Source organism: Papaver somniferum, unplaced genomic scaffold, assembly GCF_003573695.1.
Source record: "Papaver somniferum cultivar HN1 unplaced genomic scaffold, ASM357369v1 unplaced-scaffold_116, whole genome shotgun sequence".
Classification (NCBI taxonomy): Eukaryota; Viridiplantae; Streptophyta; class Magnoliopsida; order Ranunculales; family Papaveraceae; genus Papaver; species Papaver somniferum.
This window is the reverse complement of record NW_020620603.1, coordinates 75,640-147,728: the sequence shown is the minus strand read 5'-3', so window position 1 is coordinate 147,728 and position 72,089 is coordinate 75,640. Positions and strand designations below refer to the sequence as shown.

The following is a 72,089-nucleotide window of genomic DNA, read 5'->3' as shown; positions in this document are numbered from 1 at the left end:
CAGCACACAACCTATGCGCCGAACCAGGTCTTGAAATTTTCATTAGCATACACAGAGAATGGTTCGGCTCATATTACAAAATAATTATAAGCTGATCCTCAATATTCGGCACACAACCTATGCTTTCTAATAAGCCGAACCTATGATTATGAACTCAAACACATATTCTGCGCAACATGATATCAGAGAAATAAGCCGACCTATACACTTGTAAAATTTATGGAATTTTAACAATGATATTCGGCGCAAACCTAATACTATCGAATAAGACGAATCTATACTTATGAATTGAATGATAGGTTCGGCGCAAAATGGTGTCATACAAATAAGCCGAACCTACACATGCAGAATTCAAACATGAAAATCAAACAACACTTATTCGGCGCAAAACTAACACAACCATACAAGCCGAACCTAAGCACATGCAAAATTTCTGAAATTCAAACAACAGTTATTCGGCGCAAAACTAGTACAACCATACAAGCCGAACCTATCATGAAGCAAAATTTCTGAAATTCACAAAACATATTCGGCACAAAACTAACACCCTCGAATAAGCTGATCCTAAAAATATGGCACCGTGTTATTAGGTTCGGCTCACAACTGATTTCAGATTTAAGCCGAACCGTTCATATGCACTTTCAGGGTTCAGTTTCAGGAACAGTTCGGCTTACATCTAATTGTTTTTGTAATCCGAACCACACCCTGTAACCTCCACACACACATGTTTTTGACCTAAAAATTCTATCATTCCAATCAAAAAACCATCAAAAACATCAAATACGAGATGGGTTTGTAGAACTAACCTTCTTATTCTCATTAAAGGAGTTGGTTCTTCTTCAATCTCTTCTCCCGGTTGATTTTGTGGTTGATTTTGAGTTTGTTCTTCCGGTTGATTTTGAGTTTGTTCGTCAATAGGTTGTTCAATTGATCGGTTAGAACGAGATACTTGCTACAACGAGCCATTATATAAATTAGTTTAATCGTCGATTAAATTTTCACGAATCGACGATCAAATTTCGGCGATGATACGATGAAAAAAATAGGAAAAGAGGGGTGCGGCTGTGGAGGAGGAATGTATAGAAGGGGTGTTATGAAACTGATTTTAGGTTTATTGATTATAGGTTTTTGTATTAGGGTTAGGGATAGATTAGTAATTTAAAGGATTTAAGGGCATCTAGGTAATTTAACACCCATATAGGGTACCCCTTATCAGGTCACCCTAGTTAGGACTAGTGTTTGGTATGCCCTGAAATTATTTGGTATGCCCTAAAACAGCCTTCTTGCTGAAACTGCTGGAGTTGCTGAACTGCCAAGGAGAGCAGCTGTTGCTGCTGTTGTCCTGCCAAGGCCCAGCTGGGCTGCATAAGCTGGAAGAGAGAGCCGAAGTTACAACTGGGCTATGTTGTTAACCCACTGATCAGTAAGCCTAAACCCATTAGTAAACCCAGTTTGTGGGCTTGTGTTTTAAACTATTTTGGGCTTGTAGCTTGTAGTGTAACTAAACTGTGGACTTGCTTTAAAACTGAATTCTGGGCTTGTAACTTTAACTGAATAGTGAGCCTATAATTTTGAACACCCACTTGGTCTTTATTATAAATTATACTCAGAGAGTCAGAGGACAATTCGTCAGCTGGGCTCAAGCCCACTGAACAGTAGGTTTTAGGCCTGTTCACCTTGCTTTCAAATTTCAAACACCCTTCAAAACTGAATTTTGGCCCTCATCCCTGTTGAACCAAATTGTGGGTTTCGTTTAAAATCTTCGTTGGGCTTCGTTGAACCAAATAGTGAGCCGTGCATCCCCCACCATTGTGGGCTTTGTTCCCAATTAAAACCAAAAACTTTCCTCCCAATTAAAACCAAAATTGTGCTCCCATTTTGAAACCCATTTAAAACCAAAATATCCCAATTTTAAAAACCAAAAACCCAAATGTGCTTTGTCTTCAAGGTCTAAAACCAAATTAATCTTTTCACCATTTGACCCATTTAAACCAAATTTTTGAAAAGTGTGGGCCTTGTTTCTCCTTGTGAATTGTTTGGTTGTCTGATAAACATAACATGTCTGGATTGTGGTCTGCAACTGGGAATGAAAATAAATCAATTAGAGAACTTTCTTACGAGCAAGATTCACATTGTGAGCCTCCCACATTCCATAATGTCAATAGTTATAGGGATTATTATGGACATTTTCATAGTCCTGAGCCTCAATACATGAACCCTAATAACTATGCACACATGTATCATCCTCCACAGAGAGAAAATGAACATTTTACTAGTGCCTCACTCACACAATCATCACTTTTGGATCAGTTAGAGGCTCGAATCACTGCTTTAGAAATGCAAATGCAGGAGAAATCTATCACATCCAATTCACCTAGGCAATATGAAATCTATGCATGTACCTTATGTGGTGGTTTAGACCACCCTGATGAATACTGCTATATTTGGCATGATTTTAGACAATTTAGAGACTCCCATGAAAATCCAAATTATGAAATGCCCACAAATTGTGAGGCTGGTAGTCATTGGGACCATAATCAATCCTTTAAGGGTTGCAATAAATCTTTTATAAACCCTAATGACCATGCACACATGTATCAATCACCACAATTCGAACATGAAGAATTCTGTACTCCCATGAGCCCTCGTATACAATCTATTCAAGAAAATCTCAGACTCATTGAGCAAAATAATGCTAGACATGAATTACGAATTCATGCATATTTAGGTCAGATTTTGCTTCATTTACAGAAGGAGAAAATTCATGATGAGATGTTTGTTGTCCCAAATGAAGTGTCTAATCCCATTCATGTAAATGATGTTGAATATGAACCTAACCTAGAGGAACATGAGTTGACTAAGGACACTGCAACTGTTAATAGGGACCAATATGCATGTTACCATGATGATGATTACGATGATTATGATGATGATGTTATGTTAGAAGAACATGTTTATTCTGAAAAATATTGTGGAACCTTTTGGTTCAGTGACATATGGCTTCTCAGCCTCGACCTTCATGAATGTTGTTTCTTCTAATTCTAATACTCATTGCAATTCATATGGTTTTGATACTGATATGGGGCTTGTACAATTATTCTGTGAAAATGAGCATGACATAGGAAAAGTTGAATCTTCTGTAGACACTAATGTTCTTATGCATGAAAATGAATTTGAGGTGTCTGATTCCCTGCCTAAGTCACAATATGTTGTTTCTTCTGATGTTGATTTGAGTACTTCGGACAATCATGATACCGATTTAGGTCTTGATGTTTTGTTCGATGAATGTGAGCATGATTCACTTATTTCTGATTTAGGGAAAGTATGTGCTGGTACTATTGGTCCTATACATGAAAATAACTTAGAAGTGCCTACTTTCTTGCCTAAGTCACAGATTGAGGTTATTCCACCTAACCTAGATTTGGTTTATAAAAAAAATTTTAAACCAACTATTCTGAGAATTCCTAATCTAGGATTGGAACTGTGTGCTTCTCAAGTCCTCTTGGACTATTTTGCATCTAAATATAATGTCTTTAATGAGCCACGGTTGGAATGCATTTCTATGCCCATCCCGAAAAAAGTCCATTTTGAATTAGACCTTGTGAATCTTGAACCCCTAAAATTGCTAAATTTTGTGCTCAAGCGTCTGTTGAAAAATACAGGTTTGGGGGTGATTTATTTGGTTTTTCACTCTCACTCTCATTTCAGTCCAACTATAGTTGTTTGAAACTGTCTATGTTTCAGCACTTCGTATTTTGGGTTGATCCTCAACTCTTTAGGCTGTATGTATATAGTAAATTTTTCTTGTATATAATCCGGTAGGTAATGTTTAGTGGAATCTTTTATGTTTTCTTTTGTATATATTGTGTTAATCCAATGTGTTTTCATTTAAGTTACTGTTGTATCCTAGCCATTGAATAATGGAGTTCAAAACTTGCTTTCGCCAATATCCGGTAATCTCTTTCATTTTCTCAACTGAGCATCGTTCTCATGGTATGTTGTTATAATTATGTTTATCTTTTGACACATTGAGGACAATGTTTAGTTTAGGTTTGGGGGTGAAAAGTAGATACCTTGATAACATGCTATAATCGAAAATAGAACTCTTCCTTTTTGAAAAATCAAAATCAAAATAAAAAAAATATAAAATGAAAAAAACATAAAAATGGAGCTCATTTACCTTGAAATTGTTGACTCATGTGCATGTATGAAAACTTAGGGTTCTTAGTCTAGATGATAAGGCACCCCTGATTCTAGCACAATTCACACGTGATAAGAAACTTGCACATGCATGATCTACCAATACATGTATGGCCTCATACTTGAGGTGTTTTATCAGAAGTTAGGATTGCCAATCACTTTAGAATACTGAATGAGACTTGACTAGCTTGTTCTTTGGTTGGTTGGGATAGAATGTGGAGGTTACATTAAGAAAGACAACCATTGAATTTGACCGGGTACATCGAAAAGGGCTACCTCTTGCTAAGAGTCATGTAATTTTTGTTTCTTTTTTGTTTATGTATCAAAGTGTTACTATGTTGTAAAGATCAAAATGTTCTTACTTCATCAAATTCAAAAAAAAAAAAAAATCAAAAAAAAAAAAATTCAAAAAAATTCAGAAAAATACAAAAATATCAAGTATTTAATCAATATTTTGTCATGTTAAAGACAATAGTTCTCTCTTGCCTAAAAATAAAAGAGAGTAGTCAATGTAAATAAGAGTCATGTAAAGAGTCATCTTTTGTTATTTATTGTAATAAGCAAGGTAGGGTGTATGCCATCGAAGTACAACGCGGGTAAACTGAAATATCACCAACTCTTAGGTGAACATTCAAAATTTTCGAAAAGCCGGACAGCTAGCTTGGCTTTGAATTCGGTTCTTAGCCTAAAAACTATCTCTTGGTGATTAGTAGCCATAACTTCCATTCATTCTTGACACATGTGTAGATACACTTTACACTCTTATCACATGTCTTTAGTCGTTCTCAGTGCTAGGATTGTGCCTTAATAGCTAGACTGACATATCCATTTTGATGTGAGCGTAAACTGTCATGCACATGTCACATTTCATGGAATCTGAGCTTATATTTTGGCCTAGAAATTTGTGGGTATGTTCTAAGAAAACCCTCACGAGACTTCAACTCGTCCACTAGGGACACTTAGTGGTTTAAAAGGCTTATTGCATTCGTTAAATGCAATCGAGAGACCATCGACAGTGGTATAGGTAGGATTTCCTTAGTTTTGTTTTACTTGAGGACAAGTAAAATTCAGGTTTGGGGGTATTTGATGAGTGCCAAATATTGTATATATTTGTACCTTTTTATTGGCATTTAACTCATCTTTTGTGCACTAACGCTCCATTTTATCCCATATTATGTTTTTTCGTTGTTTTCAAGAATAAATAATTTTCTTAATTAATTTTGCATTTTTAGGTACCAAATAAAGCCTGAAAGAATTGTTGAGAGAAAAGAGCAAAGGAACGACAAAGACTCCTGCAGAAAGGCAACGAAGAATGATGTTTGCAAGAGCCGGATCAACTAGAAGTGGGCTTGAAGAGGAAGAATTGTCCTTAAAGAAGATATGGGCTTGACATACTCAAGGCCCAAAACCCTTACCCAAATCCATTTCCAATATCCATACCCATTTCCATGAGAGCCGTCAGATTGGATCCATCACATCATCCAATGGTCGCCTCATCACCGTGCATCAAACTCTGAAGCTCCTGTCAAACATCATAGTACCTAACTCCAATCTAAGCTGTCAGTTTTGTTATATCACACATCCAACGGTCGCTCCAAGCCTCCTTCCATCGTGCCGTTCAATTCAATTCAGATGTGATGATCCGACGTCTTCCAATCGCTATGCATCAACCTCAGCTGCACCCGCATAACACTACAACACCAAACACCTTCTTCACCATCTCGATCATCTCCAACCAAACAGCCCCTACCTAAAAACCAAAATCCATCTCGACTTGCAGAGAGCTTTGCAGATTCACGAAATCGAGCTCTGCAATTGTCTCGAGTTTTTCCAACCACTATACCCTTTCCCCCATCACTCTAGACTCTATCTCTCTCACCTCTATCTCATTCATCACCTATGATATACATCTAAGAGAACTAGGGTTTGAGTACGAGAAGCAGATGGATTTCAGACACGATGGAGACGAGTAGCAGAGCAATTGGGAGCATGGGTTGTAGACAAAAGGCAGAGGAGACAACGTTCAGAGCCATGGTGAGTCACAATTCGACAAAAATCATCCTTGTATTTTTGTAACCCTAATTTCCATTGTTCCTGTTTTGAATATTGAAATTTGTAAACCCTAAATTCTTGTATAAATAGATGGAGTGGGTGTGTTGTAGAAGGTATGCCTGGGTTAGCCAGAGCTCAACCCTAGAGGCCTGGATTAGCCAGTGCCCTCCACTGATAACTCCTGTTCAATTTTAAGTTCAGTGCATTCCCATTCAACTGTTAACAATCTTTAGCATGTTCTAACTTTCTTTGCTAAGGTCTCAATGAAGCCCTAGTCTGCTACTGTGTGTGCATTATGATAATGTTATTCTTGAGTGTTAACAATGCTTATGAAAGAATCAATCTCAGTCCCACATCATCTTACTCTCACAATATATATCATGTATACATTCTAGTTAGGCTTATACTATGATGATGGAACTACAACTCATGTTAAACCATATTATCATTGATCCTTAGACTAGTTGTGCTTTAGCTAGACAGTTAGCACTTTGGAGAATATTCTTTAATTGTGATTGATCTTTCTAGTGGGTAAACACCTTAGATATAGGGCATACTAGAATCTTAACCCTTATCTGTTATAAGGACAAGAAGAGCATAAGCAGTTGAGTGCATAGTGAAGATTACAGGTGGATTTGATAACCCTAGTTCCACACTCTCACTGTTTACACCCCTAGCTTAGTCTTGCACTATTTTACTGTTTTTAATTTTTGAGTATTCTTCACTGCCATCATCTCAGCAATCATCTTTGCTGTTGAGTCTTAAGTTCTCAGTCACTGCCTAAGCTATATGTCACCTAGAAAACAGTTTAGTGAAATCTTAAACTTCAACTACACACACCAAGTCCCTGTGGACGACCTGCACTTGCACACACACTACAAACAACACTGTGCTTGCAGTATCATGTAGGCTCACTTATTTTCTTACCATTTCACAGCCTACCAGAAGAGAAGCTGCAAAGTTTATTTATTTTGTATTCCATATATATTGATAGTTTGTCACTAAAATTGAAAAATGGGGAGATTGTTAGAGCACTGCTCGGTGGAACTCGCAAGCGTTGCTATCTCAAGCTTATTTCTCAAGTTTAGTTGCCAAAACTATAAGTCTTGATTTCTAGTCTACTAATAGCTAAGTCTCGGACTAGGATAGAAAGTGTAATTGAGCTCTAGACTCCACGACGTTCATCATGCAAATAAGAAGAACTACTCAAGGAAAGAGTGGAACTTCATCAACAAAAAGGTATGTGGAGACTTGAACTTATCTATCACTCAAAAGTCTACTTTATCTTCAATCTTGAGACAAAGTCGTATTGCTATATAGATTATGATTATACACATGTACGACTTCGAACTGAGTTTATCTCGCTTATCTATTTCTCGAAATATGTGTTATTAAGCTTTCTCTTTGGAAAAGTTTATCTTTACTAGGGACGAAAGTCATATTTGCTTCAATTACTTGAAAATCACTTTGACGAAAAATAGTTTGTGAACAATAACTATATAACATCCTATAAGAATGTTTCAATGATTGAAATGTGAGTTTAGAATATATATATATAACCATGATTGGATATAAGCATTGTGTGATAACTCATACTTGTATAAAACCAAATTCCTTGAACCGAAGTATGCGTACTTTGCTGCTCAGAATAACCGGAACTAAAGTCCGTGTACCAGTACGCGCACTATCGAACGTTCACATCCCTTAAATTTCTGTTGGAGTTTGTGAACTGAAAACAAACTTAATCCGGGTACTTAAGTATGCGTACCAGGTATGCGTAATTAAGAAGGTTATTTTCTAAAGATAGTTTAATTCGTGAACTAAGACATTTATCTATTAAGGAATGCAATCTTTGCAAACCGTGGCTATAATGTTCATGAATCGATTCGAGTGAATCAATACTGTTTTTGTTTCGATTGTGTCTTGTGTACTTCTATGAGATATAAGAAATTGAACAACTCTCTAACTAGTTCACTTGAGTCATTTGAACTAGTTGTGGTAAAGAAGAATAAGGTTGATATGAAAGTGCTCATACGGCTAACCTATGGTTAACTACTGTTGAACCAACGATTTGGACACGTTTAGGTACGGTTACTCAAACCTAAATGAAGTTACATTTCATGTGTGTATAACAAGATAAGTTCGATCTAACGATTGAAATATATTAGCTTGCATCTAATCAGGTTTTCATCTAACGGTGAATATTGAATGCTTTGTTACCAAGGTAACTTAGATTGCAAACCCTGATTTGAAGACTATATAAAGGAGAAATCTAAAAACTGGAAAACCTAATCCCCGCACCTCCTGTGTGATACTAGTTGTATGCTAGAGTAGATTCTTCTTTAACCTTAGGTTTCTATCCAGACCCTGTAGATTAACGACTTGAAGAATTCATTGGGATTATGAAGCCAGACCCGACTATCTTCTATATATTTGTGTGATATGCCCTTGCCGTTTCTATCGTATTTGAATACAATCGTAAGGATTGGCTTGAGATTAATTTCTTCGATAGGCAAGATTATAAAAGTAGTCACAAACATCTTCGTCTCATCGTTTGTGATTCCACAATATCTTGTTTCACTAGTCGATTAAGATTATTCTGAGGTGATAGATATTTCTAGGCAGTTCTTCGGGAATATAAGTCCGGTATATCAATTGGTTCTTGTTCACCTTGATTTATCGAAAGATGGAACAAAACCCGTAGGTATTTCTGTGGGAGACAGATTTATCTATTCCTGTAGAATTTTCTGTGTGATATAGATTTGTGTGTTAAAGTCTTCGACTTTGGGTCGTATCAACTCTTAGTTGTGGGTGAGATCAAATAAGGGAATCAAGTGCTTAGTATCCTGCTGGGATCAGAGATGTAGGGAGCACAATTGTACCTTGGATCAGTGTGAGATTGATTGGGGTTCAACTACAGTTCAGAACGAAGTTAGTTTGTAGTAGGCTAGTGTCCGTAGCGGCTTAATATAGTGTGTGTTCAATCTGGACTAGGTCCCGGGGTTTTTATGCATTTGCGGTTTCCTCGTCAACAAAACTTCTGGTGTCTGTGTTATTTCTTTTCCGCATTATATTTTGTTATATAATTGAAATGTCACGGGTTGTGCGTTTGAATCGGTTAATTGGAAAATCCAACATTTGGTTGTTGATTGAAATTGATTGATCCTTGAACATTGGTCTTTGGTACCGTTTAAGTGATTTCTCTTGTATTCAATTAGACTCGCAGACTTCTATTTGCTTGAGTAAGTATTGAATCTAGAAATTGAGATCTAACTCTTCGATTTACTTTTTATTAAGATTGAGTCTGACTATCTATCTGATTCTCTTAAAAGTATATTGGATTTAGTCCATACATATTACTAAGCGAAATGTTGGGTGTGGTTGTTAGACCTCCGCTTTTTCACATGCTTATAAACCGATTAAAGACACGTAAAAAAAATTGAATTTTCACAGACACAAATCGGTTTATAGATATGCATATGTGATCCTATTATAGCTTGAAAAACATCCAGGAAAATAACATTTCTAAGACATGAAGAATGAGATTATACTTACCCCATACATAAACCGATTCCTTTACAGAACCTAGACAATCGTTTTATGTTGACATATCGAGTAGCCTGATTGTTGGCATGTCAGGCTAAAATTATTGAGCAACAACACATAATTATGATTAAAACTTTAAGTGGATTAGGTTCAACACAAAAGATCATACAAAATACAAACCTTAACCATCCTAAAAGAGTGTTAAGTCTTATAAACTTAAACTTTTACTATCTAAAACTTAAAGAGCAGGAGCACTGATAGACACATTTTTATGTCTAAATTTTTTTCAATGTCTGTATTGTTGAAACTCGATTTTTGTACTAATATTGTGTTTTTATGTATTTTTAGGTATTTTCGGAAATAAACACTTGTGTGGAAAATTTAGCTCGAAAAACTACTAAAGGCACCCAGAGGACATTTGCTATACGGACCCCAAATTTGGCTAAGGGGCACCCTTATTCTCAGCACCCACGGCTATTATATCCCAAATTCATCTTTAGCACCCATCTTCCTCGTTTGAATTTTGGTTTTGGCGGGAACAGGGAGCAGTCAACTGGCAGATTTTAGATCGAAATTTGGAGGGGTTAGAGGTAGACTAAACCTCTGATTCTTGTTGGGTAGACTGATATGGATATGGGAAGCTATTTTGGTGGTTGGGATCGATCCAGTTGGGCTTGATTCTCGGTTTAAATAAATCAGGGAGTACGTGGTTGAGACAAGATACTCGGGATTGTGTCGATGTTGTATGGAACGATGGCATGCGTTTTCAACGTTTTCACCCATTCCTTGATGATCTTGGAGCATGTTTGGAGCGTGTAAACACTGGTTGACAGCATGAGTAAACAAGAAAGGAAAGAAAACAATCCGAGAATATTTTCTCTTTACTTCCGAGTCATGGGAAATATTTAGAAGTTATGACGAGATTCAATGCGTGAAATGGATATAAATAGGATGCTTAGACCATAGAGAAGGGTTATCGAGAGTTTGGGGAGCGAACAGAGGGTTAAAGATGGAGAAAAATCGAGTTGCAGAGATGAACCGGTTCTGCTGGTGAAGAAGAACACGAAGAAAAACGACCCGTCCCAGAAAGTCGTTGGAAACTATCGCATATAAGCGACAGCTTGCAAAACCTTTCTGAAGACTGCGGAATAGTGCCAACAACACCTATATTTTATCGTTCATTCTTTGACGCCTTTTGTCGGTCGCAAAATCCTGTTTTACACTATTTTCTCTTTTTCTCTCCATTGTAAACACCATTTGAGCAATAAATAAATCTTTTGAGCGTGTTTTTATCATGATGAGCTAAACCTAACACTGGGACGACATAGGAGGGTGAATTTCATACACGGGTAAATTTATTTTATTCTTTTTTATGACTTTTGCATTAATTTAAAATTGAAATATGATTAGAATTAAGGGAAAAATATCATTTGGTCCTTTTTAAACCTGGGCCCACATCAGTTTAGTCATGTTAGAAAAAAATTAACATTTGGTCCACAATTAAAAAAAACAGACATAAATACCCCTTACACACGTCCGTCATAATCACACGTGGTGTCGGGTCCCACTGTTACCGCCCACCCATAAACACGATCTCCTAAAAACGCGTTAGCCTTCTTCTCTCTTTCCTGTTTTCATTTTCATTTCAGAAAAGAACTGAATCGTCCGCCATTTTCAGAGAAGAAACAACTTCCTCTTTTTTCTTCAAGATCCAGAAAAACAACTGAAGAAAGTACAAAAAAACAGTAAATCATTTCAATCTTCACAACGAAATCAAATCAGCAGAACAAAAACCCCAAATCTGAAACCCTAGAAAAATTAGAGAAATCAAAACCCTAAAATGAGGAGATCGAAGGGCAAAGAAGTAGTAGAATCATATTCTTACGATGAAGTTGAAGAAATAAACAGCCAATTAGTTGAGTTTGTAGGAGTAAATGAAGTTGAAGAAGAACCTTCAAAGAAATCCAAAGGAAAGAAACCGGCGAAAGGTACCAAAAAACCCTAATTCGAAGTACTAGAAGTTGATTTTCGATGTTTATTGTTCTTCTGAAGTTTATTCTTCCTTTCTTTAAATGAATATTCGTCGTGTTACATGTTGATTTAGTTAGCAAGAATGTTCTTGTCGGAGTTCATTTTGTTGAATGAAGTTCTAAATCGCATGTTTGAATGTTCCTTCGATGTTTTAGAACGGACCTCATTCCTGGAATGAAGTCTAGAAAAATTTCCCCAGTTCATGTTATAGAATGGACTTCATTCCAGGAATGAAGTCTAGAAAAATTTCCCCAGTTCATGTTATAGAAATGGACTTCATTCCTGGAATGAAGTCTAGAAAAATTTCCCCAGTTCATGTTTTAGAATGAAGTTCTAAATCGCATGTTTGAATGTTCCTTCGATGTTTTAGAATGGACTTCATTCCAGGAATGAAGTCTAGAAAAATTTCCCCAGTTCATGTTATAGAAATGGACTTCATTCCTGGAATGAAGTCTAGAAAATTTTACCCAGTTCATGTTATAGAATGGACTTCATTCCAGGACTGAACCGTCTGCTTTAAATTCCTAGTAAAGGGCAAGGCCTGACCAATACAAGATAAGGGATCGGATTTCATCACCGTTCCCTTCTTGCCTGCCTTAGGAAAACGAAACCTAACGCGAACCCAAGCTTAAAATTTGACTAGAACGAGACCGATAGGGTAACGAGCTTGGTAGGAAAATATTTCGAAAGATATTGGTTACTCTTTTAAGCATAGTTTAAATTTCATGATGGTTGATGTAAGTTGAAACGTGCCGCCTTGTAATGCCGGTGAGACCTTGGGTATCAAAGCTCCATTGAGCTTCCCTCGTCTCTGTTTCACTTACATTAGCTCGGATTGATTCCAGAGGGGTATGCTCAAATTGTAACGAATTACCTTTCGAAGGAATAGAAGCTGGTCTAGAAAACAATCTAAGTGGAGCCATCATGCTTTTTGTTTGCTAGATTCTATAGGTTTGATTTAGTCGAGTCAGCCTTGTTTGTGATTGTGTAGAATTCCCTTGCAATTAAGAATGTCGAACTGGTATGATAAAAGCCAATACAATGAGTATCAACCTGAATTTGAATATGGACATCATCATTTTTATGACCATGGTGGGAATAGTAGTTGGGAACGCCAACCTTTTCAAGGTTATGGTTCATATCATAGTGAGCCCAATTACTATCCACACACGAATTTGTCTTACAAGCAGAACTCTTATAATTCCCCTCCTCTAGATGAGGCACGTAGGATAATTGAGTCATCACGTCGTAGGTTACTTGAGTCGACATATGAGTCAAATGAGATAAATGACTTAGTTATGGACGAAAGAATCGCAACCAATAGTGAACCTTCTATACATGATACCATCAGGAAGTCTTGTGAGTGGATTGAGAAGCGTTTGTTAGAGGTGCAGAATGCTCGATATAATGTTTCCAATAGTACCCTTGAAAATGAGGATAGTTATTCACATAATCAAGATAACGAGGTTAGAATTGGTAACACTACTTGTTTAGATGAGGTTCGGTCATTTTCATGTTATTATAAAGATGATTGTGATGAGTTTAGTATTGATGAAGAATCTGAAATATATAGGCATAGTGATGAGGAATATGTTACTCCCAATGAGCTTTATAACGATAATGTTAATTCTAGTACTAATCCAAATAATTTTAATAATTATTCACCTATTAAAAAGGACGAGGATTTGACTAGAAATATCCCTGTTTTAGACGATGTAGTATTTCCTTTTCACAAAGCCAGCGAAGTTTTAGAGGAACGGTTTATTCCGAAAATGCTGTTTTAGAGTCTAGCGACTTAGAAACAATAGTCTTAGACGAAGAAGATAGACCCGTAGAGATGAGTAAAGATGCACTACCTGATAATAACTTAGAAGAATCAATTGACCATTTTCAAGGATCTAATGATCCAGAAATTAGGGAGATTGTGACTAGTCTAGCTAGAGACACTGAAAACTCTAAGTTTGGGGGTGATTATCACCTCCCTAGTGCCTTACCATTAACTCTCAGAAAATCCCCTCACTTGGGCCTTGATATATGTGCCTCCACCATTGTGCCAGATTACCGTCATACTAGCTCTCCCGAACCAAATAATGTCCAAGAAGAATTTCAGTCGTTAGAAACCCATCCTCTAGTTGATGTGGTTAGCCCAGGCAATAACACCCAGATTGACTTTGTTTTCCCACCAAATAGTTTTCTTCCAAATATGGGAACGTTTATATTTAAAATGAGTCGAATATTAAGTTCTGAGACTAAGCCTAAGTACTTTAGGTTAATACAATCGACACATTTTCCTAAGAATTACCACTACTCTCATTGTGGTCAATTATGTAAGTCAAATCTGATTGACTTAGAGGATCCTCAGTTATTTAGGTTATTTTTTTGTGATTCTAAGTTCTTATTTGAGTTTTTCCAGACTCTAGGACCTAATAATTTGGATTCAACCTATGAGGAAATGCATCCGATGAAAATATTTTATTTAGACCCTTTCATATAACCTGAACCTGAGCCACAGTTAGCGATAGTTATCAGGAAACTAGGTAAGGGGCACGCTAGTCTTGTTCATTTTCTTGGTTTACTGCAATTTCCTTTTTTCAGCTCTATTTGGTTTTGAAAACCCACAGTTATTCCGGCTACTGTTATACGGTTCGAGTTGACTAATCCTTTCCTAAGTCTGGCTGAAGACTTTAAACTTAGCAATTATTGGGAGGTAACCCATTCTCATGCAACATGGTAATATCTTTCCTTAACTCTTTTGCTTCAAATGGTAACAGTTTCTCCTTGTTCATGCTTTTAGTTTCATCTTTAGAACATTGAGGACAATGTTAGATTTAAGTTTGGGGGTATGGGAGAAACTTTTTAGTTGCAATTATTAAACTCCAGAGCCTAAAAATTTATGCCTATTAAGGTTTGAACTAACCAATCTAAGTGGATGGGAACATCTTGGTTATAGGAGTTGAGGAACCAATCTGATTAGATGGAAACATCTAAAGAGTCTATTCATAAAAGCACATAGCTCAGGTGTTAGAATTAGAAAAAAAAACATGGTAGTTTCGTCATATCTCGTTGAATCCTAATCCTTATGTTTTTTTTTAAATGATTTGGTGGGGCACACGATTCAAGTTGTTACCATTGCTAGGGTGAAATAGAGTGTTTGATATACAAAAAAAAATAGTAATAAAAAAAAATTGAGACCAGACCATCAGACCAACCGGAATAAATTCAATATAGTCGACCACTGGTGCCCTTGTATATGCCAGTTGTGTTGACCTAGAGTTAGTTTTATCGACCACCGGTCCCCTTGTATATGCCAGTGTGTTAATATTAGTCAGACCGGTATCTCAGTCCATTAGGATAGGTTCACCTTGGCAGAGGCCTTCAAACAGATATGGGAAACACCGCTCATTTTAAACCATCTATTTTTCTCTTTATCCATCTTCTTAATTTTTCCATGTGATTGGTTGACTCCGGTTATGATGTCCATAAACTATCTGATTAGAGCTCCGTCACTTATATTAGTATGCTTGAGTGCAAACTCGTGTACAACAATTGGAATTTCGCATCAGGGTACTTCCTCCTGTAGTCAATGAGAGTATGCCAACCAAAGAGATTCTTTAGTGCCTTCCAAGGTTCTGCGTAGATAGCTAGGGTCTGGAGTATTGGTTTTGTGGGCACACCTCTGGTAAACCCTCCCGAGATTAACTCGGTCACTAGGGCACCTAGTGAGTTAGGTTTTATTTTCAAGATTAGTTTTGCTCGAGGACTAGCAAATAATAAGTTTGGGGGTATTTGATAGAAACATTTTTGTGTCTAAATTGTCCTCAATGTCTGTATTGTTGGAACTCGAATTTTGTACTAATATTGTGTTTTTATGTATTTTTAGGTATTTTTTGGAAATAAACACTTGTGTGGAAAATTCGGCTCGAAAACTACTAAAGGCACCCGGGGGAATTTATTATACGGATCCCAGATTTGGCTAAGGGGCACCCGTATTCTCAGCACCCATGGCTATGTGTAACCCAAATTCATCTTTAGCACCCATCTTCCTCGTTTGAATTTTGGTTTTGGCGGGAACAGGGAGCAGTCAACTGGAAGATTTTAGATCGAATTTTGGAGGGGTTAGAGGTAGACTAAACCTCTGATTCTTGTTGGGTAGACGTGATATGGATATGGGAAGCTATTTTGGTGGTTGGGATCGATCCAGTTGGGCTTGATTCACGGTTTAAATAAATCAGGGACTACGTGGTTGAGAAAAGATACTCGGGATTGTGTCGATGCCGTATGGAAAGATGGCATGCGTTTTCAACGTCTTGACCCATTCCTTGATGATCTGGGAGCATGTTTGGAGCGTGTAAACAAGAAAGGAAAGAAAACAATCCGAGAATATTTTCTCTTTACTACCGAGTCATGGGAAATATTTTGAAGTTATGACGAGATTCGATGCGTGAAACGGATATAAATAGGATGCTCGGACCATAGAGAAGGGTTGTCGAGAGTTTGGGGAGCGAACAGAGGGTTAAAAGATGGAGAAAAATCGAGTTGCGGAGATGAACCAGTTCTGGTGAAGAAGAACACGAAGAAAAACGACCCGTCCCAGAAAGTCGTTGGAAACTATCGCATATAAGCGACAGTTTGCAAAACCTTTCTGACGACTGCGGAATAGTGCCAACAACACCTATATTTTATCGTTCATTCTTTGACGCCTTTTGTGGGCCGCAAAATCCTATTTTACACCATTTTCTCTTTTTCTCTCCATTGTAAACACCATTTGAGCAATAGATAAATCTTTTGAGCGTGTTTTTATCATGATGAGCTAAACCTAACACTGGGACGACGGAGGAGGGTGAATTTCATACACGGGTAAATTTATTTTATTATGTTTATGACTTTTGCATTAATTTAAAATTGAAATATGATTTGAATTAATTGGTTGTTATTTAATTTGATGATGTATGCTTAGCTTAGGTGTTTTGATACATCATGATTAGGACTTACAGTCAATGTTTTGAGAATCTATCTTGGCAAAATCAGAGTCCATGTTAATTTTATTGAGTTTTAAATTGTCAAAGAATATATGAATGAACCTTGTGTAGTGAGTTCGGCCAAATCCTTAGTCTCAGTACCTCTCGCCCACTGTAATATTTTTATGTATACAAATTTATTAAATCTAAAAATTTCATTTCCTTCACAAGTCTGAAACGAATCCCTTACCACTATCACTACAACCATACAAAAAACACATCAAGCACCAGCAGCAGCAGCACCACCGGGAGCATTTGCAACACCAGCATCAACATGACCACCAGCTTCAGCATCACCAGCATCATCAGTAGCACCACCATCAGGAGCAGCAGCTTCTGCTTCAGCCATGGCTTGATATTGAGTCATTTCTTCCCACATACCTTCCATTTCTCCATGGTGATCCCTTTCAGGTGAAATCATGCTTCTCCTCATCCTAGTGAACCTCATGACCTCATGAAACTCCTCCAGTGCAAGCTTGTCAATCAATGCGAGGGCTTGTTCAAGATGGATCTCACGCCCATAAGAAAACTTACAGAGGCTTATTCTGGCACTGGTTGTGGTTTCCTAAGAATATCCTCCAAGATGAGCTCTCGAGAGTAAATGCTAGGTGTTCGAAGTCCATATCTATATATATATATATAAACTAGTTAATAATCGGCACATAATTAAACATATGTAATCTGATTCTTACTACAAAAACATACAGGAGTGATGGTGGTGCTACTTAGAATCGGTTTACAAAAACATACAGGAGTGAAAAATTCTAAAGCACTTATAAACCGATTCTAGTGATGTATTCTCATTTTTCATTTCTAAACCTAGAATCGGTTGATGTTAATCATCATATAAACCGATTACTGTGCATGCTCTTCATGGCCGAGGAACAAAACCCAGAATTGCTTTGTTCGATATGTCAACATAAACCGATTCTGGGTGTAATCAGAGATTTTGATTTTCGAAAATCGAAGATTTAAACATGTAAAACATTGAAGAAATGCAAATCATAGAATGGGTTGATGGAGATTTACCTTTTTCTTGGTTGGATCGAAGATCGTCGGAGAAGAGGATGAAGATTCTTTTTTTAGGGTTTTGAGAATTTGGAAAAATTAGGATGAAAATAGAAAGTTTTTTTAGATTTAGGTTTTTATGTTTTTGGCTTTACTGAAAATGGAAAGATTAGTATTTATATGAAATTGTTTTAGGAATTCATGTGGGGATAAATTAGTATTTTTGAGAAGTTTGTAGCCCATAACAATTTGAGGGAGTGGAAAAGGAAATTTGATAAGCCCAATTAAGTGGCATTGGTCCCAACCAAGGATTTTTTGGGTAGGATATTAATTTAAAAGAGAAAAAATCAAAATGAAAAAAATATTGATAAATAAAATAATTTACTCCAAAATCGTATGTATACCCAAAATGAGGGAGGGGATTTATTCTCTTGTGAAAACCGTAGGTCCCACCCAATAGTTGTAGGAGCCCACCTGAAAACTCTGTGCGGTTTTGAGCCGTTGTGTTGATTCTTTTGATTTATCATTTGTTTGCAGAATAGGGATGGTTTTTAATTAAAAAAAAAAAGGAATCGGGATGGTTTTAGTTTGGAACTTTGGCCTACTTATCGGCATTAACAAGAATGCTATACTACTAATGCCCACAAATCAGAAGTAGGTTTGGATAATACTAATGAAGTGAGTATGCTCAATTTGGGCACTTGGATTGCTAATTTGGAACCACATCCTTAGTGTTGATTTTGCCATTTTTGTTATCTTCATCAGTAATATATACCCATCGTTTTCTTGTATTTTTCTGAAAGTACTAGAAAGGTGTGGCGTTATTTCTTGGGTTTTTGCAGAAAACATTGAAGGCTAATTATTAACCATTGGAAATGGTCTCAAAATAAAAAGAGGAGTATTAGGATAAATAAGATTCCGGAGACACTGATTGGTCGAATATCTAGAATGAGGACAACAGCAGACTGTATAGACATTACTTGCGCAACAATGAGGCAGAGATGCTAAAAATTTCGCAAAAAAAACCTAGCAACTGGTCACCAACTTCCTTAGCGCTCATCTTTCTGGAACATAGTTAGATACAGACTATGGCAAGGATCGGCAGCACACCTTATGTTCTTTGCATCACACATTTGTTGAGTAAGTTCAGGTACTGCTAGTATTCTGTACTGCTGCGACCCCAGAGGTAAGTGGTGCAAAAACAACCACAAAGAAATAGAGATTAAGGAAGAGAATCAGGCTGACAGCTAGCTTGCGAAGATCAGAGTTAAGTTGACCAGCATGTTACCCCACTCATGGTAGTAGAAATGAGATGGTTCAAATCTCCAACTGATCATATCCAAACCAACCTAAAAAACAAATAGCTCATGCATCAGTTCCCAGAAAGCAAAATGTTTATGAAAGTTGTTGCAAAAATCAGGTGGGTAAGCAGCACATTTCTCCCCAGATGAACTTCAAGTCGTAATCATAGAGTTGAGTACATTTGAATTTACAATTACGATGCTAAAAGTGTTTCTACAGATACAAGCTGGCCTAGGTCTCAAATGAACACAACTAAAACCATTATACAACAACGAAATAGTGTTCAGAGGTTGAGAAGTTCATGTGTCATAGTCTGCAGACTCTGCACGGAAATAAACTGAACAATGCTGAGTACACTATAATCGCAATTATAGGGTTTAAAAGGTTTGTGTAAATACAAAGTGGTTCAAGTTTTCAAAAGAAGACCAAAACAGAGACCATTATATTATTACAACACTGATTTGTACAAAAAAATGGTCAAGAGCAGTTACAAGGAGGTTATTATTGTTCAGGAACCCTAATAGAACATGGGTATTGCCAACTTCGATTCTGATAGAACTTAGTTCATTTCAAGTGCAAAATTGGTACCAGAGTACTCCAAGTTATGTGGTATTATACCCCACAACTAGGAGAGCCCCAATGGTAATCGCCAACTTAAAAGTTACAACACCAAACTTAGTACAAATTCAGAGTGAAAACAAAATTGGGTAGAACCAAATGATGCATGTGAGGTATAAGCCATCCAAAATGATGCAGCAATTCTAGTTATCTCAAACAATGACTATAAACTGTTGGTTAAGATGATCATTGATGAACTACCATATATGGATCAAAAAACAGGTTGAGATGTCTATTCAAGAATATACAGGTCCAGTTAAAGCTAAAACTAGTTGTAGTGAAAACATACTGGGGGAAACTGGTGGATCAATAATTTCACACTGATTATGTGTCTAAAATTTAAATTCAGGTAGTTGTTTAGTTCTTTATATAGTAAATTCAGTTGTAGATCACATTTGGCTCTCAGGTTTGCATACTATGTCTATCACCAGAATGTGGATTCCAATTTGAACATCTTAAATATCCGTTGAAGATGGCTTCTAATATCATAACAGTATACAAAAATCCTAATTAGGTTGGACTCTAGGAGGGCACATTTATCAATAGACAAAATTGCAATGGGCAATTGCGGGTAAAAGATTATTCAATTTGAAGATGAATGTAGTTGAGGCAAAAAGTATGGTAGAATTAGGTGAGATCATAAGAGAGAAAATAAAGAGAATTCTCAATGAGCAAAACATTATGTTTCACTATCTTTTAGGAAGATATCCTTATCCAGTAGATGAATACATGGGGACACGGAGAGTGTCAGAATTCGGTATAGACTAGATGACTTTAATATTTTGAGTTAAGGTGATAGACAGATGCTCTTCCCAAATCAGTGACCACAAGGACATTGCTCAAGGACAGCTAGACACCACCTGACCGCCAAAGTGGACCAGGTTCATACATATACAACTCACAGAAAGGCATTGAACTAGTTATTAGCAATTTGGCAAGCATAAAACAAAAGTATTCCACAGCACCCTTGATATCACTCAGGTTCCTACATATATACTATTCAATCATGATAAAAGTCCAATCTAGAAAAGAAAAAAAAGGTAACATCTTTAGATTATTAGCTACTGAACTTCTGTCTTTTGCTTAATTATAATTTAGTAGATTAAACAAATGTTTGTTCCTAAACAAGGCAATCATTTCAGACAAATTTTCACAAACAAACAATCCCTTGCTAAAACATTAAAAGTATATTTACATTAATTAACTATCTTCAGGAAATCCCCTCGAAAACAATACCACTTAATCCTACAGATTCACAAGCAACTAAAGACTAAAGATCACATATAAGCACCAAATAGTGATACCAACTGATGAAACTAAAGGGCATGCACTAATATCATTTTCCTAATCTCGTTCACAAAGTGAAAGTAATAATGGAAAATGGCTTTGGCTTAAAAAGCAATTTTAAACCGCCATTAGAGAGATGATACTTACAGTTTGACTTCCCTGCATTCTCTACAAGTTGATGAACAGAAAGAGTAGCATTACATGGTTCCACAACAGTATCTGAAACCTTGAGTGACGGAAACACCGAGAATCATTCTGTCTGGATATTCTTCTCTAATCTTTGATATAAGTAAAGTTCCCATTCCTGATCATGTACCTCCTTCAATAAATGTCAAACTTGAAACCCTAAAAAAAACAAAAATAAAAAACAAGAAATCATGAATCAAGCTCAATTTTGAGTGTTTCTAGTCGATATAAGATGAAAATCAGAAAATGAAATTAACCTTGTAAGAAATCACAATTCTGAGCTTCTTGACAACCAACATCAAGAACAGAATCAATAAACTCAGCACCTTTCAGTATAATGACCTTCAGCCGGCCCAGTTATTCCCAGATCTAAAGATTTTACAACAATGACCAGATCTAAGTGAGTCCATATACAATACCAGGTTCAAGATCTATTAATACAGCTCTTGGTACATATCTACCACAACTAGCGTCATCATTATAATAAACATCAAGTCTTTCTACTTGAAGATCTAATCTCCATGATACCATCTTCCTGTTTCATCATCTATACCATGTTCTGCACATATTATGTCACAGAATTTCCAATAAATGTAGATGGTATCTACATTCCTTGTGAATTGCTCATTAACTTTATGATACATCTCTTGGATAGGTGTGTAATTTCCAAATAAATGTAGATGCCATTTTTAACCCTTTTGGTGGAATATCACAGACAGTAGACTTCACATTGTTGGGAATCCATTCAACAAAGTGCAGCGAATTTTTGTTCTGAACATTGTTAATCTGCTCACAAACTTCCTTAGTGCTCGTATCTTTCCGCGGAACATAGCTGAAGCAGTTAGACACCGATCATGGCGAGGATCAGCAGCACACCTTATGTTCTTGGCATCACACATTTGTTGAGTAAGTTCAGGTACTGTTGGGGTTCTGCACTGCTGCTACCACAGAGAGGCAAGGGGTGCAAAAGCAACCATAAAGTAGTAGAGACGAGGGAAGGGAATCAGGTCGACTGATAGCTTGTGAAAATCAGAGTTAAGTTAACCAGGGTATCGAAGATAGCATGCTACTCCACTCATGGTAGCAGATATGAGATGATTCAAGTCTCCAACTGATCATATCCAAACCAACCAACAAAAAAAAAGCTCATGCATCAGTTCACAGAAAGTAAAATATTTATAAGTCGTTGCAAAAAGAAGGTGGTCGAGCAGTTCATTTCTGGCCAGATAAAATTCAAGTCATAATCATAGACTAGAGTACATTCGATTTACAGTTACAATGTTAAATGTGTTTTTACTTATATAAGGTGGCTTAAGTCTCAAATGGACATTCCAATCAAAAAGAAAATGTCTCAAATGCACATAACTAAAACCATGGCAGCAATGAAATGTATAAAAGGAAGTGTTCAGAGGTTGAGAAGTTCATGTCTCATTGTCTCCACAGAAATAATCAAACGTAATGCCGAGTACACTACAATTCGCAATTATAGGGTTTAAACGGTTTGTGCAAATACAAGGTGGTTCAAGTTTCAAAAGATCAAAACAGAGACCACTAGGAAATTACAACAGTGCTTTGTATAAATAACATGGTAAAGAGCAGTTACAAGGAGGTTAAAATTGTTCATTGGAATCCTAATAATGGAGCGCAGGTATTAATATTGCCAACTTTGATTCTGATAGAAGTTAAAAGCTAAAACTAGTTTTAGTGACAACTGTTGAGAACATAGTGGGATGAAATAGGTGGGTGAAATCAAAGTTTTCATTTAGTTTCAGAATGAATTAGTGGATTGAACAAATGTTTATCCCTAACCAAGTCAATCATTTCAGACAGATTTTCACAAACAATCAATTCCTTGCTAAAACACTAAAAGTACATTCACAATAATTATCTTTCGGAAATCCCCTGGAAAACAATACCACTTAATCCTACAGATTCACAATAACTAAAGACTAAAGAATCACATACAAGCACCAAATAGTGATACCAACTGATGAAACTAAAGGGCATGCATTAATGTCATTTTCCTAATCTCCATCAAGCAATTTGAAACCGCCATTAGAGAAATGATACTTACAGCTTGTGGTAGTAAGTTTGAGTGAGTGTTCTGAGGCAAATATCATAGAAAGTTTCAGTATCTCAAACCATAGACGCATTCTCAACAAGTTGATGAACAGAAAGAGTAGCGTTATATGGTTCCAAAACAGTATCTGAAACCTTGGGTGGCGTAAACACCGAGAATGTAAGCGTCATCTATCTGGATATTCTTCACTAATCTTTGATATAAGTAAAGTTCTCATTCCTGATCCTGTACCTCCTCCCAAAGAATGACATTTGAGGCCCTACAAAAGTCCAAAAAAAAAAATCATGACTCAAGCTCAGTTTTGAGTATTTCCAATCGATATAAGATGAAAATCAGAAAATGAATTATACCTTGTAAGGAATTGCAATTTTGAGCTTCATGACAAACAACATCAAGAACAGAATTAATCAACTCAGCACCTTCTGTATAACGACCTTCAGCCGGCCCAGTTATTCCCAGATCTAAAGATTTTACGATAAGGAGCAGATCTAAGTGAATCCATATAATACCAGGTTCAACATCCATTAATATAGTTCTTGGTACATATCTACCACAACTAGCTTCATCATTATGATAAATATTAAGTCTTTCTAATTGAAGATCTGAATCTCCATGATACCATCTTCCTGTTTAATCATCTATACCATGTTCTGCACATATTACTTCCCAGAATTTCCAATAAATGTAGATGCCAATTTAACTCTGTTGGTGGAATTTTTGTTTTGAACAATGACCATCTGCTCGTCAACCTCCTTAGTGCTCATCTTTCTACAAACAGTTAGATACCAACCATGGCGAGGATCAGCAGCACACATTATATTCTTGGCATCCCACATTCCGTGAGTAAGTTCAGGTACTGTTAGGGTCTGTACTGCTGCGACCCCAGAGAGGTAAGAAGTGCAAAACCTAGAGACGAGGGAACGGAATCGGGTTGACAGCTAACTTGCGAAGATCATATTAAGTTGACCAGGGAACCGAAGACAGCATGTTACCCACTCATGGCAGCCGAAATGCAACTGATCACAACCAACCCAACCAAAAAAATAGCTTATGAATCATTTTCCAGAAAGTAAAATGTTTATGAAAATCATTGCAAAAATCAGGTGGATTTGAATTTACAACTAGGACGTTAAAGGTGTTTTTACAGAAACAAACTGGCTTAGGTCTCAAATGAACATTCCAATCAAAAAGAAAAAGTCTCATATGAACATGACTGAAACCATTACAGCAATGAAATGTACAAAATAAGTGTTCAGAGGTTGAGAAGTCCACGTATCATTGTGACATTGTCTCCACAGAAATAAATCAAACATGCCAAGTACCCTACAACCACAGTTATAGGGTTCAAAAGGTTTGTGCAAATACAAGGTGGTTCAAGTTTGAAGTTTCAAAAGATCAAGACAGAGATCATTATATAATTACAACAGTGTTTTACGCAAGAAAAATTGTCAACTACAGTTACAAGGAGGTTAAATTGTTCAGGGAATCCTAATAATGGAGCACGGGTATTGCTACATAGAACTAGTTCATTTCATGTGAAAAATTGGTCCCAAAATACTCCAAGTCATGTGGTATTGTGCCCCACAACTAGGAGAGGCCCAATGGTAATCGCCATTAAAAGTTACAACTAAAAATCGAGCAAAATAAAACCAAACTCGGCAAAATTTCAGTGTGAAACAAATTGATTAGAACTAAATGATGTAAGTGGGGTATAAGCCAGCTACAATGACACAGCAAATTCTGGTGATCTCAGACAAAGACTACAAAATTCAAGTCATAATCATAGAGTTGAGTACATTTGAATTTATAATTAGGATGCTAAAAGTGTTATTACAGATATAAGGTGGCTTAAGTCTCAAATGAACATAACTATAACCATTACAGCAATGGAATGTACAAAAAAAAGTGTTCAGAGGTTGAGAAGTTAATGTCTCATTTGTCTCTGCAGAAATAAATCGAACATAATCCCGGGGACACTACAATTCACAGTTCCAGGGTTTAAAAAGTTTGTGCAAATACAAGGTGGTTCGAATTTCAAAAGGCCAAAACAGAGACCATTATATAATTATAACAGTGGTCAAGAGCAGTTACAAGGAGGTTAACATTATTGTTCAGGGACTCCTAATAATGGAGCATGTGTATTGCCAATTTTGATTCTGATAGAACTTAGTTCATTTCAAGTGCAAGATTGGTACCAGATGACTCCAATTCATGTGGTATCATACCTCACAACTAGGAGAGGCCCAATAGTAATCACCAACTAAAAAGTTACAACTTAAAATCGATCAACCAAATTTATTACAATTTCAGTGTGAAAAAAAAAATGATTAGAACCAAATGATGTAAGTGGGGTATAAGCCAGTTAAAATGAGGCAGCAAATTCTGGTTGTCACAAACAAAGACTACAAATTGTAGGTTAGGATGATCATTGATGAACTGCCATCTACAATCAAAAAACAGGTTGACATGTCTACTCAAGAATATGTAGGTCCAATTAAAAGCTAAAACTAGTTGTAGTGTCAACTGTTAAGAACATATTGGATGCAATAGGTGGGTCAATAAATAATACTTGCACTTGCATGTGCTCCCCATTAACATATTGGTTAAAGACAAGAAGCAATTGACACCATCTAATGAACGAAAAGGGCAACCAATAGAGAAAAGATTTGTTTCAATCACGTGATGAGATCAGAGAATAAAAGGAAAGCATAAAGATACCCACACCACAAAAACAAAAGTATTCCAGGTTACCCCTGATACTTCAACATATACTACTCACACATGATCAAGGTCAAATCTAGAAAAAAAAAGGGTAATATATAATAGACTAATAGCTAGTGAGCTTCTCTGTCTTTTGCTTAACGTTTATATATTCAGACAGAATTTCACAAACAAACAACCCCTTGCTAAAACACTAAAGTATGTTCATAATAATCACCTTCCAAAAAATACCTTCAAAATCAAAACCACTTACCTATACACAAGTTCCTAATCTCCTTCACAAAGTGACAGTAATAATGGAAAACAGCATTGGACTAAAAGGCAATTTGACACCGGCATTAGAGAGATGATACTTACAGATTGTGGTAGTAAGTCTGGTGAACAGAAAGAGTAGCAGTATATGGTTCCACAACGGTTGGGTGACGGAAACACCGAGAATCATTCTATCTGATATTCTTCTCTAAACTTATATACAAGTAACGTTTCCATTCCTGATCATATACCTCCTCCCAACAAATGACACTAACAACCCTAAAAAAATCCAAAAAAATAAATAAATATTTAAAAAAAAAAAATCATGAATCAAGCTCAATTTTGAGTGTCTCCAATGGGTACAAGATTAAAATAAATTATACCTTCACCATAAGGACCAGATCTAAGATAGTAGCAGGTTCAAGATCCATTATTAAGTCTTTCTGATTGAAGACCTGAATCTCCATGATATCTTCCTGTTTCACCATCTATACACCAAAACACTGTTACTTCCCAGATATTTGCACCACATTGACCTCCTTGGATGTGCAAGATTTCTCTCATTTCTGATTAATTTCTAGGGGTTTTATTTTGGAAATGGAGAAGAGGAAAAGGGGGGAGAGCTCTTTTCTCTGGGGAGAGGGAGACGAGGAAGTGAAAATGAAATGAGATTAGATACGGAGATTTTGTATGAAGTTGCCGCGTGTTGAGATTTTGTATGAAGTTGCCACGTGCTAAAACCTGTACTCGAAAAGTCAAAAGAATTCGGTTTGGCTGTTAAATTTCAAAACAACTTTTAAAAGTCTGATTTCTGGAAAAACAGAAGCAAATTTGTATCTAAATTAGGGATGACCGTTTGCCCCACCCAAACACATTCATGTGGATAACCGTCCCGTTTGGATAGGGTTTACCAGCACAAATGGGTATGGGGTCGGGTATGGGTAGTACTTGAAATCTAAGTTACGGGGATGGGGTGGGGATGGGATTCAAGGTCCCCGCCCCATACCCACCCCGTTGCTTTCATATTATAAGGGTTTAGACTTTTATGCATGAACTTGTATCGAATTTTATATTTCTACCACCTAATCAAGCTTTCTTTCATTTATTATATTCTTGATCGTTCTTGTATATTCATCACTGTTGCTTTTTTGTTGTGATCAGACACATTCTCTAGAAATTAAAATAGTGAAAATGATACAGATAATGAAATGGTTAACATGCACGAAGATAGAATGAGAAAGGAAAAAGTGGAAAAACTAATAAGTCATTTAAAGATTCTTTTATTCACTTTAAGATGAATTTCTGAATTTAAAATTTTGGAATGCACTATTTATTATGTTATTATTTTTGTTTGACTCATATTTATGTTTCGATTATAAATAAATCTATGTATTAATACCGTATTACGGTAACCTATAGGAAACCCGCCCCATACGGATATTTCCCATACCCGCCCTGCCCCAATTCATGTGGATAACGGGACGGGTATGGGTATTTTTTTATGAACGGGGCAGTGACTGAAATTGACATACCGCCCCAAATCCGCCCCATGACCATCCTTAATCTAAACGCGCTACTAGCCTTCTTTGGGCAGAGACTAGAGAGTACGCTATATTATTACCAAGGTTGTGTGCACACTTGAAAACACAAGAAGATACTTCTTTTAAGTTTTAACAGGGGTTATTTGTGGGAAATTTTTTTGGTTGGGGGTTAAGCTATTTAAATCCTTGGGGAGTTGAAGGGAGCTAGAAAGAGTATAGGAAGTTTAAAGAGGGTTTTGAGGTTTTGAGTTGGGGAGTTTATGGGAGAGAGTGTGACAAACTCTACGGAGTTTTAAGAGTTCAAATAATACAGACTTCACTTTAATGACGTTTTCCTCACAATTCCAAATCCCTCTGTTCACTTTAATAGTATAAGATAGATATATTCTACATAAATGGATTCATTATGTTTACAACTAATCAATGAATCAAATAATCATTTGTTGAGAATCCGAAATTCTAAAGAAATCCATCATAAACTGTGGTGAAAATATGAGAGATCTAAAATGGTGAGCGGTCTGTACTTATTATTTATATGATATCGATGATGACCGATAAACAAAGAAACTATGTGTTAGAGTGTAGCTCGGTTCAACCCACCAAACGTTGATATGTCAAGTTGGTTGTCATATTTTAGTGAATCAAAACTCATCTAAAGAGTTGCTTTATTATGTACTAGAGACAACTTCGTACAGGTTATACTATAAAGTCTAGGATTATGAGACATACAAGTATTACTTGAAGAATGTGAAAAAGTAACAGGCTACAACGACATCATCCTTCCTCTTGAGGTTAATAATATTTTTGAACTGTTTCATTCTTAACATATATTTCAAGTCGTGTTATATTGAAAACATAATTGTGAAGCTGTGAATTATTATACTTCAATAGTGAGACATGACCACATGATCATAGTGTCAAGGAATTAGGATACGAAGTATAACTTTTATCTTTTGAATTTCGTATATAATACATCGACATAATCATATGAATGCTATTGTGATTATTTGTATGGGTAAAGGTAAAGATTTCGTCATAGGAAACAATGTTTACATTTGTTTAAAGGAAGTACATTTATGAACTTGCTTTATGAATCAAAAGGGAAATCGTTAGGCTTGTTGGTATTGTTATTCATTGTATATCTTTGGATTACCAATATGTGTGAGTTAGTAGAACCGATCGTAACTTGTTAAGTATCTTAGTATAACTAATCACAGTGCCTAACTTATAATTTGGTATGACTTTTATTAGTGTAAACGATCCTGAGTAACCACCTGAGATGGTATAATCGATATTTGTAATTTGTGTGACCGATCCTAGTAATTGGTGTAACCGATCACAAAAGAGTTGTGTAATCGATCCTTACTTGGTGTAACCATTCCTAGTAATTGGTGTAATCGATCCTAGTAGTTGGTTTAACCGGTTATGGTAATTGGTGTAACCGATCCTAGTGACTTATGTAACCAATCGTACAAGTAATACATGAGTATATGGTTACCGGTCTCGGTAATTGACGTAACCGATCTTGGTAACTGATGTAACCGGTCCCAGTAACCATATTAAGGTAAAAATGATCATTGTGTTTGGTAGAACCGTGGTGATTTGATATTTTATCAATCACATAGTTGTCTTGGAATACAGATGAACTAATTCTAAACTTGTTTGTAAGTGTGGTTTAATTGATTCCAAGATTGCAAATATGAAAGATACTTTGAACATGATCAGTAATTTTTATCTTTTATTGTTCAAAGATATTCCTAAATAACTCAAGGAGATCCCGAGATGAAATAAATTAGGAATATTTTAATTAAGGTGGTCAGTTTTATATGTTTTAATTACCAGTAATTAAATGCATATCTCTAGAGAATAAAATTTGGTAATGTGCATTTACTAATTGGAAATTTTCTAGTAAGATTTCAGAAATATTGGATAAAGCATTTCCAGGAATTATGAAAACCGATTTGGGCATTAATTGCATATCTTGAGAATATTCGGTTCTGGAGATTCCTTGGTGTTAAAACATCCATCGTCTATAAATACCCAAGTTTGCATTTTGAGCAAACGATCCTAAGAGCCATGCAAACTTTATCTTCTTGTTGTTTATGGTGGATCCGTCTATCCTGAGAGGAAAGTACCCTAATTAGGAAAAATCTCATACGACCGCTCGTTTAAAGACTTTTGTGGGATCAAGAAGCTCTACGAGTACCGTTGGTGGGAAACTAGATAATTGCAGTTTATCTTAGTTTTCGATTGATTTGATTGACTAACGGTTGTTGAACTTTGGTTGCACCTAGTTTGTTTATTCTTAAGAATCTTCTCTTCTGATATAAGATTCACTCAAACTAGATCGAAGTGTCGATAGGATCTTTATAACTGTTTGTAGATCTAAATGTTAGAGCACTGCTCGGTCGAACTCGCATGCGTTGCTATCTCAAGCATGTTTGTCAATGTTAGTAATCAAAACTATAAGTCTTGATTTCTAGTCTACTATAGCTAAGTCTTGGACTAGGATAGAAAGTGTAGTTGAGCTCAAGAACTCCATGGCGATCATCATACAAGACGAAGAACTACTCAAGGAACTGGTGGAACTTCATCGACTAAAAGGTATGTGGAGACTTGAACTTATATATCACTCAAAAGTCTATCTACTCTATCTTGTATCTTGAGACAAAAGTCATTTTTCTATATAGACTTTGATTATACACAATTGTTATTTTGAGCCGGGTACATCTCGCTTATCTATTTCTCGAAATATGTGTTGGTAAGCTTTCTCTTTGGCCAAGTTCATCTTGACCTAGTGACGAAAGTCATATTATGTTTCAATTACTTGAAAATGGCTTTGATGAAAAATAGTTTGTGAACATCAACTATATAACGTCCTCTAAGAATGTTTCAATGATTGAAATGGGAGTTTAAATTATATAACAATTGCTGGATATAAGCATTGTGTGGTAACACATATATGTATAAGTCCTTATTCCTTGAACCAAAGTATCCGTACTTTGTTGATCAGGAAAACCCGAACAGAGTCCGTGAACCCAATTTGTGAACTGTCAGAGGTTCTGTTCCCAATAAAATCTACTGGAGTCTGTAAACCTTTTCCAAACTTATTCCGGGTACTTAAGTCCGCGTACCTAGTCCGCGTACTTAGGTTGTTTATTTTCTAAAAACGATTATTCGTGAACTTATACTTATATAAAATAAGGAATGCAAATTTGCAAACAGTGGCTATAAAGTTCATGAAAGGATTCGAGTGAATCAAATCGTTTTTGCTTCGATTGTGTCTTGTATACTTCTATAAGATCTAAGCAATTGAACAACTCTCTAACTAGTTCATTTAAGTCATTTGAACTAGTTATGGTAAAGAAGAATATGGTTGATATGAAATTGCTCACATGGCTAACCATTTGGTTAACTACTATTGAACCAACGAATGTACATGTTTGGGTACGATTACACAAACCTAAAATCGTGTATTTCATTTGTGTGTAACAAGATAAGTTTTTGATCTAACGGTTGAAAGATATTAGCTTGAATCTAATCAGGTTTTCATCCAACGGTGAATGTTGAATGCTTTGTTACTAAGCTAACATTGATTGCAAACCCTGATTTCAAAGAATATATAAGGGATAACTCTAGCAACTGGGAAACCTAATCCCCACACCTCATGTGTGATATTAGTTGTATAAGCTAGAGTCGATTCTCCTTTAACCTTAGATTTCTTCTCGAGACCGTTATCATAGCGATAATCCATCAGATATCATGTCAACACACTTTTGTGTGAGGGCAAGTACGTAGAATTGACTAGTGTGATTTCAACACACAGAAAATCTATATGTCTGTTCGATCAGGCAGGATCGTGAGGTTGGGTTGTTGATTTATCAATATATTCGTGTTTTTCATGTTTATTGTGTTGAATACGTGACTCACTATGTTTTCAAACTAGTCAGACGGTCTGTATGTATGTTTGGTCAGGCAGGGTCGTGAGGTTAGGTTATTGATTTCAACATAGACAACGTGTTGAATACGTGACTCACTCTGTTTTCAAAGTTTTGCCTTGTTGATGTTGCAGAGATCTGGGGAGCTTGTCTGTTTCGTCAAATCAATCACTTCATTATACAGGAGCTAAGTATCAATAACTTTTACTTATTTGATTTTTCCTTGTTTTTGATTATTGCACCCAACAATTAATTTGACAAGTAAGTGCTAATTAGGTTTGTGTTCTAGGTACAAATCATGTGAGAGTGAGAAGAATTAGCTCGAAGAATCGTTGGTTAATACACAATTTTACGCCTACAAATCCAAAAGTCAATTGCATTAAAAACTAAAAGTCATTTTTCCCGTAGATGTTTTAGCTTTCCCTATAACAGTAATCCTTGGAAACGAAAATCACAATCTTCTTATTAATTAGAGGTATTTTGTAAAAGGGTCGTAAGTTTTTTTATCTAAACAGGGACTGGTTCGTGAAAGATGCAATTGTTGCATTAGGGTCGTGGACTGATTTTGACCGTCAGTTTATTTTAGCGAAATACTCTTATGAAACATTCAAATGACGTTATATCCTCACTGTTTCCTAACCCTGTCAAAACTCTTAACAGGATAGTTCTACCGAAGGTTAGAGATTTTCTTTTTCTTCCATCTCCGTAGTTTCCACCAGCACAACCATATCCACTACTGTCTCCACCACCACAACCATATCTACACCATAGACAGTAACCACCTATACGATGGCTATTTTCCTTCATTATGATTATAGTCATCATCACTAACTAAATAGATTGTCTAAATTATTTTAATCAATCTTGCAAAACCCTGAAAAGTAACCCCAAATCAAACAAAAAGCAATCAATCAGGTAAAACATGTCTAAGCTGTTGTAGCAGTATCCCGTCGATTACAAAATCTTCATGTAAATCATTATCTCTTGAGCAATGGGTTTAATTTCTAATTATAACCAACTAGTATTCTTGATTTATTTGGTTGATGGATCTCGTGTTTTCAATCTCGTCAATCATCAGCCATACATCGAAGTTGGATCTCATCTTTTATAGATCTCTTGTATTATATGCATATTATCAATTAATTTCTTCTCAAATTTCAGGAACCAAAATTGGGTAATTTAATTTAAGTCTTCAATCTCTTTCTGTTTAGAATTGATAATTGTTAATGTTGGTGATTTGGGGGAGTTGTCGGTTTTCCTTATTGAACTGATAGAAATATGATTTTGTTATTTGATTTATTCTTGCTATGAATCTGAGAGTGCTTGAAACTGTTGATGCTGTTTAGGAAGATATAAAAAGATGAAGAAGGCGAAGCAGGTAGATTTTTGAGATTAATATAACAGTCAACGTCCGCTATCTGATGGTTAGGGTGTTTGACGGAATAAAAATGTCAGCAGACACTTTCTTAACAGTTTTGGGTTAGTTTATTACCTTTTTGCATCAGCTGCATATTCTACGACCTAGACCCTAATTTGGGAATCCAAATTTGTGCATCCCTATAAACCGGGGTGCATATTCCGGCTTATCTTATTAGTTGACAAAATCAGCAAAACCACTTTCAGTTTTACTTTAATTCTATATCTTTTTTATTTTTATTTTTGGAAATCACGGTAATTAGGAAAAAGCATTGTTCCCATCTACTCTGTAAAATAGGATGATCTCCGCTCGTGTCATCAGCGTAAATCAGAAGTAATATTACTCAAATCTTGATCGATTTTTTTCTCCCTAAAGACCACAGTTTTGTCAATCCATTATCTAATTTATAAAAGGAATTTGAAGATTACGGAGAATCAGAAGCAAAAACCAAATCATAATAAACTAGTGAAGTAAGCCTTCCAAAGGGTAAATGATATTCTTCCAAATTAAAACTCCATAGTACAACAAATCAAATCCTTCTCACATTGTGGGGCATTCGGGGATAATTGTATCTGGTTTGCATTATAAACCTCTAGTTTGGGTTTAAAGAGAATAAAACAAGAACACCTCATTATCCGCAGATCATGAATATTGTAACAGATCGTGATAATTGTATCCGGCATCCGGGTTTCGCAGAAACTTGGGCTCTGTTTTGGCATCAAAAACAACAACAGAAAGGTAATGGCCAAACGTTCTCTTCGAAACGGATTCAGAAAACCTTCTGCTCTTCGTCATATCCGTTGTCCAACACAATTACGAAGAAGGAAATCAAGCAGCAGATGGCTTGGCCAACCATGGGACGGATGAAAGTCAAATGGTAAAATTTTCAACCAAAATTTAGGACCAGGCAATCCCTATTTGTATTAGTTAAGTTATCTTCCATGACTCTGTGGGTACCACATACCCACGTCAAATTGTAACATAATCTTTTATTAATAAAATACATGCTTCAAAAAAAAAAAACTAATTAGTGCTGTCCCATCGGTTTATTGAGTTTGTGTGAGTATGTCAATGGAATTTTTACATCACCGAGATATATATATATAATGGTTGGCTATAACAAGTTTTCTTTTAATTGAATATATCTTTCTAACAAGTTCAATGGAGAGTTACACCTTTTAAATTGGATTGTTCAAGCATTCACTGGATTTCTGAGTGAAAATGTATAAGTTCATATCGCAAAGTTTGTGAATTTTGATTGTTATGAGCGGTGGTCTTATGTTCCATTCTATCAATAACTTATCTCTTTACTTTGAACGAAATATGAGGATAAAATAAAAAGTAAAAGTAAAATTAAAAACCACCGAAGGAAATCTAAACCAATAACAGCAGCCAAAATGTGCACCCCCGTTTTAGAGGGGTACGCAAGTTTGGACTCTAATTTGGCACTTAACACACGACCTTTTCACACAATAACTCTATTAAATGAAATGAAGATTTCGTAGGGAAATTCATTCATTCATATCTTTGGGAAATTAAAATCTCCTTTAACATATAAAGATTCTTGTATTAATTTGTTAATTATTTATTACTTTAACCAAAAATTCATCACCATCCAAATTTACCCACAAAAGAAGAGTACCGTAAAACAATATCTTTAGGAAATTAAAATCTCCTTTGACGTATAAAGATTTAATATTTTCATTAATTTCTTAATTATTTATTACTTTAACCAAAAATTCATCCTATATAAGAATACTTTACGAAATTAAAATCTCCTTTAATGTATAAAGATTCTTGTATTAACAATTATTACCTTAATGAAAACTTTATTACTGCCCATATTTACCCATAGAGAGATGTATAAAACCACATACATTCACCTAGAAACTTATAGAATATATATATATATATATCACATCATGGCATGCACAAACTGTTTGATGTGTCTTTTGCTTCTCTCATTCGTTGTAACCGCATCAAATGCAATAAGAAATGTCATAACTTCAAATTCCAAGGACGAAGCACACTTTGATGCTCACCAAATCTGTCCTCAGGTCAAAGATAAGGATTTCTGTGATATGATAATGGAGAGCTATGCTGGTATCTTTGGGTTTGATGTTAAAGAAGTGGGGACTATTTTTATTGATGTGTCAACGAACACGGCCGGATTCGCAAACAGCAAAATTTTAGAATTGATTCCGAAGGCTCCCGATGCTCAAAAAGCTCGCCTTGAGCATTGTAATCAGCTTTATACATCATTTCCACAAAAAGATAAGGGAATCCTAACTCAGTTACTAGAGCAGAAGGATTATGTTGGATTAAATAGAGAAGCATGTATTCTTGCAAAACGCACAAGTGATTGTGAAGACTCCTTCAAGCCGGCACCATCTCCCTTGACAAGGGAAAATAGTAATTTCTTTAATATATTAGATATGATGTCGGCATTTTCACGTCTTCTTATTCATCAGTGAGGAAAATATTTTTTCACAAGATTTTTGGTTTATGTTTAGTTATTTTTATTTGCTTGTATGGTTTTTCAGAATTGATAAATAAATATTATCCCGGAAAAATTACCAATGGTAGTTAGGTGGCCTCTATCATTAAAATCGGGAGTCGGTCCATGCAATAATCTTTAGGGGTAGTAGTTTAGAGAATTTGACAGTAGTAGGTGGTACTAATAGCACTTTGTAAGGATAGAGTATAATAGGGTAGCCAAAGAGAGTGTACGTAGCAACAGGTGATTAGACCTGTATATGCTACCATTTTCTTGATGGAAAATGACTTTTCAGTACTATAGTTAAGAAAGCATGCATGCATGCATGCATGCCCACCTAAAAAACCAAAGGTTTGTGATGATCTTATTGGTCTTTTGATTTGCTGCTGGTTTATGACTCAAAGAATATAAATTGTTTGTTTGTTTGTTTCCCTGCTGGTTTGTGCTTTCGAATATATGCTTCGAATCTTAGATGATAATTCTTTCTTGGAACTGTCAAGGCATTGGTTCTAAGACTACAGAATCTCAACTAGGGCACGAGACTCTAAAATAGAAACTTCAATAACGGCTGCACTTCTATCCCAGTAAGTCTTTCTGTATGGCCATCCCAAAAAACCAAAAAGAATTAAAGATTGATATTTCATTGAGGAAATGAACAAGCCTTGGTTCATGATAGGGGATCTTAATTTTACCCAAGAGGCTTCGGAGAAACCAGTTCAAAACATGTTGGTGGATGTGGGATTATTGGATCTTGGATTTAAGGGGCTTGGAGCAATAAACAGACTAAAGGGAAACTTAACCAAGCTAGGCTAGATAGAAGTTTAGCGACTTCGGAGTGGATGTCTTATTTCCTTTAGCAGTTTTAGACCACCTACCAGCAATAGGATCCGACCACAGCCCCATTCCTCTCTGTACCATCGTTTGGTGTAATCCGCGATAATAACCACGAAGAAGAAGAACTATCTTGCTGCTGCAACTCATGATAACGAAGGATCGCAAATTCTTCTTCTGCGAGCTATTGGTTCTTTCTGCCAAAAGTCTGGCCCTGAGGTTGTGAAGGAGGTCACTATAGTCCTGAAAACTCTCTACGATGAGGACGTGTTGGAGGAAGAGTACATTGCTCAGTGGTTCAATGAAGGACTTGCTAGTAGTAGTAGCAAAAATTCACAGATATGGAAGAATTGTCAAGCCCTTCATTGTGTGGTTGCAGAGTGCTGAATCTGAATCCGAGTAGAGATTCCCCAGATGAGAGATTGTTCTATGTAATCGTTTTATTTTTATGCAGCTCCATTCAGGAAGACGATTCTAAATGCTCCTTTTGTCTTGTTACTGTTAAGCTGATTATGGCTTTTTATTTAAAGAAAAAAAAATGTTCATCGCAGGGATTCGAACTGCAAGTCAAGTCTTAACAAAACTTAAATTAAAAATGTAGTTGACAGGTAACTAATCGATCGTAATGACATTCGCATTATAACTCTGTTTAATTTGAACGGTGGTGATACATTCCTAAGATGAAAAAGTGAAAATATATTTTTTCTAAAAACGGAGAAAATGCTTAATATTATATTTAAATTGGATAACTAAAATTAGCATTAGGTTCATTTAGTCGGAAATACTCACATTGACAAGTTAAACTAAGAAATAGAAAACAACTAAAACTAACTAAATTACCGAGATTGGTGCCGAGGGAGACATAAGATATGGGTCCCACCCTAAACCTTCCTACAAAAATATTGGGTTAGGGAGGACTCTGAATTATGTGTCTTGCGGGATGGACCACGGAATTCAATCCGCAATCTGTGTATCATCCCCATCATTTATGTTTCACCCGTTACAAAATGTTGTAGGTGTGTGTATATTTTTGAATGAACTAATCGTACTCGTTTTCGAATGATGATCTTTTGAGGACTATTCTTTCGTGTTTGGTAGGTCATTATAAAGTAAAGTTCAACAATCATTATCACATGTTTTAGTTAACGATAATGCTTAATCTACCTTGAGCTGGGCACTGGAGATAATTCCACATGAGACAGTTAAGGTGAGCCCCACCTTAACCCTAACAGGCCCCCTGCTCAACATCAGCGAGGCCACCATGACTGTCTCATCCAGGATTATCCCAGGTACCCAGCTCACGGTGGGTGTAGCATTATTTAATGGCTTAAATACTTTTATACTATTTAAATTATTATTTTTTATTCACTTTTTTAAATTAAAAAGAAAATTTTATTTTATATATTTTTTTAAGAAACAAGGACACCCGTAAAGGCATTTTATTAGGAAAATAAATAAGATCAGTTACACGTCGGTGGCAGGAAGCCTCGCGACAATATTTTTAAGAAAAAAATATTATTGTTTTAGCTTTTTTCAATTTCATTTAATTAACCAATTAAGTTTAGAAAAAACCGGTTGGGAGTCTAGCAACAAGCTCAGCTCCAAACAAAATTTTTTTTCTCATTTAATTAACTTTTTTTTCTTAGTCGAGTTCAGTCTGTTTTTTTCCTAACCGAATTAAATGGAAATAATTTGAAGAAAGTTAGGTTAGGAGAAAAAATTGCGACGTAATCGAATTCCATATATAGGTTTCAGAGAAAAATTCGGCGTAACCGAGAACTCAATATATAGGTTTTCAGGAAAAAAATTTCGTTAAGAGAAAAAATGAGACATGACTAACTCAATATATAGTCTTTCAGCGAAAAATTTTGTTAGGGGGAAAAAATTCAACTTGATCGAATTCAATATTTTTTCTTATAGAATGAAGTTTTGTTAAGAGAAAAAAAATTTGACTAGTGTTATATAAAAAAATTGGCATGAAGTACAAATTAAAGTTTGTCTATGGAAAAAAAAGGAAACTAGCCACACCGTACCTAAAGAAAAAACAAATTTAAAAATTTAATTAAAAAATAATTAAAAATTGAAAATAATAAAAATAAAAGTATGATGAAAATAAAAGAGATTGATTGGAGTAAATTGGAACCCGCAAAAAAAAATGAAAATAAAAGTTTAATAAAAAATTTAGGGACAATTCAGTCATTTTCTCCTACTAGTGTATCCGTTATCTCTGAAAACTGGTTGGCATAACAATTTAATGGTAAAAAAAAAACAGGTCCCCGAACAATCTTTCTTTTTCAATTTCATACATATTATTGCGACGACCTCGATAACTACATACATATTTTCGTGATGACCTCAAAAAAAAGGAATAAGATTCTAAGAACTATATCCTTATCATTATAGGCGGAAGAAAATAATATTTCTATTACATATATTCTTTTCCAAAATCAAGCAAATATATGAATATAGAATATTAAAAGAAACATTTATTTTCGATAAGATGAGAATCCAAATGGATTTTAAATCCTTAATTTTTGGGTGACTTATTTGTTTGTTAGATAGTACAGAATTAGTTTTACAAACAAATATATCCTTTGTTTTTTGATTTCCAATAAAAAATTCCGGGGCAAATGGCTTAGTGTTATTCGGACGTGTGTTAAATAATTATAGGCATAATAAGATTTAGAAATTGTTATGTGGCTTGCGACCCCACAGGCCCCTAAAGTTCACGTCACGACTAACTCAACCTTTTTGGATATTTTCATAAAATCAGCGGCAGAACCAGGAAATCTTCCACGGGGAGGATAATCTTGTTAAGGTAGGTAAAATGGAAGAAAAAGACTTAGGCTAAGACAAACATTGACATAAGAAAAAAGAAAGAAAAATGCTTGTCATAGGTTGGCATCAAACCGTATCTTGATGTCATAGGTTGGCATCAAACCCAAAAGTTTTGCTATCTCAAGCTTGTTGCAATGTTAGATTATCAAAACTGTATCTTGATTTCTAGTCTACATAGTCAAGTCTCGGACTGGGTTAGAATTTGGTAGTTAAGTATCAGACATCACCCTCGAATACTGAAGATCGACGATGACATTTGAAGAACTTCATTAACCATGTATGTGAAGACTGAATCACTTTATTTTAGTCATTATGTTACCATTCTATTCGTATGACTTATAATAGATTTATTACAAAGAAAAACTTTTGTGACAAGCTTATCTCGTAAAAAATCTCGAAATATGACTCATGTTCAAAGGTCCTTAGCAATATTAGCTCGAAACAATTTATTGTTAAACCAACGGATTTGCACAGATCAATTGAAAATAGCCCATAAAAATAATTTTATTATTTGGAAGTGTTTCAAACATCATAAAAGAGAGATTCAGAACTTTTGAATGTATCAAATGATTATATGTTCCCAGTTACACATAAAAATGATGAGCCCACCACCTTCATAGAGTCTAGTATAAGTTGTTTTTCGGTTCTTACCACTTGTCTTGTTGTGTTCATATCTCATACACTACTCCTTCGAATTGGTCCAAACATCTCTTTGCAAAATTTTAACTCTTATAAACTACTACTTTAGCTTTGTTCTTCGTGGAAATGGTTTTCGCTAGATCCATCGGACAAAATAGGTTTGTCACGAAACAGTTTGGGTAAAATTTTGGTAGTTGGATGATTGTCTCGTTTATGCACACTTACTGCATTAATAATATCATATCCAAGATCCAAAGGATTAAAAAATATCCCTATATTGTAAAAAATATGAAATACGCAACATTTTGGGAAGAGTTAATACGTTCTTTAAAATGAGCGATGTGCTTTTTCCTTTGTGTTTTTTTTTTTTGCTTCTTTTTTCGTGATCGCGGAAAACTCTAAGTTTGTGAACGAAAATTCTAAGTCTAAATTTTTGTACTGTAAAATAACCAGCGTCATTATGATAATTGAATATATTTCACATAATAATCGAGATATATCAAAAATTCATTAACTTATTCACATGCAATCCGTTTTCTGGTAATAAGAACAAACCCTCTTATTGAATATACCAACCATTATCATAAAATTTAGAAAGGAAAATCCTTATTTTTCTTTGGAAGCATGGAATGTACAATACACTTAATTATTGACATTTAATATTATAACCGGGACCCCCATAATAAAAGCCATAACCATTTGTACTATAATGGTCACTGTCAATTTCCAAATCATAGCAGTTTGGATTTGTAACTTTTTTCTCAATATTTTCAGGTGTATGTACTATGTGATTTTCATCAAATACTTGAACCCAATTAAAATAACTCGATGTTTTCAAACCACCTTCAGAAGGGAAATGACCGCTACCCATTTGAGTCGAAGTATGCCGTCCTTTATTATTATTAATAATAATTTCTCCCCCCCATTGTACGGATGTTACTGTTTTTGATAATTCCGTAAAGAGAGAGCTTGGATAATAACCGACTGGAAGACCTTGCATTAGTACCCACCAGTTTCCATTACTTCGGTCCTGCCAAGTTATTGAATGTTTATTTTTGGATCTAAGTTGATAACATGTCTAAAAGATTTGGTCACATATACTCACGTACATTTGAAATACTGAAGGTGGCATCTTTTTGGTCTCCATTGAAAGTGGACACCTCTGTGAAATTGCAACCAAGAGAAAAATCTGACGATGTCTGCACGAAACCATCACAAAGGAGGTTGAAGCAACCCGACCTCGTGTATCCGTCCGTCTAGCAGGAAAAAACAGTTAAGTGCTTCGATCTTTTTAAAAAACAATACTAAACAACAATAGACGCGTCCTTCCAAGACATCCTCATTACCATGCCACTCATATAAAACAAATAGTTATACTTACTGTCCAGTGTGCGAAAAGTCTTGGTTGGTCGTCGCCATATATGTCTTGGGACACCTAATTAAAAACAGATTTGAAAATTACATTGTGCCATGAAAAAGTTTATAAATTCATTTACACATAAACTTGAATGAATAACTTACATGCCATCCAACTTCAATAGTATTGAGATCTTGGTATTCACCAGATGCAATCCAGATTTGAGACGTACTCATTTCATTTGTTTCAGTAAATGGTTTCCAAAGATTTATTTGTGCTGCTGCTCCAAGAAAATTACCTCGCGCCTCAATTATAGCGTACTGTAAAAAAACATATCTTAATCACTAAATCTATATATTTACACGTACAAGAAATATATTGATAATAACAATGAGTGTTTATATATACCTCGCGGGTCGTATTGTTATTTATAATGTTGTTTGATGGTGATGTAGGTGATAATCTTGGATAATAATGTTTGCGCAAAAATACGGGGTTGTAATATTTTCCTTTCCTCCGAATAGGGATTGTTCCTTCAGGACATGATCCATACTTATGCCAAGTTTGTGCAAGTTGAAACGTTCCTAAATTACTTGAATTCATTCCTTTTTGGTAAAAACTTGGTCTCATCTGTTTCATATAGATAAAAATTAAGTAATTTCTTAAGAGTCACGATTATAAAAATATTATAAGGAAAAGTATGTAAAAATATGTACTAAACTTGTATTGTATGATTATAAAGCAAAGAATGGTTAAGACTAGGCTGTCTGTGAACATCATAACAATCGATGATCTCTGTTTTTTCAACCTGGAAAATAAAAATCAACGAAACAATTACATATGAATATATCAAGAATCATGATATCAAATGTATGTAAATAAAAATATTACTTCACCTCGATGGTTTTGATTATTGCATTGTTTACTACTTTCCTAGTTGCTATTCCTTCAACTAATCCTTCACTAGCAAATACTGTGAATATGAGAATCCAACATGTTAATGGGGTAATTTTCAGCATTATCATTTGACCAATAAAAATACAAAGTCGATACGGCTGATGAAGAAGATTGATTACATTCATTCATTCATTTATATATAATATAATATACTATCTGATTTCCTTTCCTTTTGTGTATATATTTATAGTAAAATATCTTATTCATTTATGAAAATTAATAAAATATTTCATTATAAATGCAAAAAGATACCTGATAAAATATTAATAAAGTCTGAAGGGTGGGTTTCACCTTTCAAGATTAAATTTGGATTGATTTTCTGGGTAAGTTTCTTTCAGATTCAATTAGATGTATCCACATACAGTTAATTTTTTAAGTTTTATTGTTCATTGATGTTTGTCATTCAACTCTGTGCAATAGTTCTAAGACAGTTACCTTGAATCTGTGAATTGGAAGTTTATTGGTTATGATTGTTGGCAGTGCTGATTACATTAGTTAAAAATTGATGATCCTGATCTTTAGTTTCAAGAAAGATGTTTCAGATCTCTAAGTATATGGCTTAATTCAGCATTGTTTTTTGAATTGTTATGCGATCTTTGGGTGGGTGTCTCTTGTATAGTTTGTTGTGTTTTTATCCTAAACGTACTAGCAGAGTGTGTTTGTGAGTATATCTAACTTCTCCAATTACCTTACTGAGTATTCACACTTGTTATTCTTGTAGGAAGATAAACCTTTCTCACAAAGTAGCGGGTGTTCAATTCCAAGCCTCTATGTCCGAACAAAGAAGAAACCTGTGTCACAAAAGAAGCTTGTCTAAACTAGTGGTACACAGATATGTAAGAATGTCAATCCCTTCATTGTGTGGTTGCAGAGGGATGAATCTGAATCCGAATCCGAATCTGAATAGAGATTCCACTCCAGGTTGTATCACCTTATATACTACAGTCTACATGTTTTAAATACCATCAGTCTGGTTTTATGTGTTCGTTTCACGTTAAGTTTTAGTAGCAGTTGAGGGTATTAGTAATGATTTAGAGATTATGATGGTTGTTGAATTAGCTCCATTCAGTAAAGGCAATTCTAGATGCTCGGTTTGTTCTTGTTATTGGTCACTCAACCTGGCATGTTCTTATGTTATCTTGTCATGTGTATTTTTTGTAGCCGTATATCACTTGTATGGTTGAACCATCCCTTTCTGGGGGACAACATATGTCCTGTAACTTTGATTTTAGACATTTTACATACTGGATGTGTTTGTTTGGCAACAGAAAGTCATTTTTAAACAAATGTGGTCTTGTGATGCTCTAACTCTTCCTTCCCGAGTTATTGTTTTATTATGCTTCATACCGAATAACTGTGTACCATATTATCCTGTTGATACCGAATCTGAGTATTGTTCTTTTGTCATACTGTTACTTCCAGTAGTTGGGGTGCTTTTCAAAGAAGCTACTCTGAATTTAGAGGTAGTTTTAACTGGTGTACTACGATAATCTGACAGACAATCAAGACAGATGTCATCGGCACATTGAATATGCTGGGACTTGCCAAGCATGTTGGAGCAAGGTCAGAGGAATAACTCACTTGTGGCCATTACTTTGTTTCTGTCATCTTGGTCATTCCTTACAGTTTGTGTATTTTGAACAGGATTTTACTCACATTAACTTGTGAGGCTTGTGCATCCCCGAACTGAGGATTACTGGGGCAATGTAATTGTAAACCCTATTGGTATGTTCACTTTTCATATGTCTCCTCTATTTCTTTGGTTTTAAATTTCTTATGATGGTGTTCCGGTGGAGATGTGTAGTCTTGCTAGTTATTCATATGAATGACACTATCCCTTAAAACAAAATTATCATATGAATGGTATTTCACCGATTTCAGTTGTCACATCTTTGATTTCAAGCTTGCCCTGTATTATGATTACATGATGATACCAGAAACTTGCTGTTTGGACAATGTGTTTAGCTAGAACACATGTCTTTGCAAAAACCAAGCTGTAATTTACTAATGTTAATGGTTTCTTTTGCTGCCTGCCTTCTGTGTTTTTGAGTTTGGGCTGTACATCACGTGTTTGGTAATATAACCCATACGTAATTTCCTTACGTGTAGCTGAAACTTTGAAGTGGTAGAGCTGTTTATTCAGTGCCAAATCATGTTACAACTGACAGAACCAAAATACTCCAGCAATGGTCCCGTTCAAGGCTGGGTTGGAACTGGGGCACATCAACTCGTAATCCTTCCACTGTCAAGCCAGCCTGACGCGGTGCCCTCCGCTATAATGATCACACAGCCCAAGCCTACGCCCGGACAGTGCGACCACGTGTGCACACCAGCACCTAGCGAGTGAAACCTTTTTAGTTCATTTTTCTTTAAGCAGAGGTGAAGTGTTGACCAGGATGGGTTGGAACTGGGGCACATCAACTCGTAATCCTTCCACTGTCAAGGCTGGTGTGCACATCAACATATCGTGCACACCAGCACCTACCGAGTGAAACCCGACCAGCGTTCAACCATCTTAATGTCCCCACTTGGGTTACAAGCTCGCGCAACCGAGCTCGACGTTCATTTCTCAAAATTTGAGATCTTTATAGCAAGTACAGTTTTCATTTGTGAGAAATCTGGGACTAAATCCTTCTTCTCCTTTAAACGCACTAAATCTTAACTCTGAAATGTGGGCTCTATTTCAGAGTTAAGATTATAACTCTGAATCCTCTGCAACCGAGCTTAGAGTGAAAACCTGGAACATCTTTGTATTAGCAATATTGAATCGATATCTACACACAGAGCTTGGTTTTTTACCCCAAAAAACCTCCAGCAAAATCTGACTCAGTTTTACTTGAAGGTGTGGGTGGAACTTCACCGCCTTACGATGAATTGAATGCTGATTTTTATGCTTCATGAATTTGATAGCAACCAGTTGGTATTGTATAGAGAAATGTATAAAGCTCGGATATTTCTTGACACGCAATTCTCGATACTTCCATATATAACAGCTTTAGCTTGCAAGAGACCAGATGTTTTCGTAACACGGCATGTTGCTAACCACCTAAACACCACCGTGCACTAGGGGTGTAAATAATACCCGAAAATACTCAGCCTGCCTGTATCCGACCGAGCCCGCCTGTACCCGAAGTAGCCCAAAGTCTATTGTGTCCCGTCATGGACCACCCGTCCTGGACTGGATTAATTTATTGGGCGGTCTCGGGCTTTGCGATTAATTATGATGCCCGACCTGATACCCGGCCTGGTGCCCGGCCTGAAAGTCTTCTATGTGCCATTAATCATTTAATATCCTCTTAAAAAGACTTAAAAGTTACAATTTTATAATTGTCAATTTTGTGTCAAGAAAAAAATAAAATATATAATTATTTTTTTACTTATAATTAACCTTTTCAAAACATTAATGGTAATATATTTTCTTATTAGAAAGTTTATTGTACTCTAATTAATTATTTATTATAGGCTAAAATTAAAAATTTGTCAGTGTAATTTAAATATAAAATAATACTGTCACTTACGATATGCGATGTTGGAAAGGAAAGGATATTGTATTTAATACCGTTCATTTGAAAATTTAAACTTAAAAAAAAAAAAATCAAAATAGTGGCCTGTCCGGCCCGATCTGGCCTGCCCGTATAAAAAGCGAGCTTTGGGCGGTCTTTGGGTAGTAAAATATCTACTTGTGCCCGGCCTGTCCGGCCTGAATTTGTTTACGGGCTCACAAATATTAAGCCTGGCCTGCCCGGCCCGTCTTAGTTTTTGGGTCGGGCGGCCCGGCCTGCCCGAATTTACACCCTTACCGTGCACCTTAAACAGTACCTTTTTTATTTATTTTTAAAGAAAGAAAAAAAACAATCTACATGTATTAGATTGTATTCACTGCTCTCATTTGGGTAAAATCTTGGTAGTAGGGTGACTGTCGTGTTTATCTACACTTAACGCATTAGTATGATCATCTTCTAGGTGCAAAGGATTATAAAAAAATATCCCTACATTGTACAAAATATGAAATACGCAACAATTCTAAAAGAGTTAATACGTTGAACAGTGTTGTTTTTCTTTTTCCCTTTTTTGCTGATTGTACGAAAATGATTTGTGGCACCCATTTTTCTTGCACCCAATGCACCCACAGTTAGCTGGCATATTCCTGTGAACACGTTTATTTCCCTCCTGGATTGCATGGACTCGGACGCGGCGACGCTGACGCGGACACGACTAAATACTGAAAATACTAGGACGCGGACACGTATATATAAATCTATAATACAAAACAACATAGATTTTTGAGCCTTGGATGGTCGGATAACATTTTGAGAGACAAACGTTGCATCTGACCATCCCAGTCTCATCTTATCCAAAGACATTTGATGGATGTAACAATTGTAACTTCTTTTCATTATTGAACACATTAATTAGATTCCTCTCATCATTATGATCTTAAAAAAACATTAAATGTGACATAGAAATAAATAAAGACCATCATTTATATTTTTTGGAGTTAAAAACATGTATAATTGATGTTATTGTTTGTAATAAATGAATCATCCTTCATCAACCTATAAAGAAAAATAACATTAAATTTTTTATCAATATATTAAAAATAAATAAAATTGGAACCAGTTATATATGATAAAGTACCATGAAGAAATATTTTGAACAATGATATGCATGTATGTTACTTCCAATATAGTCTAATGTTGAGCAATGATGTATACTAACAATAATTATGAAATAAAAGCGCAAGAAAATTATGCTGGATTATCTTTTTTCGTTCCAATGTCGAATAATTATTTGAAAAACATCATGTATTTAATACTTGGTGGATACTTTTGACGAATTATTTGGTTTCATACTGCCGTACATGCATCCGATGAATTCATATTATAATCATACGGTTTTGTTAATACTAAAATTTACAAATTTACAAAATTTTGGATTCTCACATGTATAATAAAACCACGATCAAGAGTAAAAATTTATTTAAAACCTCTATTCAAAATGAAACCAAAATTTATGTCATTACCGAAACTACTAACATGGTCTTCAAACGGAGGAGGAAACATGTGGTAGTTATTTTTCCTGCAATTGCATCACCAATAATTTAGAAGATTCAAGTGATATAACAAATTCTTATACATTTATCACAGATCAGATCAAGGCAAGACCGTTACAGCAGGTTTATTTGTAAAAATAACCCGTGAGCTTAGGATGGTCAATTAACATTTCCAGGGACAAACATTGTAACCGGCCATTCCAATCTCAACCTAGGCATAGATATCCGACGAATGTAAGATTTGTAACCTCCTTCCATTACAAATATATACATTGATGACCTTCATAATTAGTTCCTCACCAATTAATTAAAAGAATTAATGTAGCAACAAAACAACAAAGTGAACAATTAATTGTTACAACCATTTAAACTAATATTATTACACTCATATTTTATTATTAAAAAAAAAGTATATGTGTTGACTAAAAATATTTTTAAAATAAGAAACAATAAACCATGAACTTAGATTAATTTTTCCCATACCGTGCCGTTACGGCACCGGTTATTTCTAGTATAAATACAAAATATTTTTAATGTATATGAGTATGAATTTCATGTATAAAAAATAAATAATATGTATATTTTTTGCAAATCTAAATTACGATACGATGAAATTCAATAATTAGTGAATACAACAGTATAAAGATAGAATAAATATAAAATATGTACAATAAAAATCAAAAACACAGTGCTGGTGTGATGGCTTGCGGTCACGATAAGGAGTAGAAGGGTTTAGGAAATCGAAGCTCTCCCCCCACATTTGTTTTTGCGTGAAAAAAATCCGCGTACAACACATGAAAATAGCGTCCAGTTCGTGTCCAGTTAACGTCCACCATAGGAAACACGTGTCCACCGTGCGTCAGACACGGACACTGGACCAAAACAGGTGCGTCCCAGTTTCCCTCGCATCATTTTTTTTCTTCATGTTTTCTCTGTCACTTTTATACGTTCTCTAATGGAAGTTCAGGAAGGTGTTAGTGGAAAAAATCGTCACACCATCCAGTAATGATCAGATGTTGAAAAGTATAATTCTACCATGAAAAAAAACCCCAAGAAATAGGGTTAGGTTATATAATCAAGTTTAGTCCTTCAAATTCTGGATCAAAATTAAACTAAATAGATGATTTTGGGGTTTGTCCTGTTGGATTTTGTTACAACCTGAATGAGAAAAATGGGTCTCTTTTCATGAAAACTTCAAAAAACTATTGATTACTAGAGATAGTATTAAGGTAGGGTTCACAAAGGAGGAACAATTTTTTTTATATAGATATTTTCTGCCATTAAAGAACAGTAAAAGAAATGAAAAAAAATTCTAGGGAGAAACTTCTTCTTTATGTTCTGTTAAATTTTGTTCATCTGTGAAAATATTTAGATATGGCTTTCACCATTTCCGTGCGCATCGATTCTTCTATTTGAAAAAAAGAATCTGATTTGCTTGAGAAAACTAAAAATAGACAAGGAAAAAAGATAAACCAATTTGCATGGATGCGTGCAGTGGGTGCACAAAAAATGGGTGCCACAAATCATTTTCTATTCGGAGAAGACAACTCTAAGTTTGTGATGGAAAACTCTATGCCTAAACTTTTGTTGGTTCAACTAACGAAACTGTGAGATAATCAGTGTCGTTACGATAATTGAATACGTTTTACACAATAGTCGAGATATATCAAAAATTCATCGCATGAAATCATTTTCTGGCAATTAAAAAGAATTCTCTTATTGAAGAGACTAGCCATTATTATAAACTTTTAAAAGGAAAAGACTCAATTTTCTTGGAAAGGAGGATAATACTCTTAATTACTGACATTTATCATTATATCCGGGGCCACCATAATAAAAACCATTATCATTTGTGTTATAATGGACGCTGTCAATTTCCAAATCATAACGGTTTGGATTCGTAACTACTTTCCGAACATTTTCAACATTTTCAGCCGGCTTGGTTATGTAATTTTTATCTAATACTTGAACCCAATTAAAATAGCTCGATGTTTTCAAACCACTTTCACATGAAAAATGACCGCTACCCATTTGAGTCGAAGTATGTCGTCCTTTACAATATCATTAATAATTTCTCCACCCAATTCTACTATTGTTGCTATTTCTGATAATCCTGTAAAGAGAGCGCTTGGATAATAACCGACTGGAATATCTTGTACTTGCACCCACCAATTTCCACTACTTTCGTTCTGCCAAGTTGTTCAATGTTTATTTTTGGATCTAAGTTGATAACGGGTCTGAAGATATTTGATCACATCTACTCTCATACCTTTTCAATATAGAAGGTGGCATCTTTTTGGTCTCCATTAAAAGTGGACACCTCTGTGTAACTGCAACCAAGAGAGATGTCTGACGACGTGTGTACAAAACCATCGCAAAGAAGATTGAAACAACCCGAGCTCAAGTATCCGTCCGTCTTGCAGGAAAAAACAATTAAGTGGTTTGATCTTCTTAAGGAAATAAAACTAAACAATAATCGACGTCCTTCCAAGGTATACTCATCACTATGCCATTCATATAAAACATATGGTAGTACTTACTGTCCGGTACGTGAAAAGTCTTGGCTGGTCGTCACCATGTATATATGTTGGGACACCTAATTAAAAACATATTTGAAAATTATATTGTGCCAAAGTTTATAAATTCATTTACACATAAATTTGAATGAATAACTTACATGCCATCCAACTTCAATAGTATTGAGATCTTTGGCTTTACCAGATGCAACCCATATTTGAGACGTACTCATTTCATTTGTTTCAGTAAATGGTTTTCAAAGATTTGTTTTTTCTCATGTTTCAAGAAAATGACCGTCCACCCCAATTATAGCATAATGTAAAAACACATATCTTAATCACCAAATCTATATATTTACACGTACAATTTTTTTTTTTTTGATAATAACAATGATATATATGTGTTTATACATACCTCGGGGACCTTGTTGTTGTTTGATTGTGATGTAGGTGACAGGTTTGGATAATGTAGTTTGCGCAAAAACGTGGGATTGTAATTTTTTTCCTTTTCTCCGAATAGGAATAGTTCCTCCTCGACATGATCCATACTTATGCCAAGTTTGTGCAACTTGAAACATTCCTAAATTACTTGATTTCGTTCCTTTTGGGTAAAAATTGGGTCTCATCTGTTTCATAATAATAAAAATTAAGTAATTTATTAAGAGTCAATATATATATATATATATATATATATATATAATTAGAAAAAGTATGTAAAAATATGTACTATACCTGTATTATATGATTATGAAGCAAGTGATGGTTAAGACTAGGTTGTCTGTAAATATCATAACAATCAATTGTCTCTGTTTTTTCAACCTGGAAAATAGAAATCAAAAAGATAAGTACGTATGAACACATCAAGGATGGTGATATCAAAAGTGTGTAAAAAAAATATTACGTCACCTTAGTCATTTTGATTATTGCGTTGTTTACTATTTTCGTACTCGTTATTCCTTTAACAAATCTATCATTAACAAATACTCCCTCCATCTAACTATTAAGTGACCTATTCGATTTTAGATTTTGTCCCACTAATAAGTGACATATATCACTAAACAATGAGATATTTCTAAATTATCCTTTTAGTTAATTATAAAAAATATAAGAAATATGAATGCTTTTCAATGGTATGAAGTTTGCGAACTTCCGTGGAATAGTTTGAGAGATAAACCATTTCTAAATTTCACTAGTTATTATCTATAAGGGTATAATTGTAAAAAATGCTTAAAAATAATATTTTCCTTGCTTGTTTTAAAAATTATGCAAACTTAAACTAAGTCACTTCATAGTGGGACGGAAGAAGTGTTATCAGTAGGAGAATCCAACACGTGAACTCGGTCATTTTCAACATTATCAAGTGACCAATAAAATATGCGAATTTGATATGACTGATGGAGAAGATTGATCTTTGTATGATCACATCCCTTTATATAATATACATCTGATATCCTTTGCGTATGATTATTTTTAAAAATTACCTTATTCATTTATAAAAATCTATAAAATCATCTCAATATAAATGAAAATGAATATTTGTTATAAATTACTTATCTTATTTGATTGATTTTTATTAAAAATATACTCTCTGTTATAAATGTTAAGATATTGTTAAAATATCTAATTTTATTTATTCTTTTCATAATATTTTGGGGATTTCCTTCAAGTCGTGGGTGGAACTTCACGGCCTTCAAAATCTTTTGAACACAACAGATATTTCTGACACCACATTCAAGTGTATGTGACACTTATCCAAAATCCATACTAAAAGAAAATTCCATTTTAATGGAAAATCTGCCCTTTTAGGATTAGTGTTAACTAATGATTAGTTATAATAATTCTGATTAATGAGTAATGATTAATGATTAGTGATTAAGATAATTTAGTTATATATGTTTGAGTAGATGAAAACTTTTGAGGAAGAAAAAAAAAGTTAGGTTTTTTTTGGAGGGGAAGGGGAAAGTGAGAAAAAGCTTGTATTTTGATTCAATGGATGAGGAGGGTCAATCTTCACCAAAAAAAACTAGGAAAATACACATCAACTACAACAATGATTCCCAAATGGCTTATTTCTTAGATTATGAGAATGGTTTTACACAAACTCAAACTCAAACTCAAGAACAAACTCAAGGTGATGATTTTTATGAGCCAAATCCAGTTGACGAGTACATATATGAGGAACCCAATGCTTCTAATACACAGGTACACTTCTATCTTATGCTCAATCTCACTTCTATAGCTCCAAATTATCAAAAGTTTGGATTTTTGCTTCATGGTTCGGCGAACCAGGATCGGGTTCGGCTGACATCTATCAGCCGAATCAACCAAATGTTGAATGGTTCGGCTCATTGAATGTGGTTACAGCATGTGCCGAACCTATATTTTCCACTTTCAACCCAAATGATGAACGGTTCGGCTCACTGAATATGTTTACAGCATGCGCCGAACCTATAATTTTTAATTCCAACCCTTTTTGCTAGACACTAGTTCGGCTTATATGAAAGTTTCATAGTAAGCCGAACAACATCTTGAACAACCCGGAATAAAAATTATTACAGGTTCGGCTTATATATTCAAAATCTTATAAGCCGAGCATGATCTTGTAATTTTTTGGGTTAAAGTAATGTTATTGGCTCGGCATATATGGAGAACTTCGTATAAGCCGAAACCTCCTAATGTTCAAGGTTCGACACATAATATTGTTATCGTATGAGCCGAACATTAATTTGTTATTTGTTGGGTTAAAATTTTGTTCCATGTTCGGCACATGATGAAAATGTCGAATAAGCCGAAACCTTTAAATGTTCATGGTTCGGCACAAAATATGATATTATATTCATTTTCTAGTATTTAACCTTGTGATATTCTTTATAGATCGCGCTTGCCGGACCTGTAACCATGGAAAATCAACCTGTTCCAGTAGAGATAATTCACGAGGATACCAAGGATCACTTCCAAAATAATTTGGTATGTAAGAACTTTGTGTTTACCTTAATGTTGCAGGAATATTCCGAAGTTTTTCTTACTAATTATTTGTTTTTGAATGAATGTAGAGATGGAAAACTAAACACGAAGCTCTGGCTTGGGCTGAGGCACACACGATGAAGATAAATTGCGTACTAGTTAGGAAAAGCCGAGGGAATCAGTTTGAATTGATTTGTGAGCGAAGTGGAACTGGCGATAGCAAGGCTAAAACGGTTTTTGTATATGTTGGGAAGACCGGGAGAAAGAATAGGACAAAGACGAAGAAAACAAGGTGCCCTTTCAAGATCGTTTTCAACCTCAAGAACAAGAATAAGTCTTTGAACGAAGATGATGAATATTGGGTTATGAATAAAGAAATGGATTATCGTCATAACCACCCACGTCCACGTGATCTTCATGGACATGCAAAAGTAGCGCAACTCAAACCAACGAGATTCTAGAAGTGGATAAAATGACACAAGCATGTTTGCCACCGTCTAGGATTCTTAGTAAGTTGAAGGCGGACGACAAGAATAACAAGTCGACTATGAAAACTATCTACAATGCAAGAAAATAAGATTAGAAGACTCAATTTTCAAGGTAGGATGGTGATGCAACAAGTGATGTGGTTAGGGGTGAAGCATAACTATGCTTGCCAAAAGAATTTGGATGAGTTTGGTCAAGTCACACACCTTTTTATTGCCCACCCGGAATGCGTCCAATTGGCTCTATGCTTCCCACAAGTTCTTATATTGGATTGCACGTATAAGACTAACAAATATGAGATGCCGTTGTTGAACATTGTGGGGCATACGTCGACAAAGGCACCGTTCACCGTGGCTTTTTGTTTCTTGAAAGACGAAAAGAAAGAAAGTTATGTTTGGGGGTTAGAACAATTGAAGTTAATCTTCCCGAAGGGTTCTCTTCCTAAAGTGTTCGTTTCCGATCAAGATTCATCGTTGATGTATGCTATTAACAAGGTATTTCCGGAAGCATTCAACTTTATTTGTACGTTTCATATATGGTGCAATGTTAGGAAAAAATGCCAACCGTTAATTCAACCACTTAAGATGAAAGAATTAGAGATTATTGCTAAACTACCGGTGGAGACACGAGTAAAGAAAAAGAAGGAATTCTTGGAACAATATGAACATATGGAGATGTTGTGGGCTTCTTTCCAAGGCAAATGAGATGCTTTGGTATGGTCAATCACCGAGGATGTTTACGAAGAAAATGTAAAAATGCTTATTAACCATTGGAGGACCGACTACCCTGACGTCATTACTTACTTGCTGAAAGATGTGTTGGGACCTAATAAAGAAAGGTTTGTGTTTTGTTTTACAAATCGACACAAACACTTCGACAACCAAGCCACAAGTACGGTGGAGTCGGCTCATTATCGGTTGAAGAAGAACCTTTTTGGATGTGTTAAAATGTTTGCCACGGTATTTAACGCAATTGATGAATATTTCAAAAGTGATGTTGTTAGAATTAAAGCGGATTTCGAACATAACCTTATGTTCAAAAACAAGATTTTTTGCCAGGTTCGGCGCATAACAGGAATTACAAGATAAGCCGAACATTTCATGATTCATGAAAACAATAATTATTATATCATTCCAAATAGACTTTTCAAATTCATTGAAAATGTTGATTACACACCCGTTACATAATAGCCTAACAATAAATTTCTAGTCGAATTCTTCTAATATCCAAAACGGGTAATGAGAAACCTTCTAAGAATGTAGTAGTGATCTTTGTATTCGAAATTCTTTCCTTTCCATCTTCGTCATTCCTCTAGAGCTCGATCTTCAATCTCAGAGTTTGTTTCACCCTTGAGACGATATAAACTCACAATCCGAACTAAAGCCATAAAGTCTTTGATCGTCTTTTTAATAGTTTCAATTCGGCAAAACAAGGCCGCGTTATCCCGCTTGTGAGGATTACCCGTTTCGGTGCTGAAGGCTTCATGAATTCTAACTAAGTAGTACATACTCGTCAAACCCTTCACTCGTTTTTCTTCACCCTTCTTTGGATAGTATGCTACGTAATTAGTGCAAAGAGACAAATCTTCTTCTAAAGTAAACTCATGAGTTGGGGGTGCCATTTTTTTAGGTATATGCTCTGAAGATACATCCTACTCATGTATGTCTATATATAATACAGGTTTCAACGACTATATATTTCAAACAAGAGTCGTTCATAGATTTTTGAAAAAATATACAGGATCAGGTTCGGCTCATAATAAGGTATAAAATATAAGCCGAATCTGTTTAAATAACGACTAGAATTTCAAATTTTGAAACTCTTAACAGGTTCGGCGCATATTAATTTGGAGATCTAAGCCAAATCATATTAACGTTCATGAATGAAAAGGGTATATTCTGCACAACCTTGTAATGAAGGTCATATCATTAATATTACTAACGAATAAACTGTCATATTTATAGGTTCGACGCAAAACTAATACTATCGAATAAGCCGAACCTATAGGACAATGTTCGACTCATAATAAGGTTATGAACATAAGCCGAATTTGTAAAAGTAACGGCTTGCATTTCAATTTTGCAAACTTCTAACTGGTTCGGCGCATATAAGTTTGCAGATCTAAGCCGAATCATATTAATATTCAAAGAAGTACCTTTTTCATATATTATAGGTTCGGCGCAAAATTAATACTACCGAATAAGCCGAACCATATGATTCGGCGTGTAACTAACAGTACAGGATAAGCCGAATCAGAGTTTTTCATATTCGGCGCATAATTCAAATTACAGGATAAGCCGAACTTTATAATTTCCAGGTAATGAGTAACTAATTAGCTGGTAAGATATTGATTAAAACATGAAATTCAAGGTGTCCATAACACAATCCCAGCACCATTAAAAACAAAGTTCAACGCCTAAAAGGATAGGTGTTTGCAACACCATAAAAGTGTACATAAAAGTTAAGAAAACATTAAAAGGAACATGGAAAAATAAAAGGGAACTTAACCACGACCCATCTTGCTTGTTCCACGACCACCTCTTCTTCCACCTTGGTCTTCATATTCCGACGCATCATTACCGGGTTGGCCGGTAGCACCATCTCCACTTTTACCTTCACCAACTTGTCGAGACCTCTTAGTGGTAGGCCTTTGTGCGGGTTCCTCGGGTCCATGTCCTTTGTTGATGATTGCATCCCACTTGTTGTAGATGTTTTTTTGTTCTTCCACGGTCATTGGTGTTTTGCAACTTAGTTTGGCCTTAATTTTTTTCAACATCTCCCTACCCGCGACAACCTATTTATTCATTTACCAACAACTTATAACCATGAGATTGAAGACCTTTTTGCCATAACTAATATATGAAAATAATATAAAGTGAAGTCATTCTTACCATTATCTTGAAAGCGTTGACTACATCTTCGGAAGTAGACTTTTTGGTGATCTTGATTGCCTTGGCCTTCCCCTTATGAGCTATCTTCTGACTCTCCTTGTTGATAATGAAGGGATGAGAAATTTGGTTATACCAATCCATATAACCCGGATCCTCTTCACATGGATCATCAACTAAAGGTGTTAACTTAGACACATCTAATGTGTGACGGTCTAAGTTATTCCAAAACTCAAGGGTGGGACGAGGATCATACTCTGGTTCCCAAGATGAAGTGGTTCTTTTAGTTCCAGTACCACTCTTTGGTAACAACCTGAATTTCTCATCAAACAAAGGAACCTTTTGGACGCATCCTATTTGACAGAGTACTCGCCGAGGATCGTATATAACATAACCACTGGGATAAAACAATGGCACATGATATATACCTACCGGCATATCCTCATCTTCAACAACTTCATCTTCTTCATCTTCCTTCTCATATGGTTGAAAAACGACATCATCAACACCCAATTTGTCTAACGTCTCTCTCAAACTTTCCACCAACTATTTCTTGTTCATTTTCTTGGAGTCCTTGTACGTGTACCGTGCTGCAGTTGGCTCTGTATCAACATAATCGACGTCCTTCACAAATACTTTGTCCGAGTTCAAAATTGAGAAATGGTCATATATCCACACCTACATCCAAAGAACCACATTAAAAAAATCAAAGGAATTGAAGTGATAGAAACAATTTTTACTTGGAAACATCAAAGTAACATTAAAGTTTGCAAACTCAGAGAACTGTTCGGCTTATATGGATCAAGTATTATAAGCCGAACCATGTAAATAATAAGTTCGGCTTATACGATATTATGTTTATAAGCCGAACCATACTCTGAACTCCCAAAAGTTACCTGGAGCAAAGTGAAGTTTCCTCCGATGTTTGTACTTGTCAACCTAGACGCGGTGGAAAGTTGGTCCAGCAGGTAAGCGAGCGTAGCCGTTCCCCAAGCATACTTGTTACAAGTTACAAGAGTCTTTACCAATTGAAGATAATTAACATTTACCTTATTTCCAGTAAGGTCGGGAAAGATGTCTCTACCAAGAGTGTAAAACAAGTAGGCAGTTCCGGTTTGCTTCACTTTGACGGGATCCATTACCAACGAACCTTCCCTTACTCTCTCCTTTTTGTTCTCAAATACCTTTTTCAAGTTAGTCAGCTTGATCTTCTTATTCTTCTTATTTCTTCCACCGGGTGTGAAAACGGAATCAACATCTCTAACGGACCGAAAACTCCAACTCAGTTTTGTATGCATCCCAACCAAGAAATTCCTCGTACAAATTTTAGAGCTCATCCCAACTCATGTCATAAAAATAAGCTTTCATTTCTACCCCTTGCTTTAAGGCCTGTAATCTTACTAGCCTCATCAGGAGTAATTGCCATCTCTGCAAAAGGTAATTGGAATGTGTAGGTTTCTGGACAGAATCTCTCGGTAAAGGCAGAGGATGACACACTATCATATTCCTTGTGTGCATAATTGATAGTAGGCCATAAAGCACTGGCTTGTACATAAGAAATCACAACAGGAACCTCTTCATCAAAACTCCATTCTGCTGCCCTCTGGTGTCTTAATACTCGGACTGCACGGTTGTGATCAGGAGTCTCGTATATTCTCTTCGCCCAAGATTCGGCATAACCAATCAAAACATTTCCTCCATCTTCCGGAAGACCATGAGGCAAACCATCTGATCGAGGTGTAATTACGTCATCTTCATCAGGAATGTGAAAACTAGTGATCCGTCGATCATCATCATCCTTCTCTTCCTCTGGTTATGCCACCTTCTTACCTTTCCTGTCTTTCTTAGGTTTTTCTTGGGGTTTTGTTTCTTCTTGATGTTCTTCTTGATTAACCTCAACTTCTTCTTGTCTTTCAACTCTTGCTTGTCTTTCCACTCTTGGTTGTTCAGCTTCTTGTTTTAAAATGCCTCCTCTACCTCCCGCTCCCAATCTTTTCCTACCTCCTCCTCGAGGTTCGGGAGTTTTAGAAGTAGAAGGTGTTACCTCCATCTTCTTCCTCTTATTAGCTGTATTAGTCCTGACACAAGTATGAAAGTTATAATTATGCTTCGAACAACAAAGGGATACAAACTATATAAAATATGGATTTGAAATTCCAAAAACTTGTCAACAAATAAGAAGGTTCGGTTTACCCTCAATAACACATATGAGCCGAACCAGGTCTTGAAGTTTTCATTAGCTTACACATAGAATGGTTCGGCTCGTATTTCAAAATAATTATAAGCAGATCCTCAATATTCGACACACAACCTATGCTTTCTAATAAGCCGAACCTATGATTATGAACTCAAACACATATTTGGCGCAACATGATATCAGAGAAATAAGCCGATCCTATACACTTGTAAAATTTATGGAATTTTAACAATGATATTCGACACAAACCTAATACTATCGAATAAGCCGAATCTATACTTATGAATTGAATGATAGGTTCGGCGCAAAATGGTATCATACAAATAAGCCGAACCTACACATGCAGAATTCAAACATGAAAATCAAACAACACTTATTCGGCGCAAAACTAACACAACCATACAAGCTGAACCTAAGCACATGCAAAATTTCTGAAATTCAAACAACAGTTATTCGACGCAAAACTAATACAACCATACAAGCCGAACCTATCATGAAGCAAAATTTCTGAAATTCACAAAACATATTCGGCACAAAACTAACACCCTCGAATAAGCCGATCCTAAAAATATGGCACTGTGTTATTAGGTTCGGCTCACAACTGATTTCAGATTTAAGCCGAACCGTTCATATGCACTTTCAGGGTTCAGTTTCAGGAACAGTTCGGCGCACATCTAATTGTTTTTGTAAAGCCGAACCACACACTGTAACCGCCGCACACACATGTTTTTGACCTAAAAATTCTATCATACCAATCAAAAAAGCATCAAAAACATCAAATACGAGATGGGTTTGTAGAAATAACCTTCTTATTCTCATTAAGGGAGTTGGTTCTTCTTCAATCTCTTCTCCCGGTTGATTTTGAGTTTGTTCTTCCGGTTGATTTTGAGTTTGTTCGTCAATAGGTTGTTCAATTGATCGGTTAGAACGAGATACTTGCTTACACCGAGCCATTATATAGATGAGTTTAATCGTCGATCAAATTTTCACGAATTGACGATCAAATTTCGGCGATGAGGCGATGAAAAAAAGAAGAAGAAAAAGAGTTCGGCTGCTGCTATGGAGAGGAATAAGGAAGAAGTGAAACTGATTTTAGGTTATTGATTATAGGTTATTGTGGTAGGGTTAGGGATGGATTAGTAATTTAAAAGATTTAAGGGCATCTAGGTAATTGAACACCCATATAGGGTACCCCTTATCAGGTCACCCTAGTTAGGACTAGTGTTTGGTATGCCCTAAAACCGCCTTCATAAAATATTTCCTTGAATTTTTTCCAAGCAATTTTTTTCCTAGATACTGTATAATGGAAGATGGTTTAGTAATGCTAATTTTTACAAATTTTTGGTGTGTACCTACTTAAAGTATTTCTAGCCCCTAAAAATTATCCTCTATAGTTCATAGTATTAGCAAAATTACAAAGTTATTGAGTATCATTTATTCATCTTCTAAGCATTTTGCAACATGAGTGGTATCTTGGTTGCACGAGCGAAGCCAAGAATTACAAGAAAGAGGTGCAAAATGTTGTTATGGTTTTTTTTAGGATGCAGAAAAGCACAAATAACCTTAGGGCAACTGCAGTGGTGCAACTAAACCCAAAGATCAAAGAGTAAAAAAAACGACTAAATTTTAGTTTAATTCGTTGTGTGACGCAGTGGTAGAAGACTAAATTTGGTGGAGCGTGCATTATAAGTTCGCCCGATGGTGGAGCGTACATTATAAGTTCGCCCGATACATTTTTTCATTTAATTTAAGAAAAAGGTTATGGCGCGGAGGTATAAAGCCCGCCCGACACAAAACAAATAATGGGGCGGAGTTATAAAGTCCACCCCACCATAAAAAAAAAAACGGGGCGGAGGTATAGTTAACGCCTGGTACTGGGCGTTAACTTTATGCACGCCTGTTGTGGGGCGTTAACTATACGTCCACCTGGTATGGGGCGTTAACTATACGTTCGTTCGACTTTACATTTGGGTTTGGTCTTGGTCCCAGACCAAATATAATCTGGGAATTAATCGATGGTCTGGGATTTAATCGATGGGCGTCCCACTACGTCTCGTTATTTTCCCAAATATTTGGATTTACTCGTCCATTGTGGACGCTCTTATAAACATAAAAGAAAAATATATATACATCTTATTGGAACTAAAATATGCTTTGGAGACAACTAAGCAGGGATATAGCTACACATCCTTATAATTTTTGCTGCTAAGATAAAATAGTAATACTAGTTAGCAAAAATACAAGCTTATAAATTCCAGCTAGGTTCAACTGGTTTCGCATAGCATAATGTATCCGAGCTTGCTTGTTCTCGGTAGTTCATCAGAAGTCAAAATCCAAACACTTTTATTTCCCAAATTAAAAGCTTTTCATCTCGGCAGTTCCCAGCAGCAGCATCTCGGACGGGAGTCAAACTGACAACAGGATCTCCGAAGTGGACACGTAAACTGACTAAAATACCCTCATAATCTTTTCCTTATCCCAATAAGTTTCTTTTCCTTTTCCGAACAAATTTTGGGGATTTCTTTTGTTCGTCGGTGTCTTCTGCTGCTTATATACATAAAATCTCAAATCTCAAGAATCCCCTCCTCGATTTCAATCCCACTTCTCAAGGAGGGCTTCAAGCTTAGATTTTTACTTATTTTCTGGTAAGTCTCTCTAGAATTCAATTTTATGAACCCAGTAGTCTAATCTTATGTAGTTGTAATCTCTGAATTAGGTAATTATCTTGTTTTTTTGGGTTCTGTTTTATGATTTATATTGGTTTACAAGCAATTGGAATACTGGGTTTTAAGTTAATTTATGATCCCTTGTTGTTTAGTTGGTGGGTAGCTGCTGTAGTTGTAGTAGATGATGATCTTGTTCTTGATAATCTAAACCTATGCATGATTCCTTTTGTTTTTAACTTGTAAAGCTATGATCTTTTCGGTGTTTTGGTCATGATTCAGAGTCGTAATAGCTTTCAGACTTGAATTGATCTATAGTTCTATAATCAGTCTAATTAGTCATGTTGTTTGAGCACTTGAGGCGTTGGGTGCTGATTTTAGAAGACCCTAGTTACTATTACCAGCTTTCGAAATCGTTATTGCTGTTCCAGTATCATGAGTGCTTGAAGCTCATGTCTTTTCCGCTTATTCACCAACTCAAAGTCTCTGCAAATTTTGTTTATTGATGTATGTTACCGTCAATCTGTGATTCGGAAGTTTATTGGTTTTGGTTGCTGGCTGTGCTGATTACCACAGTTAAAAATAGATGATATCGATCTTTAGTTAAATGTATCGGATCTCTAGCTATTGAATCCGACAGTTAGCCATTACTATATGTTTGTAGAACAAGCTAACTGGATTGACTGCTATAAATGGATAGATTCATTAGACGAAATAAAAGTTGTTAGATAATCTCGAAAACTGAGAATAGTAGGTTTGGGGGTCTCACAATAAAATTTTTAGAAATAAATGCATCCACTATGCTCAAACAATGCGTTCCTTGTGCTTAATTGATGTTTTCACCATTGTTTTGATTGAGTGATTTGTGAAGTCTATACATGTTACCAAGTGATACGAAAGACCTTATTATGGTTCGTGGCCTTTATAATCTAAATGGCTAAACCCCGTTTTTTGAATTGTGGGTATCTCATGTATAGTTTTGTTGCTTTTATCCCTGTATGACTATATGTACTGGAGTGATGTGTTTGTGAGTATTCAGTGTTATTGTTGCAGTCATGTACTTATATGTCTTAATTTATACATTTGTAGGAAGATAAACCTTTGATGACCTTTCCTTAATGGCGAATTCAAATACCTCTTTAATGATATTATCTTCAGAATCAAGGAGCGTAAACGAATCAGGTTCTATGAATTCAAATATGGGTCCTTCACAGGCATTTATCAACCAGCAGAACATAACTTCTCTGCAAGGGCCAGTTGCTATTCTGTGGGACATTGAGAATTGTCCTGTTCCTAGTGATGTCCGTCCCGAAGATGTAGCTGGCAACATAAGAATGGCATTAAGAGTTCACCCCATTATTCAAGGTGCTGTTACATTGTTTTCTGCGTATGGTGATTTTAATGCCTTTCCAAGGCGCCTTAGAGAAGGTTGTCAGAGAACCGGCGTAAAGCTTGTAGATGTCCCCAATGGAAGGAAAGATGCTGCAGACAAGGCCATCCTAGTTGACATGTTTCTTTTTGCACTTGACAACCCTCCACCATCTTCAATCTTGTTGATCTCCGGGGATGTGGATTTCTCTCCTGCTTTGCACATACTTGGCCAACGCGGTTACACAGTTATCCTTGTAATCCCTGCTGGTGTTGGTGTGTCGTCTGCCTTAAGTAATGCTGGGAGGTATGTTTGGGATTGGCCTAGCGTGGCTCGTGGAGAGGGATTTGTGCCTCCTAAAACCCTATTGGCACGTGGTTCATCCGAAGGTGCTGGATATCTTAGGGGGTGCCAGATAAATGAAAACCCAGACACCCAAAATGATGAAGAAGCGATTGTGTATAGGGGAATAAGACACAGTGAGTATGCAGCTCAAACAAATATCAACCAAATGTACTGCTACTCGAGGAATTCACAATCTTTATCGGAACACACCAATAATCTTAATCTCTACGGTCTTTCCACATCAAGATCAAGAAGTCTCCCATCTGGTTTGAACGATGTTCCAGCGATGCCTGCAAATGTTGAAGACCCGACATTGTGGGTCCAGCCTGGGGACGTAATCGGTCTCAAAGGTCAGTTGGTGGAGTTACTTGAGCTCTCAGGAGGTTGTCTACCCCTAGTTCGTGTTCCTGCAGAGTATAACAAAACTTTTGGCAGGCCCTTGTATGTGGCTGAATATGGTGTTCCCAAACTTGTCAACCTTCTTAAGAAGATGGCTGATGCAATGACGGTAGAAGGGAAAGGCCAAAAGAAGTATGTCTATCTCCGTACAGCCAATGGCGGACATGCAAAGGTAGAAAATGGTAACCCATCAGCTGTTTTTCCAAAGAAAGACAAGAGAGGTAAGGGATGCCAAGAGGAGACCGTGGATATTAACGTATGCACTATCCCAGGATGCTCTTCTGATGAGTTCTCAGATGATGATAAGATTGCTGTTGGTGGACTAACAAGTAACTCAAATGACCGTCTCAAACAGTTTAAACAGGAAATGCAGGAGCTGCTTGTTAGTTGTTCATGTAAAATTCACGTGGAAAGTTTCGAAGAAATGTACAAGCAGCGATACAAGAAGAATTTACATTATCAAAGCTTTGGCGTGAATAATCTCGAGGAGCTGATCAATAAGGTACGGAATGATGTTAATTTATATGAAGAACAAGAAAGCAAAAGAAAATTTGTGGTCCCCAACTTTGCAAGTGGCTAAACTAGCCTGTGTTGCGTTTTCAGACATTGTAAAGGTTGTGCGTAACTTATGTCTGCCCATGTAAGCAATATCAGCCTATCTGTTTTATTTATGTTACAGAGCTGAGCCCCTAAGGGTCTTTAGAAAACTTTCGTTTTAGTTGTCTTTACAAAGCTGAGCCTGTAAGGTTTTTTAGAGAACGCCAGCTTTTTTTTCTTCTTCCCTTAATATCAATTTGTATTACAGTTTCGTTGCTCTTTGTAGTGTAAGAAGATAAATGTCAGGGTTTTCATGAGTAGGAATTTGGAATCCCTGTGATTAACTGATCAGCTATTTTTGTAAATTATTAACCGGAGTCATTCGCCGATCCGAAAGTGATATCCACTGTTGTGACAATATTTCGATTGTTAATGGACGTTTTGTGCAAAATTGTGCTACGCTACAGGGTAAGCTCACCAGACAGACCATTCAAGAATTTTGCGTGTTTAACTTGTATTAGAGATAATTAACTAGTACTAGTTTTATGCATTAGCTTTCCTAATTTTGTGTTGGTAACTGTGTATACAGTAAAAACTCCATATATATTAAAAAAATAAATCATAGTTCCAACTTGGGCCAGTTATAGATATCTCCAGATCATGTTATATCGAAATTTAAGATGAAATAAAATAGGTATCTATAGTTTGAGCAAAGGATGTAACTTTCTGGATTGTTATCGCATCTTTTTATTTGAAAAGTCATTAATAAGTACACCTTTTTGTTGAACCCAACACATTTCCGACTTGTCGAGCATGTTTAAAGCTTCTTGGCATGTAATTTTCGGTATCTCACTACTATCATCATCAGGATTATCTCCCTCCGCTTCTTGTCTAATTCCATCGCTGATTAAGTATATCTTACGTTTTGGATGATTAAGGAAGACTATATCTATTATTACATGCCCCCTTGTGACACAATCTCGCCCTCCCGCCCGCTTCGGCTCCCCTTGGCAAGGTTACTCATGGGGCTCGCGGGTAGACTAACACCGCAACCTGTTCAATTAATGTAGTAGTATGTGGTTGGAGCCTAGTTTGTAAGGCTTCCAACTAGTTTCATGTAATAATCCTTATCCATGAATGGAAAAAAAATTAAAAAAATAATTACATAATTTGAATTATCATTTTTTTGTTATACCTCTTTATATGAATAAATTCCATATATTAATAATTTTGTGAAGTCCCAAATATATCAATATTGTATGGAATTTTTACTGTATTTAGTTTAAAACAGAATTATTATTATATAATAAATATAAATACATATCTCCGTTACTACCCTTAGCCTAAGGGGAGATCATTATAATAGTGGGCCTCTTGGAACTTAAGGCAGTGAATCACGTCCCCAATTAATTATCATCCGTTTTCATTTGTATCAAATCCCACAGTTAGCAACCATATTCAATTTAGAGCTTTATTTATTTTACAGTAATTCTACACAAACCGAAGTTTTTCACTTCAATTTGTCCCGAGATGGAATCGACGGTTAACACCCAGCGCTCTATGCATTGGAATTAGTAAGGGTTAGAAATGGGGGCCGTTGTTTGTTTTAGTCGGTGCAAATCTCGATGAAAAACTGAAGTGAATCTAGACTTTTCTTTTATTTTATTCGTTCACTCAATCTCTCTTAATGTTTCTCCATTTGCTAGCAATGCTTTCACGCCTTCGTGGACTTAGTCATTCATATTAATTTCTTTTTGCTACATAGCCACATTATGCCGCGTGTAGGACGTAGTCAGATCACTCAGACTGTCAAGTCTAAAAAGAGAGCAAAATTTTTAATGAAGGATTGAAGGTATGACACAGCAGTGATGAAAGTACATCGTGTCAGATACTCGGATGAAGGGCGATTAACAATGTTATCTGCAAAAAGGTGTAGTACGATACCCTAAAAGATGGAACAACACGATGAATGGACAAGGCGAGATAACTCGTAGAGAAGACTCGAACGATGCACCTCTAAGGAGAATAATAGAAGACCAGTCCAAGTAAAGACAAGGTACGACAGCGTCACTAGCCGAGCCATATCGGGTTGCACTTTCACGAGTCCAGTCTGTCTATAAATACTAGTCCATGTAGAAGGAAAATGGATATGTAATGTTATATGGTCTTTTTATAAAGAATTCTAGAGAGAAATTTAGAGAAAGAAAAGGTAAAGAGTCTAAGAGATATTTGTAATTCATTTAAGTACGAGACATTTAATAAGAAAGAGATAGTTTTCTTCACCGTGGATGTAGGTCCACAAGGCCGGGCCCTTTATATGCTTGTGTTCATCTTTATTTTCAAGTTATATTCTTCTTGTTTATCTTCGAAGCTTGTTTGTAAGTAATTTTGTATCCATTAGATCTACTTGGGTGTAGTCATCAGAAAAGATGCAATTATATTTTGGTGCTAGAAACATGGACCTGTGTAGATTTTGTCTACCTCCCTTGAAAATTCTTCAAAGTTATTTTCAAAATCTCCCAGAGTAAGTTGTTTCTGGCATTTCTTTTCTTAGAATACATGTTTTCTATGGTCTGTTCACCAATTTCCTAAAGAGGCTCAGGAGAGAAGATGGTTAGAACATCAGAGAAGCTAAGAAAACTTCTTGTAAAAGTTCAAAAAACCTCCTCCATGAACGAGGTGGGAATAAATTTGAGCAAAGTAAGCTTCGTAGAGAGAAAATACGCTATGGCAGTTGAAAAAACTCAAAGAAAGAGAAGTTTTAAAGTGTTCTTCATCTTCTTCTTAGAATTTCAAATCTAAGAAAAAAGGAGTGGTTAAAGGAGTACACAATCATTCATCAAACTCAAGTTTGTGAAAATAAAAAATTCAAGGCATTGAGAAACTCTTCCAAACATGGAAAAATCATCATAATTTGGTTTTTACCAATTAAAGGTATGACGTGATGGAGGAGGTAGTTTACTCGAAAAGAGAGAAGAAGCAAAACACCTTTTCCTGACATTAAAACTTTATCCAACTTGGGAATGTTTTAACATCATCACATGTCCACAAAAATTACTTAAAAGTCTTTTTGAACTAAAAACTGCACATTCTGAACTATGACTTAGTAATTGCACATGACCTGCAAATTTAGGGTCCCACTTTTTTGAAAAAAAAAAGACAAGTTAAGCGTTATTGTATATCTCGCAGGTGATGGTGACGAGATGATGCTCGTACGAGCCAAGGAGACACTAGTGGTGTGCCACACAAAGGACTTGACGCGATGAAGCCCGTATAAACTCAGCTCAATGGTGTTCTCCCAGATAACTCTGACTCAGACGAAGAGGAAAATCCCTTCGAAGGACAAGATGACATACATATGATTCATCCAAGAGGGCTATCAAACCAGGTGACAAACACCGCGTCCAAGAAGGACGATTCCTCTAGCCTTTGATAACAATACTGCTGCCCTTGCAACCATCATGAAAGCACACAAGTATGCATCGTATTCTCGGACTGCAATTAAATCAGATGACCAACAAAATGCACATCAAAAGAACCATTAATATGTACAAAATTACTATAAATCAGATTGCACATTGATAGGTAAATATAGGATATGTAAAAGAACCATTATTGCACAATAACCATTCAGATCTAGGTGCAGATTATAATCAGTCATGCCAATGAAGGAAACGTTGTAATCAAGAACATATGTGTGAAGTATGACACTAACAAGAAATAACATAGAATAGTTGAAAGGAATATCAGTCTAGGATGAAATTAAGGGACTAACATTTTCGATGAACATGAACTGTATATATATGCATAGCGAATTGGGAGTTTACAGGTGCAAATGGTTGGATATATGAAATATTTGAAACTTATCTCAATGCAAAACGCATAAAAATGGTAAAATAGTATATATATACACGCACAATGAACCAGATTGAGAACAGTTGAATATAAATGAACCAGGTACGTAGTGTGTCTCTTGTTATGCGCTATTTTAAATATTATATAATTTCGAATTATTGCAAAGTTTCATCTATGTGCAGGTTTAAGTAGCGAAGACCCATAATGCTTGGTGAATAGCATTTACTCTTGTTTTTATTTTTTAGAATGTGAAGTAGGTACGTTTTATGATAAAGCTTACATATTTTTTGTACTTTTGTATGTTATAACGTTAGATTCAGCTTCTTCCATTGCCCCTCATATTTTACTTTTTTCATTTATTCTTAGAAGTCGGTTTATTTTCTAAATAGAAACTTATTAGACAAGTAGCTTTTGCATACTGAGGACTGAGCTAGGTTAGTTTGAAAAGGTTCCTTCATATTGGCTTCTGCGTGTACTATTTGTAAATATTCGTTCATTTTATAGGGAGCCTTGAGAATGAGATTCAGTAAAACATGTTTTCTTAATTTTCTCAGTAAAAGTATTTTAGGATACTAAATGAGGTTTTTGTACAGGTAAGGGAAGATAATGTTGCATCCCCTCGGGAAAACTTCGCTGCTACAATTATAAATAATATGGTCACGGAGGACAAACAATATTGTGCTAAGGCGTTAGAGTTAGAGTTGCAAACATATGCAGTCAAGAGGTGCATGCATATTGAGATTGGTGGGCACAAGAAGAGAAAAGGAACTTCACTTTTTAGAAGTTGGAATTCGTGTACTTCTTGTTCTTTTTTTCCATTCTAAATGGTACTATTCTTACGTATTTTGTTTTCCATTTTAGAAACAAGTTACATACAACAATTTTGATTTTTTTGCAATAACTAATTCTGAATATACAAGTAATTGGTTTGTTTAAACTTCTTAAAAAGATAATAAGGATGGTTTTTGAAGTGTGTTTTGATATTTTGATCAAGAAGAGAGTTTCTTAAAAGCAAGTTAATTACATAGAAAGAATTTGCGTAGTTATAGACATTCTTAAAAACAATGTCTGCAACTCTCAACTTTTTTGCGCTTCAGTAACTTTGTATCTATGTTTCAATATTAAAGTTAAGAGTTATGAAGGTGAATGTATGTTTTGATTTTCTATTTCTATTTTTCTGAGTTTAGAAGGAAGATCAGCTTCTTTTGCTAGCAGACTAGCTGGCTCGTTGAGAAATTTTCCTAGTGCACATACTTTGATGTAGTCTTTAATCTCTATTGGTCAAGGAATATTGTTAATGTTGTCTGTACTCCTGATAGATACACCTCTAATATACACCTTTCAAATATACACATGATAAGAGAATACTTTATTTTTTTTTATTGATGGTGATTTTCCATTATCTTCAAAGTTTTTTTCGTTAGTCCATCTCATTGATCAATAATATTTCCCTTTTGTATGCTCCATTCATCAGTCCAAAGACTTAAACTCCATCTGCTACTTTGCTCATCATAGTAGCAAAAGCCGATCACAAGAAATACGAATTCAAGAAAGTAATTCATCAGTTCAAATCACAGAAAGTAATTCTAGATGGTCCATCTGTTACTTTGAACTTATTTTGTTTACTCCATTTACCTTTTCTATTCGTGTACTTTCTTAAACCTAGAACACTCGATAAAAGCTCTATCTATTAAATACGAATCCATTTTTTTTTATCTTTCCTTAATTAAGATATGGCCCGGCTAATCTTTTGAGCCGTATAGGGATACAAGCTAATAACAAGTGCCACATCACCATCAATATGGACCATTAGATATATCTAGCGTAACGGCTAGGATGATTTGTTGTTTTCCTTTGTCAAACCATTTTGTTCACCGATCTTCTCCGAAAAAATTACTTGTTACCCAAATTTTATTAGATCCACTATGATTGTAACAAATTCACAATTTATTACCCAACAAACAACCATGTTCTCCATACTCAAAATCAAAACCAAAAACTATACCACGTCAGTGAAGTTGAAAAAATTAAAGCCAATAGTTATCATCTTTTAGGAAATTCCATCAGTTATGTCGAATTCCATAAATTACATTAGCAAAGAAATGAAATTGAAATATATCTTCACTGCAAACTTAGTGTTGAATGGACCATTCTGCTATTAATTTCTTCAATTACCATCAAACAAGGAGATAAAAAAATCTATAAACTAAACATTACCATTTACAAAAATAAAAAAAAAAAGTAAAAGTAAAAGAGTTTGGGAGGAAGAGAAAATCAAGCAACAACAATAAAGGGGGGGGGGGAATAATAAAGAGAGGGGATAGTTATGCAAATAAGTCAATTAATCGACCTAAATTCCCTATTATTTTTCCACTTGTTGAACATGCATGTTTGGTCACGGTGTGATCATGTACACTAACATGTGAACTAACTAACGTACTCCAACTTTAGATATTTTGTTAACCATCGATCGAAGCACGTGCATATATATATTCTTGTATAAAATAAGAAAACACATGTTAATCCTATATTAAATTTAATAACTGAAACTTATCTTATGCAAAATACATAAAAATGTGACTCAAAAAATGTTTATAAACCCAGTAACTCTTGGAAAGAAACGAACTATATTATAGTGCACCATCAATCAAATTGGAAAATAACCTAAAGCATGATGTCCTTAATTGTATTTTCAGGGATAAGTACCCCTTAGATGCAAACGTCCCTTATGATGGTAATGAATTTATCGATATTTTTTGTCATGTTGGCCTTGAAATTGCCATATGGTTTATTTATGTGAAATCTAATGTATTTTATCAATTTCTAATCCCCTTTCCTCGCTAATCTAAACACTAAAAATTTTCATTTTTTGATCATGTTTCTCATATTTAAGGTGAAGGATATGGGACACTTATAATGACCATGATCCTAAGATGTCCTGCAACTTTAAATTTCTCGGACACTCGGAGTTTCTAATGCGAACACGATGACAGTACCAATAAGTTCTACAAATATAAAGACGAATATGGAGACGAAAAGAGAGACCAAAAGATTTTAAAAACTCGGGAAGAAGTGTGTCATGGCCATAGCTAGTTACACCGAATGAGGCATCAAACTACACGAATTGATGTCTGCTAAAGTGAAACCAAAATCTTCGTCCTCAGAAATTGAGGACATTGATTTTGATTGTATGGAGGCTATCCTAAAGAATATTTCCGAAAAATGTCTCTCTAGAACCCTTATTACATGTCTCGACAATGTAAATGGCACTCATGTTCCTCAGATTTTTGTTTGTGATAGTCTAGACAAAACAATAACATACTGCTATAATTATGCTTTGCCGGTACGTGCTATGATTCTAATGAAGAATTTCTTTTTCATAAATATAATGATGGTAATCTCGCAAAGCAAAATGCAAATACAATTGAGAGGGATTTCTTGTGTTTAGCCTTCGGAACGGATAAAACCGATCAAATAGGAAGGCGCATGGTGGATGATGCACATGTGGGAGGTTTCAGTAAATGTAATTTTTTTTTATTTTACTTGCATTAATTTGATATACAATTAAATTCCCAATTGTAGCAGCTTATGTGACATGGAGGAAGAGAAAGTTCTGAGATTTAGGAAGGATTGAGAATAATTTCCCTTTCAATAAAGTTGCTCGTCTCCTACTGAAAGACATTTAAAATGCCTTATGAAGCATGGTGGGGTGTCAGAGGGCTTGTGTGAGATTTCAACCACACCAACAACGGAATATCGTATAAGAAGCATTTTCAAAACAACATTTTTGTTGAATCAGTTCTAGATGTATACTGAAAGCTACCACCATTTTCTGGTCCATCACTGACACATCAGACGCGAAATGATCTTACATATTTAGTCCAGTTATGGAGGATGAAAAGGTTGGCTTATTTCAGAGGTTAGGGTTAATCAGATTCGACTTATCTATATTTAATTCACTCGGATAATATATATTCAAATTTCGAGTGCCATATCAGAAATATTTTTCTGAAAGTCAAGTTCATAATATAACTTATTCATCGAAAGCAATTCATTTTCAAAAGCCTTATAGTCTTCTTCTGTTATGTTTCTATCCATAATCGTACAATAAGAAACTCCATTCACAAGACCATTTGGATCCTTTGAGTGCTTCAATAGAAGCTGTTGAGAAGATTATATAATGAGTTTAGATAAGAGAATATCCTCACTAGAAGGGAGCATTGAAGAAGAATAATCATAATAACAATATTTTATGGCTCTAATACCAAATTTTTTTTTTTTTGAAAAGCTTATATAATGTGGAAGATGAAGAAATTCAAATCTCTAAAATCAAAATCCTTATGTTGAAAAGAAACCAAGGTAGGAGACGGGGATATATGTATGGTAACACTCATGTTTTAGGGGGCTATAGTTATGCCATGACTTCTCTTGATGATCTTAATGTGATTAACTCATGAAATCTTTGGTTTTATGAATCTATTTGGAAGTAAATTTAAACTCT

General features: G+C 35.5%; 2 protein-coding genes, 1 long non-coding RNA gene and 1 pseudogene across 7 annotated transcripts; 2 read left to right on the top strand and 2 right to left on the bottom strand.

The window, feature by feature from the left end:
• Positions 1 to 17,067: 17,067 nt before the first annotated feature.
• On the bottom strand, positions 17,068 to 24,006 carry LOC113329376 (annotated as a pseudogene).
• A 16,530-nt stretch (positions 24,007 to 40,536) lies between these two features.
• LOC113329372 lies at positions 40,537 to 42,387 on the bottom strand. 2 transcript variants are annotated; one of them, XM_026576249.1, is made up of 7 exons: positions 42,256 to 42,387; positions 42,081 to 42,167; positions 41,768 to 41,989; positions 41,524 to 41,679; positions 41,384 to 41,437; positions 41,112 to 41,258; positions 40,537 to 41,032 (listed from the first exon to the last, which is right to left on the bottom strand). In XM_026576249.1, exons 1-7 carry the CDS (start codon positions 42,382 to 42,384, stop codon positions 40,649 to 40,651), a joined length of 1,179 nt encoding a protein of 392 aa, XP_026432034.1. In that variant the 5' UTR covers positions 42,385 to 42,387; the 3' UTR covers positions 40,537 to 40,648. The 2 variants fall into 2 exon arrangements, with proteins under 2 accessions (XP_026432034.1, XP_026432036.1); XM_026576251.1 differs by lacking the exon at positions 42,081 to 42,167.
• A 173-nt stretch (positions 42,388 to 42,560) lies between these two features.
• LOC113329384 lies at positions 42,561 to 45,241 on the top strand. 3 transcript variants are annotated; one of them, XR_003349857.1, is made up of 5 exons: positions 42,561 to 42,639; positions 43,038 to 43,237; positions 43,815 to 43,879; positions 43,961 to 44,041; positions 44,426 to 45,241. It is a non-coding gene; the product is annotated as an uncharacterized LOC113329384 (long non-coding RNA). The 3 variants fall into 3 exon arrangements; XR_003349855.1 differs by lacking the exon at positions 44,426 to 45,241 and having other exon boundaries at positions 43,961 to 44,191; XR_003349856.1 differs by lacking the exons at positions 42,561 to 42,639; positions 44,426 to 45,241 and adding an exon at positions 42,675 to 42,916 and having other exon boundaries at positions 43,961 to 44,191.
• Positions 45,242 to 60,911: 15,670 nt separating this feature from the next.
• LOC113329379 lies at positions 60,912 to 64,084 on the top strand. 2 transcript variants are annotated; one of them, XM_026576254.1, is made up of 2 exons: positions 60,912 to 61,065; positions 62,173 to 64,084. In XM_026576254.1, exon 2 carries the CDS (start codon positions 62,202 to 62,204, stop codon positions 63,774 to 63,776), a length of 1,575 nt encoding a protein of 524 aa, XP_026432039.1. In that variant the 5' UTR covers positions 60,912 to 61,065; positions 62,173 to 62,201; the 3' UTR covers positions 63,777 to 64,084. The 2 variants fall into 2 exon arrangements, with proteins under 2 accessions (XP_026432039.1, XP_026432040.1); XM_026576255.1 differs by having other exon boundaries at positions 60,924 to 61,065; positions 62,242 to 64,084.
• Positions 64,085 to 72,089: the final 8,005 nt, after the last annotated feature.

What these genes read in the sequence shown, in the direction of transcription:
- LOC113329372 (XM_026576249.1), bottom strand. Translation starts at nt 42,384, where the DNA reads ATGATAATGCTGAAAATTACCCCATTAACATGTTGGATTCTCATATTC. An exon ending in ATAACAATACGACCCGCGAG is followed by an intron (nt 41,680 to 41,767) that starts GTATATATAAAC and finishes GTTTTTTTACAG; the next exon opens with TACGCTATAATTGAGGCGCG. An exon ending in CTATTGAAGTTGGATGGCAT is followed by an intron (nt 41,438 to 41,523) that starts GTAAGTTATTCA and finishes GTTTTTAATTAG; the next exon opens with GTGTCCCAAGACATATATGG.
- LOC113329379 (XM_026576254.1), top strand. Translation starts at nt 62,202, where the DNA reads ATGGCGAATTCAAATACCTCTTTAATGATATTATCTTCAGAATCAAGG.